Source organism: Pyrus communis, chromosome 16, assembly GCF_041283825.1.
Source record: "Pyrus communis isolate YQ-2024b chromosome 16, ASM4128382v1, whole genome shotgun sequence".
Taxonomy (NCBI): Eukaryota; Viridiplantae; Streptophyta; class Magnoliopsida; order Rosales; family Rosaceae; genus Pyrus; species Pyrus communis.
In genome coordinates this window covers 25,034,162-25,106,250 of record NC_142580.1, presented here as the reverse complement: position 1 = coordinate 25,106,250, position 72,089 = coordinate 25,034,162, and the positions used below count along the sequence as shown (strand labels likewise).

The window sequence follows — 72,089 nt, the reverse complement described above, 5'->3', positions numbered from 1 at the left end:
CATAACGGACATCGGCATAATATTGATTGTGGCTCCACAATCGACAAACACTTTAGAAATGGGAAATCCTTTGATATGAGCCATGATGTATAACGGCTTTAGATGTTGGAGATTAACCGAGGGGGAACGGGGGAATAATTCGGCCAAAGCTGCCTTAAGGTTGTCCCCGTTTCAGACTTCCCTATCGTCGTCGTTTACGACAAAATCCACTTGTGTTGCTTCCTCAACAACTACGTCTCCGTCCAAGAAATTTGACTGATAGGTACTTGGTTGGAACTCAGTTGGTAGGATGTAGACCATACTGATCTCCATATGTTCGAAAACCGAGGGACTCATCGGATCGTGGTTGTCGTTTTCCGTAGAAGTAACCATAGTATCAGTCGGCGGAGCATCCTCAATCAAACTTTGGAGTGCTTCGGTGTGAACTGGCATCTGAGGCGTGTTGACCGAGTCTAGCTTATTTTGGTTGTTTTCCTCGACCATGTCAACTGCAGAAGATTTATTTTGGTCCTGCACTTTACGGGCTTGTTCTTTATAGGCGATACGGGCGCTCCTCGTGTTTAGATATGCATCCAACGGCGCTACCCTTTTTTCCTCGTCGGCTGGGAGGCCGAAGAGAGATACAGCCGAGAAAACTTCAAAATGATATCGCAAATGCTGAAGGTCTTCGAGAGAAAAGGGTAATTCGGCGGCGTCAATATCCGTGTAGGGATAGAGCTCAAAACCAAGGACCTGAGCCTCGCGTATATGTTGGAATCTAGCTTTTATCGCTAAGTCGGAAGTTTTCTGGATAATTTGCTTGGCATCAGGGCAAGTTAGTGCTAGGTCGAGGGCTTCCTGACACGCTTTGGGTAGTCCGTACAAGTCATTGGCGAAATATTTCTTATGAAACTCTTGCATGTATTCCAAGGAGTCACCGAGGAATGGAGGGTGCAGGTTGCGTCGTATTTTGATGAATGGTTCGAGCGGTGGTAACGGAGAAAGTTTCCTTTCGGCCTCTTCTCTAAAATGCTCGAGATGAGCTCTCGTCTCCCCAGGTTGGAGAAGAAGCTTGATACGTTTCTCAAACTCTTCAATAGTGGTCTCAAAGTCGGGGTTCGTCGTTCACTAATGCTTTCCACGGCCTCTTTTGGTTGCCACCGGTTGACAGGGTTGGCCTGCGCTTTTTGTCGTCGAGCCATGCAATCTATCCGTTGGCGACGACGTTTTTGAGATTTAGACAACGCCGTATATAGGCCAGTCAGAGAATTGTAACTGTACCAGCGTTGATTCGGTGTCCTGGGTGGTTTGAACGTTTTGCGATCGGCTGGTGAGCCTGACCTGCTGGCATTGCGCGAGTAATAATCCTCGTTATAGAAAGGTACGTCAAAGTTAAGACATCGCCTGACCGGGGCCTGGTTATTTGGTCGTACCTGTGGGTCGAGTCTCTCAAACACTTGGCGTCGTGGACCATTACCAAATCCCCTTGGCGATGTTGTAGATGTCGTAGATGGTAGGCCTAAAGTTGGTGTCGAAGACGTCTTCTTCCTAGGTTCGACTGGTGTTTTACAATGGTCGCATAAAACCACTGATTCATGAGTTTCCTCGGAACTCGACCCCGTCATAGGCTCATTGATGGGTGGCCCCGAGCGTTCCGTTGGTGGTGCATTGCAAAACAAGTCAATCTTCAGTCGTGGTTGACCATTCTACTTACAGACTGGTGCGTCATTTATACGCACACAAATTAACCCTCTTTTTATCATTTGTAGTAAGTATGTAAGTAGGGATTGTTCTAGGCCGGGGATTAGGAGGGATTGCAAAATCACTTGGATTTGACTCAAAAACGTAAAAACACAATATAAGACACCACACTAAACCATATTTTAAAAACACAACCTAAATTGATTTCTAATTAAATTGAACAATAAAGTAAAGGGGGGATTGTGTTTGGACGAGATTAAATTAAATGGACAAATTGTAATTAAAGGCAAAACGTAAATATGAATGTGATGAAAACATGGATGATGGAATAGCCAAGGGGTTCTTCTCCACACATGTTACACTTGCATACAAGATTGATTCTCAGTTGGTCTTTCGATAAATTATGAAACTCAACGCCCCGGGTTAATTAGGTCCGCTTAAATTAACCGTCAAGTTTTCCTTAAGTTAATGAATTGGATGGGTTTGCGCAACGCAATTCACAACATTCTCCAAAACTCCTTTACGTGAACAGCACAATAAAGATACAATCAAAGATCATTAAGCATTATGAAAACTATAAGTGTTGACGAGGCATTTGTTACTATGATGAGCATGAAACTCGTGCCAAGAATTCATTTAACGCGATTGTTTATAAGCAACCTCCACTACTTGTGAATATAAGTTCATAACGATTAGGTGAAACTCACTTATATTCTAGCGTCATATTCATGCATGAAAATTAAGCGCGCATTCTCAATAAACATACATAAATAAGTTATCAATCAAACGGTTAAACAAATTGAATCCACAACTTATCAAATTCCAACGAAAGTTAATCAATTCATATTGCAAACATAAATATAGTTTCGAATCACCCCCTAGCTAAAGGGGGGTTTAGTTCCTCATAACTTTGAAATCAAAGAAACACCTAAACATTCCAACAACTCAAACTTGAATTGTATGAACGTTTAGGCACTCTTCTCTTCCATTCCTCATACGTACAAAACAAAGAGAATTGAATTTAAACATTGAAATCAAAGAAACACCTAAACATTCCAACAACTCAAACTTGAATTGTATGAACGTTTAGGTCCTCTTCTCTTCCTCGTTGTTGTAGCACAAGGTCTAAGGAAATGTTTAGGGCTTTAGATGTATGTGGAATGGAGTGGGGAATGTTTGGAGTGGCTGCAATGGAGAAGAAGAAATGGTGCAGAAAATGGAACTTATATACACGGCACAAAGGGATTTGTGATGGTGTGTTGTGTGAATGATTTGTGGTGAATCATGTGAATGTGGCTAGGTTGGAAAGCTGGAAATCTGAAAATGCAAATGGGAATGCTGAAATGCAAAGGTGGCCACGGTTTTGAGTGTGTTTTGTGTTGGAAATGCATGTGAATGTTGTTTGTGTGAAGTGTGTGTGGGTTAAAGAGTGAATGGTGGTGTAGTGATGAAGTGTGATGGCTGAAAATGTCAAGGGAAATGCATGTGATTGCACGGCAAAGAATTTCAGGATGCATGTGTGTTTTGAATGGTGTCCTTTAATTATGCACGGTTTAGGGCTGTTAAGGGGAGAGAAATGGGAGTGAATGTGGCTTAATGATGAAGGGGGAAAGCTTGGAAAGCATGTGGCAAGGTTGGTTGCATGATGATGATGCATATGAGTTGAAATGCATATGTTTAAATGGTTGAAATGTGTAGATGATTATGAGTATGATAAGTGATAAGTGAATGATGTATTAAGTGATAAATGAATGATATGTTAAGTGATAAATGAATGATATGTGGTGAGTGATAAGTGAATGGAAGTGATAAGTGATAAGTGAATGGAAGTGATAAGTGAATGGTTTGATAAGTGAATGATATGATAAGTGAATGCTTATAATAAGTGAATGATATGATAAGTGAATGCTTTAAGTGTTTAAAATAGGGAACAAAGCCCTTCCTTGCACGGCAAGGAAGAGAGACACAAGGAAACACACGACAATGTCCTAAGGTTGCAAGGAATGTTGTTTTTGTGTTCTAAAATGCGTAGGAGTCTTCAATGATGCTTAAACTGTTGGAAATGTGCCCTAAAACCAATCATATGATGATACTTTACGGACATTTCAAACTAATGTAGTTTAAATGTAAAGGGCAAAGATTATTGTTTGAGCCGTCTCATATAAATGTTATATGCTTAAACGATAAGTCCAAGGAATATGTGATTGGAAGAATGCGATCTAAAGAAGTTAGATTCATGAGACCATTCTTTCGTTGACACATCCTAAACGTTCCTGATCATAGGATTGTCAATTGGGCATTGACAGTCCGTTAAGATCAGTACGTGCTATGTCTTCTCTCAGGGAGAGTGACTAGTCTCGAGTCATTGGTGTGTGTGACATCAAGACAAGTACGTAGGTGCTCAATAGAGAATGAGTTCACTGAACACGATCAACGAAGAGTTCTCATATTCATGTCACATGAGAACTCATGGTTGGGATAATGCAAATTAGTCTTTTGACCTGAGGCATCACAGTTGTCTTGTGGTTAGGTCCTTAATCTTTGATTATGTCAAAGTCACTTCATCAGGAGGGTGTCCACGGCATCGTTGGGGTTAAGCCACTTAGCCATGGAGGCAAGTGAATGCGCAACAAGGGATCTCTAACCTTCAAACTGTTTGAGGGAGAATACTCTATGATATGATTTAGAATCTCTGGCCAGAGTATGAATGAGATGTTGGAATGCGTTCCAGATCACATTCAAGGTAATCATATAAGCACAAGACTCACATTGGATAGTAGACATGAATAAACTATCAAACCAAACAATGTGGTCAAGAGTATTGTATTAGAGAAAGACCGTATTGCATTTGTAATCCTAAAACTGAATAGGTTCTCCACCTCTTCTGATTAGCTTGGGTAACCATGACATGCTGCTAGGCGTCAACCATGGTTTGTGGAAGCCCTAAAAGTGTATTATCACTAACGGGAGAATTGAAAGTAAGTTCCAATTCACAATCGATTTGAAAGAGTTTGAATCGCCCACTGCCTCGCTAAAAGGAACCTAATGGATCGTACACCGTGTAAGGTAGAGATTGAAGATTCAACGGAGATGAGTAAGAATAATTAAATGGTTTAATTATTTATGGCAAGGATTAATTAATATGTTAATTAATCAAACGAATAAGTTCGTTAAAGACCTCGGGATTGTTTTGGACCTTAAGGCCCAATGGGCTTCGAACGTCAAGTCCATTGACTTAAGTTGTATGACAACTTAATGAATAATGATTCACAAAGGCCCAAATAGCCCAATAAATCCCCTTAAATTCGGCCATTTAGAGGAGGGTAGTGAACTTGGCTTAATTGCAAGTTTGCCACTCCATTGTGAGGTGGTATAAAGACATCTTTATAGCCATTTCATCCTTAGGGTTTTCTAAGGAGTAAAGATGAGAAATAACTCTCCTTTCTCTCTAGAAATGGCCGGCCACCCTTGAGGAAAACATCTAGCAATCTTACTTCCTCAAGGTCACTCATTTCTTCTCCAATCTTACCTTGGTGTGGAGACTTAGAGGTTCTCAATTTTGGGAACTTGGAGAAACCTTTTCATCCATTCAAATCCATGGATCTAAGATGCAAGGAATGAAGGCCCTCTCTTTGGGTGATTAGCCTTTGCTTATGCAAAGAGGAATCTACAAAGGTATTGATTTCTCAACTCACTTTGTTTTGAGTTGAGTCTTGGTTCACCTATCTACTAGGCTTTGAAGTTCATGGGTTAAGTTTTGTTTTTGAGTGCATATAAACATGATTCCGCCTTTTAATTGTTAATTGCATGTTGTTGATGTTGCTCAAATGAACTTGTTTTTCACAAATTTTCCTTCAAGTGGTATCAAGAGCCTAGGTCTAGTAGTTGGTGAATCCTTTTGGGTTTTGTAGTTCATAGTTTGTGATTTGAATGTTGTAATTGTTACAAGCTTTATTCTTGCTTTTTTGAATGTAAATTTTGTAAGAAAATTTGCCATCTCAAATGTTGTAGATGTAGTTCATATGAGCATGAATTTTGGAGCTAAAATTTGGTGCCATGTTTTTGGGGAAATTCGGCCAAATCCAAAGGGTGGATTTTTGGGTTCTTGTTTGACTTGTTAAAAGTGTTTTAAAGTGACTTTTGGAACCCCTATGTACCCTAGTATGGTTGTATGTTATTTCCCTTAAGTTTGAGTGGTTTTGGTATGTTTTTGGGTGAAGAATGTTCATGGAGCTCTTATGGGTTTTCATGGATGTTCTTCATTGTTCTTGATATGTTCTTGCCAAGAACAAAAGGTTTGGTGTTTTGATTCAAAGTTTTGATTTATTTCATAAAGTTTTTGTTTTGAAATATTTCTTATGTTTAAATATATTAGATATTTATTTTGAAAAGTTAAAGAAATTTTAGTGGGTAGGTGTGTAATGATTTATTCCATTTCACACACCCCACTTACAAAAACTTTGAAATTTTTTTTTATTACTTTGCTTCAAAACCAACCACCCTACTCAATTAGGGTCCTTGTGGGGCTTTTATGCAATTACATAAAGTTTTGATACTTTTGTGTATTTGTACTTTGACCCAAAAGTTTACGTTTTTACGTAAAGGTCCAAAATCACTAAAAGGACAAATTGTTTTGCTCCTTTAATGAAGTTTTAGCTTTTGTGGAAATTTTTTGGGTTCTAGTTGTAATTACATGAAGTAGTGGACTTTTGTGTTTTTACAAAGTGACCCCAAAAGTTTAAGTTTTTGCAAAATGGCCCAAACAAGTTGAGGTCATTGTTTTTGGCCCAAATTAGGTAGAGAACAAAATTGTTTTGTCTCTTTAAATGAGAATTGGATTTTCATTTCATTTAGCTCCATTTAAATCAATTCTATGGATACAAAAACCAAATGAAAATGTTGCATTCAAGTTTAATTAGTTAAAGCGTTAATTAATTAAAGAAAGGGTGATTATGAACCTAAGCCTACTATAATTGAGCTATGTGAAAGGCCGTTTCAAATTTGTTTGAACCATGGGAATGTGTAGATTAAATTTTGGTTGTAATTTGATATGATCAATTGTTGTAAAGAGCATAAGCTCTTCTTTACTTTAAAGTAATTTGATTTGATCAATTGTTGTAAAAGAGCATAAGCTCTTATTTACTTTGAAGTACTCCTTTCTTGTTTTATTCGATATGCATGAAATTGGAGTAGTTGGGTCCAACGCCCAATAAGACAACACGCCTTAATGTGATTAAACGCGTAACTAAAATCAATCACCATCCCTAGACCGAGATTCAACACTAGGCTCGTGTTGAATCGAATCAAAGGTTCATAGTCATCCTAAGGCCCTAAGGCAACTATATAGTCCATCAATGAATGCAAATCTTATGTTAGTAGTACCATATAGTCTTGCTTTAAAAACCGTTTTAAAAGCATAGTGGGAGTATTATATACTACTAAATCAATCATATGGACCAATAGTTGTAATAGGACCAAAATGTTTTAATTGGATTAAAATGTATGTTTATATGTGATGAGACCTAAAACCCTCAACAAACCATTATTAAGTTGATAAGCGAGAGATGCTTTGAATATCTCTTCGTGGCCTTCCACCGTGGTAGGCTCCAATCGTTTGTGACTTGTACATCGGCTTCACCCTATCATGGGGGAGTACAAAGTATGTGCTTACATCCAGGAGGAGTCCATAAACATATGATGAGGTGAGTGTAGACAACGAGTATGACCAACATGATATAATTCTGAGGTTGTGCTTGAACCTCTACATAAACTAAGCATGGTGGGAATAACTTAACTAAGTGCAATGGTGCCAACATGATATAATTTTGAGGCATTCATTCTCTAGAGGCCAAACTAGATGGGTAATTACAAGAGTTGTAAATGACTAAAGTGTTATTCTCTCATCATTATTTTTGCTAACCAACATGATATAATTCTGAGGTGGGCTTGGTAATGGTGAGTCTCCCATACCCCGCTAAGAGTTCAACAAAACTCTCGAATTCCGATGAGGGATATGGAATTTGCCAAAAATAGTGGGTGGTGCTATTTGATTTAAAGACCCGAATCAGATGGCTTAAAATCAATCAATTTATATTCGTTATGTATTTGTTTACCAATATATTTGCAAACGCTATCCAAAACTTGACAAAGAAAAACCGAACGCTTTAGTTTCTGAACTTGGTACCACAATCCCATATATTGTCTTGAATGGATTGTAAAAGTACCTAAGTAGTCTCATCCTCACAATCTTCCTATTGATAATGTATCAATGGAAGAACATGTTAGATAAGTCTACCATGAAGAGGACAATGCAAACTCTAGTGCTTGTCTCTTTGTTACACTAACAAGGAACTTGAGAAGTAAGCACAAGGGCATGGACACTTTATGTGCCATGATTCTTCACTTACAAATTGTTGTATGAAGAAATGAGAGTTGCCTTGAACAACTCTTGAAAGTTTGTTATTATGTTTAGAACATAATGGTTGGTTGACAAAAATAGTCCATTTATATGAACTTATGATGATTTTGAATCATTGAGTGTTGAAGTGTTAAACCACTTAACGAGACGGAAACTAGGCAAGGACTTCACCTTTGTGTCCCTATCCTAATGGTTCACTAAGTTTATTGTAAACTATATAGTGAACAATAACCGCACGCTCTCCAAATCGTTTGATGTGTATAACACATTTGAAATAAGTTTCAAGAGAGATAGTGGGAGTTTAGGGACCATGACTATTGTAGTCAAAAGGGAAGTCAAATGAAGAAGGCAAAATAACTCCAAGGGAACAAACTTTCTTTATGAAAGGATGGACATTGGAAGGGGTATTTGCAAGAAATGTCTTGCAAGTGTCAAGAACACACCTTTCGAAGGTGTTGTAATATGTTCTTGAAATAGTTCAAAACAGTTGGTTCTTCTACTTGAATACATGATTCTATATTAGCAACTATGTTTTACAATTGTTGTAAAAGTGTGCTAATAAAAAGTAGAAAATTAATGAGAGAAGAGAAAGTACTTCACATTCGGAAAGTGAATAAAATATAGATCTCTGCGAAAGCGGATTGTACTTACTTCCTCATATGAACTACCAAAGAAATTGGAAAACACTAAAGATTGTCTTTACATTCCAATTTTAAGGAACTTAAATCCGTCACTATAGTAGAGATGGATAAATGTTTTGTTTGACAAAACATTGTTCTTTATTAATTAATAATTAGATTATTGTAATTTAATTGGTTGTCTCTATAGTAGAGATGATGTGGTAGTTTAACTGTTTAGAATACGATGATGCTTAAAACCCAAAAGGTTGCAAGGTAGTGACTAATCCCAACTGAGTTGTGATACCTCTAAAACATAAATTACGAGTTGGTAATAGATGGATGCATTGGATCGTTAGACCCGGATCCAATACCTTCTTGTTATATTGTATAGAGGCGAAATGTTCGAATCTTTATTCTTTTGGAAAGAAGAAAGAATCACAAAGTTGTTAAGGATAATTCACTTAGATGTTAGTGGCACTTGTCCACAACATAATACTACTCATGTTGTATGACATTCACCGAAGATCACTCTCGGTTGGACTATAGTTTATTTTGAATAAACACAAGTCCGAATACTTTGCAAAAGGTTTCAAAGAATTCAAGAAATGTAAGTTGATGAGTAAGACGTCTAAAGTATTTACCTCCTTGGATTTGATCCAAGGAAAGATAACACTTTAGATGAGTTTCCTTGAAAGATATCAAGGAAAATAGCATCATAAGATAATGAATTTCTCCATTAGGAGAAGAACGAACTTGAATAAAATTTAGTTCGTTAGATGTTATCTATTACCCATATATAGGATATATATATACTTCTAAAACAATATGATTGTCAATTAGAAGATCTTCCAAAATTTTCATAACTCCATAAGATGTAGTTGGAAAGAAAGACAAATCTTAAACATGTTAAGATTTGGGGTTGTGTGCTAATAAGCAATATTTGTTTGATATGATCAACAAATATAACAACCTAGTTCCTACACCACAAGCTCCAAGGTAGTCGAGAAGGATTTATAAATCGTCTCAGTTGAATGGTTTGAACTTTATGACTATGTCATAGAGTTACACCTCTTAATTCGAAAGAAATAAGAATGAAAATCCTTATGACTACACTTAGTGGGAGCTATAAGCATCTTATGAGAAAAATGATCAAATCGTTTGAATATATATATACATGATATATATTAATTTTGAAAATGAAAGGAATTCTTCATCGTTAAAGTTATGACTTTAAACATTCTATAATGATAGAATGTATATGGGAGACATAGTCTACATACATGGGATGGAAATCTATAATGATAGATTTCAAGATATAATTGGATTATATCAATCCCTAAAATAGACAAGAGATGCTAGGAAGTTTCTCATATGATGATAAACTTCAATTAGAATGACAATTCTAGTAAGACTAGGAAGTTGTTCTTCTCAAAGGGAATGTACCCTTTGACTCCCAAAGAAATAAATAGAATCCTTTATGCATACGCAGAAAGGTGATTTATGTATTTCATATTGTATGAAAACATTGATATAAGTTGTACCTAGAACGGTACAAGATGATATCAGTGCAAGCCCAGGATCAGAACCATGGCAACTGTCAAGTGAATCCTTAGGTATTTAAGAAATACTAAGGATGGATTCCTCAAGAATGAGGAAGAATTAGAGTAACGTAATGGAAGCGTAAATGTATTAGATTATGAATCTAATCCATCATAGAATATCTCTTCATTATGAATGAAGTGATAATGAGATATCTCTTTATTATGACTAAAGAGATATTTGGGTGGAAACGTTAAAAGTAATGACTTTAATGTGTTCCATCATGTATGCAAAATATATTGCCATATAGAAGCTTACAACATTGTTGTTTGGATGGGAAAGTTCATTTATGAACTCTCCATTCGGTTCCAACCAGAAAGTGTATGACACTAATGGGGCGATAGCTCAAGCCAGGGAATCAAGGTCTCATCAAGGTCCGAACTCAAATGAGAGACTGAACCACATGATTGAGAATCATGTATAATGGTGACGTCGTTATTCTCAAGGGTTGCTTCTATGGATAACATATAGATATCCATTGTTTAGGCCTACTACTCAGCCATTTATGAAATGAATTACAGAAGAGGTATCATCACTGATGACTAAGCTGATTGGCTCTAGTGCAAGTGGGAGATTGTTGGAAATGTGCCCTAAAACCAATCATATGATGATACTTTACGGACATTTCAAACTAATGTAGTTTAAATGTAAAGGGCAAAGATTATTGTTTGAGCCGTCTCATATAAATGTTATATGCTTAAACGATAAGTCCAAGGAATATGTGATTGGAAGAATGCGATCTAAAGAAGTTAGATTCATGAGACCATTCTTTCGTTGACACATCCTAAACGTTCCTGATCATAGGATTGTCAATTGGGCATTGACAGTCCGTTAAGATCAGTACGTGCTATGTCTTCTCTCAGGGAGAGTGACTAGTCTCGAGTCATTGGTGTGTGTGACATCAAGACAAGTACGTAGGTGCTCAATAGAGAATGAGTTCACTGAACACGATCAACGAAGAGTTCTCATATTCATGTCACATGAGAACTCATGGTTGGGATAATGCAAATTAGTCTTTTGACCTGAGGCATCACAGTTGTCTTGTGGTTAGGTCCTTAATCTTTGATTATGTCAAAGTCACTTCATCAGGAGGGTGTCCACGGCATCGTTGGGGTTAAGCCACTTAGCCATGGAGGCAAGTGAATGCGCAACAAGGGATCTCTAACCTTCAAACTGTTTGAGGGAGAATACTCTATGATATGATTTAGAATCTCTGGCCAGAGTATGAATGAGATGTTGGAATGCGTTCCAGATCACATTCAAGGTAATCATATAAGCACAAGACTCACATTGGAAAGTAGACATGAATAAACTATCAAACCAAACAATGTGGTCAAGAGTATTGTATTAGAGAAAGACCGTATTGCATTTGTAATCCTAAAACTGAATAGGTTCTCCACCTCTTCTGATTAGCTTGGGTAACCATGACATGCTGCTAGGCGTCAACCATGGTTTGTGGAAGCCCTAAAAGTGTATTATCACTAACGGGAGAATTGAAAGTAAGTTCCAATTCACAATCGATTTGAAAGAGTTTGAATCGCCCACTGCCTCGCTAAAAGGAACCTAATGGATCGTACACCGTGTAAGGTAGAGATTGAAGATTCAACGGAGATGAGTAAGAATAATTAAATGGTTTAATTATTTATGGCAAGGATTAATTAATATGTTAATTAATCAAACGAATAAGTTCGTTAAAGACCTCGGGATTGTTTTGGACCTTAAGGCCCAATGGGCTTCGAACGTCAAGTCCATTGACTTAAGTTGTATGACAACTTAATGAATAATGATTCACAAAGGCCCAAATAGCCCAATAAATCCCCTTAAATTCGGCCATTTAGAGGAGGGTAGTGAACTTGGCTTAATTGCAAGTTTGCCACTCCATTGTGAGGTGGTATAAAGACATCTTTATAGCCATTTCATCCTTAGGGTTTTCTAAGGAGTAAAGATGAGAAATAACTCTCCTTTCTCTCTAGAAATGGCCGGCCACCCTTGAGGAAAACATCTAGCAATCTTACTTCCTCAAGGTCACTCATTTCTTCTCCAATCTTACCTTGGTGTGGAGACTTAGAGGTTCTCAATTTTGGGAACTTGGAGAAACCTTTTCATCCATTCAAATCCATGGATCTAAGATGCAAGGAATGAAGGCCCTCTCTTTGGGTGATTAGCCTTTGCTTATGCAAAGAGGAATCTACAAAGGTATTGATTTCTCAACTCACTTTGTTTTGAGTTGAGTCTTGGTTCACCTATCTACTAGGCTTTGAAGTTCATGGGTTAAGTTTTGTTTTTGAGTGCATATAAACATGATTCCGCCTTTTAATTGTTAATTGCATGTTGTTGATGTTGCTCAAATGAACTTGTTTTTCACAAATTTTCCTTCATAAACATGAGGTCTTTTAGGATTTAACTTTCCTACTTCAAGTCTTTAATTTCGTCCATCCTCTTGGCTCCAAGCATATGATATCCATTCCAATCTCTAATTTGCTCCAAAAGGCTCCAAAAGGCATCTTTTTGCATACCTTGCCCTTAGAACCTGAAAACACACAAAAGAAGCATAAAGGACTAAAATAACTAGAGAAACATAACGTAAATGCACAAGAACAAGCCATTTAAGTCGCATGAATATGCTCCTATCAAATACCCCCACACTTATCTTTTGCTAGTCCTCGAGCAAAACAGAAAGAAAAACAAAACAAAACCAAACGAAACAAAACAAGTAAAACACAACCTAAACCTTCCAACAACCGTCTTAGGGATTTCCAATGCACATGACACGTTAAAAATCATCATTCCCACAGATTTTAGTCATCTTCACACTTAAGTACATTCTTAATCATAGTCACCATATACTAGTTCACAATTAAGCATTTAAAACCATGTTTTGAATGTAGTAACATGCCTTAGAGAATTTGCTCAATTCCTTACAAGATATGCACTCGATTTTCACTCAGATTTTCTAACTACACACCCTAATCTAGTCATATGTGAGAAGATTGATGTAAACATGAAAACGAACACTCACATATATGTATTACAAAGAACGCAATTTCTGGAGTTAATAAGCATGTTTAGATATGATCTCATGAATGGAATGCTACTACTTAGATGCGAGAACCAGTGACACCATAAGCTCATATCAATTCCAAACTCCACAAATTGAAACACATAACACTCAAGATAGAAGCATAAGGGTTGAAACGGAGCTAAAGGTGTTTGGCTAACAAAGAAGGGATATGGAAAACAAAGGTTCTTAAAGAAATAGCGAGCAAAGCATTTGAATTAACGTAGAATTCACTTTTGAATGAAAACTCAACTTTTGAACAAGGGGGAACAAGCTCTTTTTCCTTTCTTTCTTTTCTTTTCTGTTTTTCTTTTTCATATGTTTTTCACAATTTTTTTTTCTTTTCTTTTGACTCTCAAAACATACATAAACACTTAAGAACAAAACATTCTCTCCCCCACACTCATTTTCTTTCATAATGTAACTCAAAAGGAATTCATTTAAGTCATGCTCACTATCATTTAAGAACAAGGGTGTGGATTGTCCTAAACTAGGCTAGGTAAGGGGTGATGTGGGTAACAAAGAAAATAGGCTTAAAAAGGCTCAAAGGGGTTAAAACTTACAACAAATACGAAATATGGGAAGTAAGGCTATTTGGCTATGGTGGCAACTACACAACTTCATCTTGATATATGTTATGCAATTCAATGTCATGCTTTGAATGAAACGGATATAAGTTCTAGCATTTAGTTCTATCATGATACAATTGCATTCTAAGTAGCAACCAAGCAAGGAATGATGAGATCATGCAACGACTTTAGAAAACAAGAAATCACAGATTATAACTCTCCAAAGAAGGTAATGGCTCGAGTCTCACAGGGTTGTAGCGTTTGTTTGAGTTCCTTCCTTCAAGCATGTTACTAAAACGAATTTTTCTTTTATGATTGCATGTGAAGTTATACATTATAACCATAACCAAGCATATACCAAGAGTAAATCAAACTTTCATCCATGTTTATAATTCTCTTTAACAGTCATGCAATTACAAACCAAATCCTTTTCATTTTGTTGGACGATACCCTAAGACACAAACACACAAAAACGACTCAAAACACTCTTTTTAGGCTTTTCAAAACATTTTTTTCAAATTTTTATGTGATTTTCGGAGTTATAAAACAAAACACACTAAAACACTCTAAAACAATTTAAAAACACCTTAAAACAGCAAGGAACAACATTTGAAGTTATGGGTGATAAAATCCCACGAATTTGCATAAATATACTTAGTTACCCCCCCCCCCCCACACTTAAATCAAACATTGTCCTCAATGTTTTAAGCATAGATTCACACAAAACATAAGTAAACACACAAAAAGCAATTCAACATACTAAACATGGCAGAATGTAATTAACAAAGAGAAGAGTTTAGGGACGCAAATCTGGTTATGGAGTGTAAATTCCCTCTTCTCCTTGGTGATTGCATTGAGGCTTTGATCTTTGTGATTCCACAGGCTTACTCTTGAACTGGTTTCTGCCCATCGTTGATTTTCCTTTGTGCTACTTTTGAACTGGGCAGCAGGATGGTTCTTTTGGTCTCCCCCGAAAGTCTGAGCTTATCCCTTTTATCTGTTTCTTTGTTCAATCTTTGCAGGAGTGGTCCCTTCTCTGGAAGTGTATCAACCGTTGAAGATGACTACTCGAGAGCAACGCCAGGTAAGCAATCAGGGATAGATTCCAGGCAGTTGGCTCCAGATCGGAAGACTGACTCCAAGTGCCGGCTGATTGCTTCTTTTACTTTGCCATGCAAGTAAGAACAAGGACAAAGAAAAAGACAGGGAAAGAGCATGATATGAGATACTTTTGCTTTTGACCTTGATGATATGAGATACCTTTGCCTTTGAAGAAGCGGTGAATGAATCAGCACATGTATTTGTTGTGCCGTTTCCTCCTGGGTCATCTGTACTCCAGGCATCTGGTATCATCTTTGGGGGAGAAAAAATTGAGTATTTCAAGAGGCTTTGCTGGGAGTGCGCCCTCAGAGGTGAGGAAGAGTTGGGCATTTTCTTCAGGTTTGCCTTGCCATAAAAGACGAAGGTCGACATATATAGAGATAATATCAAGTGATGGTATTGTTCTTTTACCCTTGTCAACAAACGGTTTGATCCCGCAAATCCGGCTTTTTGAAATAGTGGCGCCTCTTCGATTTCTGAACGACGCCCCTTCGATTTCTGAGCAGGCGCCCCTTTTGCTTTCTGAACGACACGTAGTAGTGCGGATGCGGCTCCTTTTGACAAAGATGCACGCGTTTTCTGAAAAGCAGAGAAAGCGTCGCCGGACTTTGCGCTTGTCGGCTAAAGATGTGTAGTTGCGATGATGGCCTCCACGTGTTTTCAGCTTTGTCAGAAATCTTTTGACAAAGTTGAACGCGTTTTCTGAAAAGCCGAGGGAGCGTCGCCTAACTTACGCCGGAAAATCCGGTCTTTGAATCGGTGGACGCGTCGCCTTGGCTTTTTATAGAGCTATCGATTACCGCCAACATACACACTCTGAAGATCTCCCAGTCTTGAAAATCGTCTCTGGCCCTTTGAAATTTAACTCCATCCACCCCTTCTCTTTGAACACTTTTGAAAAATGGCAAACCCATCGAACCTTAGCTTAGAATTGAGTCTCAGCAGTGATACGGCCGCGCCGCGTCAAGGTAACGTATGGCGCCCTTCTTTCTTATCTTCTAACGGTCCTCTTTCAGGTGAAGACTCTGTGATGCAGGACGCCACAACAGCTACAATAGTAGCTAGGAACCTCCTGACTCCAAAAGATAGTAGGCTGCTGTCAGGACGGTCCGATGAGTTGGCCGTTCAAGAGTCCCTCGCTCTTAGTGTGCAGTGTGCGAGCTCTGTGTCCAACATGGGCCAACGCCTGCTGGCCCGCTCCCGTCAGGTGGAATCATTGATGGCAGAGGTGGAAAGTCTCAAGCAGGAGATCAAACAGCTTAAGTACGAGAATAGAAGTTTGCATGTGCTTGCAAATAACTATTCGTCGGGCATGAAGAGGAAGCTTGATGAGCTGCAAGAATCTGAAGGTCGGATTCAAGGTGACCGTCAAAGGCTTGCGGCTTATCTCCAGAGGCACCTTTTTCCTGGGTCATCCAGCGTTTGGCCAAGTATTGAGGCCTGGAATGCTCTAGCTCCGATGCCTCCCACTCCGATGCCTTCCGCTCCTATGTCTTCTGCTCCGATGCCTTCCGCTCCTATGTCTTCTGCTCCGATGCCTTCCGCTTCAAGAGTGTTGCCACGTAGTGGGGCTTCAAGCAAACAACCTTTGTGAAAGTTACATTCTTTTTTTTTTTTTTTTTTTTTTTTTTTTTTTTCATTCTGAATCAATCGGCATGGACTTTATCTTTGAATGGGCGGTGATACTTGAAATGATTCGGTAATAGTTTAAATTCAAGATTGGGTGCCTGAATCATCAACAACAAATTAGTATAAAAGAAAATTGAAATTCGGGGAGGCGGCTTACCTGTGTGCTCCGAAATGAACTCCAGAATAAACACCCCTTCGAAAGTTATGACTTGTCCCGTGTCATAAAATCCAACTTCTTTGGGAATTGTGGTTTCAAATATGTCCTCTTTGATGCCTTCTACATCTTCTCCAGCCACTACCTTCTCTTGAATCATTCTTCTTGGTGTACAAAGTCCTTTGAAGAATTCAACACCATCTAAAACTTGATGTGTTGCACCAAGAATTGGAATAGCATTTTGCACCTCTGGGAAGGCTTCCACGATGTCCTTTTTACTCTCTTCTTGGTTGGGAATCAAAAACCTGCTAGGAAAAGGGACATTGGGTGGAATAATATCAGAATAACATGGAATTGGGACGTCCTTACTTGTGGTGGGTGGTTTAGAGGGCTTAGGGGGCTGCGGCAAGGGTTGTTCTACCCTTGCCGTGTGCATGTCTTCTTCCTCCTCCTCAATTAGCAGCTCCTCATCCACTTCTAGGCTATGTTTGGACATTTTTAGGTCAGCTCCAACCTCCATAGCACTTCCCAAAGTGATAGCATTATGGATTTCAAAATCTTCCTTCGAGTTTTCAATAGTTGAGTTGGAGAGTTCACTTTGCTCTTGAATTTGTTTCATGAACTCCATAATCTGCCCAAATTGCTCGTCCAATTTACCCAACTTCTTGTCTTGATTTTGTTCGTCCTGCGTCAAAGAGGTTAGTAATTGAAAATTTTTATCATTATCCATGGACATACTTGAACTTGATTGGAATTGTTGTGGGGGAGGTTGTGGTGGCTGCATAGGTGTTGTATTGAACTCCTCATATGGTTGCCAATATGCTTCTTGTTGAGCCTCCTTGGCTTGATTTTGTGACCCCTGCGCCAAAGAATTTAATTCATTAAGAATTTGATTATAATCTATTGGCGAACTTGAATTTAATTGAGCATATTGCATATGAAGTTGTGGTGGCTGCATAGGTCTTGAATAGAACTCCTCATATGGTTGCCAATATGCTTCACGTTGAACTTGTTGATCTTCCCACCACATAGAGTTTGAATGATCCCTCCAATCTCTTTGTGGACATTGATTGGCTTGAAATCCTTGCCTATATGAAGCACCAAATGTAGGGACACTCTGCATTGTGGTCCTTTCGGCATACGGCAACAATTGAGAAGTAAGATCCATATCTTACTTCTCTAGTACCTAAAATCAAAGAAAGAGAACTAAATCAAATATCAAAAGTAACAACAAACAAAGAAAAGAAACAACTAAAACGAAAACAACTAAACCAAAAAAGAAAAGAACCAAGGGATTAGCAAAGTTGCTAATCCCCGGCAACGGCGCCAAAATTTGGTGCGTCATTTATACGCACACAAATTAACCCTCTTTTTATCATTTGTAGTAAGTATGTAAGTAGGGATCGTTCTAGGCCGGGGATTAGGAGGGATTACAAAATCACTTGGATTTGACTCAAAAACGTAAAAACACAATATAAGACACCACACTAAACCATATTTTAAAAACACAAACTAAATTGATTTCTAATTAAATTGAACAATAAAGTAAAGGGGGGATTGTGTTTGGACGAGATTAAATTAAATGGACAAATTGTAATTAAAGGCAAAACGTAAATATGAATGTGATGAAAATATGGATGATGGAATAGCCAAGGGGTTCTTCTCCACACATGTTACACTTGCATACAAGATTGATTCTCAGTTGGTCTTTCGATAAATTATGAAACTCAACGCCCCGGGTTAATTAGGTCCGCTTAAATTAACCGTCAAGTTTTCCTTAAGTTAATGAATTGGATGGGTTTGCGCAACGCAATTCACAACATTCTCCAAAAGTCCTTTACGTGAACAGCACAATAAAGATACAATCAAAGATCATTAAGCATTATGAAAACTATAAGTGTTGACGAGGCATTCGTTACTATGATGAGCATGAAACTCGTGCCAAGAATTCATTTAACGCGATTGTTTATAAGCAACCTCCACTACTTGTGAATATAAGTTCATAACGATTAGGTGAAACTCACTTATATTCTAGCGTCATATTCATGCATGAAAATTAAGCGCGCATTCTCAATAAACATACATAAATAAGTTATCAATCAAACGGTTAAACAAATTGAATCCACAACTTATGAAATTCCAACGAAAGTTAATCAATTCATATTGCAAACATAAACATAGTTTCGAATCACCCCCTAGCTAAAGGGGGGTTTAGTTCCTCATAACTTTGAAATCAAAGAAACACTTAAACATTCCAACAACTCAAACTTGAATTGTATGAACGTTTAGGCACTCTTCTCTTCCATTCCTCATACGTACAAAACAAAGAGAATTGAATTTAAACATTGAAATCAAAGAAACACCTAAACATTCCAACAACTCAAACTTGAATTGTATGAACGTTTAGGTCCTCTTCTCTTCCTCGTTGTTGTAGCACAAGGTCTAAGGAAATGTTTAGGGCTTTAGATGTATGTGGAATGGAGTGGGGAATGTTTGGAGTGGCTGCAATGGAGAAGAAGAAATGGTGCAGAAAATGGAACTTATATACACGGCACAAAGGGATTTGTGATGGTGTGTTGTGTGAATGATTTGTGGTGAATCATGTGAATGTGGCTAGGTTGGAAAGCTGGAAATCTGAAAATGCAAATGGGAATGCTGAAATGCAAAGGTGGCCACGGTTTTGAGTGTGTTTTGTGTTGGAAATGCATGTGAATGCATGTGAATGTTGTTTGTGTGAAGTGTGTGTGGGTTAAAGAGTGAATGGTGGTGTAATGATGAAGTGTGATGGCTGAAAATGTCAAGGGAAATGCATGTGATTGCACGGCAAAGAATTTCAGGATGCATGTGTGTTTTGAATGGTGTCCTTTAATTATGCACGGTTTAGGGCTGTTAAGGGGAGAGAAATGGGAGTGAATGTGGCTTAATGATGAAGGGGGGGAAAGCTTGGAAAGCATGTGGCAAGGTTGGTTGCATGATGATGATGCATGTGAGTTGAAATGCATATGTTTAAATGGTTGAAATGTGTAGATGATTATGAGTATGATAAGTGATAAGTGAATGATGTATTAAGTGATAAATGAATGATATGTTAAGTGATAAATGAATGATATGTGGTGAGTGATAAGTGAATGGAAGTGATAAGTGATAAGTGAATGGAAGTGATAAGTGAATGGTTTGATAAGTGAATGATATGATAAGTGAATGCTTATAATAAGTGAATGATATGATAAGTGAATGATATGATAAGTGAATGCTTTAAGTGTTTAAAATAGGGAACAAAGCCCTTCATTGCATGGCAAGGAAGAGAGACACAAGGAAACACACGACAATGTCCTAAGGTTGCAAGGAATGTTGTTTTTGTGTTCTAAAATGCGTAGGAGTCTTCAATGATGCTTAAACATGAGGTCTTTTAGGATTTAACTTTTCTACTTCAAGTCTTTAATTTCGTCCATCCTCTTGGCTCCAAGCATATGATATCCATTCCAATCTCTAATTTGCTCCAAAAGGCTCCAAAAGGCATCATTTTGCATAACTTGCCCTTAGAACCTGAAAACACACAAAAGAAGCATAAAGGACTAAAATAACTAGAGAAACATAACGTAAATGCAGGAGAACAAGCCATTTAAGTCGCATGAATATGCTCCTATCACAGACATGCTGCACCAGGCCGTATTCGGCTTTCCCTTTTCCTTTGTTTTTAGGGAGATGAGCCTCCACCATACCAATTGTTGTTGAGGGGAAAGGATTGACGTCGACCGCCATCTGCTTCTCCGGGAATTTTAACTTTCCTTTCTCGATCCAACTTTGAATCGTGTCTCGGAATACAACACAGTTATTGTTTGCATGCTTATTAGAATTATGATACTTGCAAGTATATCTTGCCCTTCAATTCATTTGCCTTAGGGATAGTGTGCCCCGGCCGAAGTTTGATGATTTTTGCTACCAATAATTTATCGAAAATTGCATCGGCCTTGGTGATATCGAAAGTGTATACTTTCGATGTTTTACTCATTTCCTCGGCGGCCGAACGGGTCTTGGTGTCTTTGGGACTAACTTGAGCTAACGCCTTGCAGACATAAGGTTATTCTATTACTATCTCAGCCGCGTCCACACTAGCATACTGAGGATCCTCGTTTTCGGCCAATGCATATCTAACTGTGGGATTCTTATACAACGTTCCCCAGGATGGTGACTTTGACATCTTCTCTTCTCGGAGCAAATAATCATACTGCTCAACGTCTTGAGCAAGTTCGTACATATCTCAAATATTTGCCCCCAGAAACTTCTTTTTGTCTTCCACGTCCAAACCGTTTAGGGCGATCCTGACGAATTCCACTTCGGGGAGAATTACTTGGCACCAATTCTTGGCCGACTTAAACCTTGTTAGGTATTCCATTGGAGATTCGTCGGACGCTTGAGCCATCCTGGCCAACGATGATACGGACATTTCTATCCCCGGGCGATAGAATTGTTCATGGAATTTCTCGACTGATTCTTCCCAACTCTGTACAGAGTTGAGTGGGAGATTAATGTACCAAGCGAAAGCTGAGCTTGTCAGTGAAAAATTAAACAGCCGTAATTTATAGAAGTCACTATTGATGTCTCCACACTGCGCCGTGAACCGAGCCACATGTTCTAATGAGGATAAAGACGATTCTCCGGCGAAAAGACTTAAATCAGGGATCTTGAAACCTCGCGGGTATTCAAACCTCTCTACATAAGCCGGGTATGGATGGATGAATTTTGGAAACTTCGGTCCCTTCTTTAGGGCTGAGTCAATCATTCTCTGGACCTCGGTCATGTTTATGGAAGCGGCTTCTTCTCCCTGGCTTGGTCCATCGGATCTATTGCCCGGTCCACCTCTTTTATCTAAGTTGATTGGTTGCGGTCGGGCGGACCCTTTCTCGACTTGTACTGGAACATCCATAGAAAGCTGCCGAGGTTGGCCGACCTGGCCATCTTCAAAGGCTTTACTAACCAATAGTTCAAGCATCATGGTCTGTGTGTCGTTGTTACTTCACATTGCGTCTAGTAAATCATTCATCTTTTGACCAATTGACTGCTCGACCTGTCGATCCTGTTCATCGAGTCGTCTCCGAAGAAACGACCTAGTTGGTGGATCAGAACCATCCCCACCATCGTCGTCGCAATCTTCCACTATTCCTTCAACGAACATGCCTGTTGTTTGGTTAGGGTCTTCTGAGTTGCGAGGTTGTCTGCCGAGATAGATTTCATTCTCTCGGCGTGTCACGCTTGTGGCCTCGGGCGACGCAACAATGATCGGATTTTTTGCCGAGTGCAAATCCTGCCCAAGGCCTTGCACTGGTAAGTCAGCTGTTGACTTTCCCATGATTGTTTTCTTATTTACAGACCGTGGCGCGCAGGCCGAGTAACTAATAAGCTAACTACGTCCTTCGGTTAAATGCGGGGCGTGCTAACTCGTCGGCCGAGGAGTAAAATTCGTTGATGTTACGTTCAGCGCGTTGTTGACTTCTTTATCTTGCGACTGCGACCGAGGAAGGAACACTTTCGGTCTTTGGGTTCTAGAGCCTGAAGACAAGGCTACTAATTCTGCGAAGTTCATAAATCGTCAGAGCTCGATTCGATCACTATGATTATATTCGTAAGAGTATAGGCACGTCGAATCGAGACCAAACTATATGGACACAGGTACTCAAATGTGATGTATGTCTTAATGGTGAATGTAGTTCAGCTGTCGAAATGCTGAACTCTGAAACTCACTTGTGAGTATCCAATCATAAAATCACTCGGCGTCTAGTACGCCGAATAACGCAATTCGTAACACCTCACTACACCGAGAGGGCTAGTAAGGTGACCTCTACCAACAAGGGTTTGAAAATCCTTCTCGGCCTCGGCCGAGACTTAGATAGGTAACCAGTCGGGCTCGACGCAGTGCTGTTTATCCAAACTGAAGGTGCTTCTCAGTCGGTTGATTCTGCGGCAACAGTGCTGTTTATCCAAACTGAAGGTGTGTCGGCAGAAAAAGAAAAGGAAAACATCTCAAGGTATTTGAGAGGCTTTACGCAGGGCAATTATATGTTGAATTGAAGGTCCTTCTTTGTTGCATGATTTCTTGTATTAATAGCACCCGTTCCTTGAGACCGAATCTCACCTTTATCTGGATTGGGAGTCCTTGTCCCGTTCCAACTTTACTTCGAACAAACCCACTCCCATTAGGACTTTGAACTTTCCCCTCTTCCGAGGCTTTATTCTTTGCTGACCGGGAATCCTGGTTGCACCAGGACTTCCTCGACCTTTTCGTTTATCTGGAATATTCCTTCTTAGGATAAGACTCGACCGACCCTACTAACTGGCCCGGAATCTATCAAGCAACCCATAGTAGTTGACATAGCTTTGGGCCGAGCCCAACCCTATGCTCGGCCCAACAATATTATTTCGGGCCCAAACACACATATACAATAGTGACAAGATCCCATCCATGGGTACTGGAGTTTAAACTATGCCTAGTTGGTGGTTAAGAGTTGTTTTATAACCATTTCATTTTTGTTTTTATTTTTTTTGGAAACTAAAAACTTGTTTGGTAAGTACTAATTTCAAAAAATTAGGAGTTTTCAAACAAGTTATAAGTTTTTAGGTTTCAAAAATGGTAATAAAATAGGTCCAAGTTTTCACTTTATTTTTAGGTTTCAAAAATGGTTATCAAATAGGTCCTAATTTTCACTTTATTCACAACATGGTGGTAAGATATGTCACCAAACTTTACAATGAAACCTTATGGCTACAACCACTCATCCAATGGATAGAATTAATATCATGAGACTAACATGAGTACTATAAGGTTACCACTTACGAGTTAATCAAAGTCTCACATAATGGATGAAGAAAAATTAGTAAGGGATGGATAAAAAGATGTTAGAAATGAGGGATTAGAAATGCACCATATAAGCATTACAAAAACATGCATGTACGAGAGATTTGTAAATGATTCATTCCATCTATGGATTTAAAAATCCCTTTGTAATGCTCATATGGTGCATTTCTAATCTTCGTCGGTTACAAACTTAACCTCAATTCCCTAGGACTTGAAAACACCTCACCAAAACACATCCTAATTCACAATATCAATTAACATGATGTACCCATCCACAATTTGATAACTGTATAGGTACATTGCATCTCAAATAGATGTGCATATTCCAAGAACCACCGAATTGCATATATGTAATGCCCATTCATATTTTCCGAAAGACAAATCAATTACAATTCATGACTTGACCAAGTTCGATTGTAGGATCGCTTACTAGATTACGCAGGGGTATTTTCCGTTTTGTACATTTCTATTGGCCTCTGTTCTACACCGGTAAGGGTTCGCCACAAATTATACAATTATAACCGCCATTGCATGTACTCAAATAAGACAGGAATTTGCAGATCTACCGTCCCGCTCAATTGTTTAATTGACTTTAAATGTTGTAATAGATTTTGAATTTTAGTGCTAAAGTGATCACAGCTAGTTTATAATTGGTATGCAGCTGAGAATTATCGTTTACATCAATGGAATTTGCTTGCATGCTAAGCAGAGTCCAAATGTCCAACAGTAAAAACTTCTGCCGACATAATACATATTGTTCAGTGATTCAAAATTCCACTACTCCTTGATGTAATCAAAACCAATTAAACGTATATGGCCTAACACAGTTAATATTATGACAACCCATGTAAACTTAAGGTTCCCCCCAGAAAGAGGGAGAGCACCAACAAAAGTTAGGAGCAAGTGTGACACCAAAAATATATCTTTTGGAGGGCTCGTAGTACTAGTGCTGGTTTGCGGTGGTGGAGCAAGCAGGGGAGCATACATGTAAGAGTCAGACTTGAGATAGTCCCCAACATTGTTGAGCAACGTCTTGCTGTTTCCTTCGATGGGTTGCCTTGCTTCTAATCATGAGGACATAAATACCACTGATACAGTCAAATCTTCACAAACCCACTAACAGAAGTACTCTACCTACACTACAAACGCCATTAAAAGAAATTACAAATAAATAAATAAAAAGTAGAAAAATATAGACCTCAAGTACAAGAAGAAGAAGAAGAAGAAGTCGGTGTCTTTATGGGGGAGCCAAAGGAGTGAGGTGGATGGGAGATTAGAGGCGCAAACATGTAAGTGTCAGAAGTGAGATAGTGTATCACTTTGTTGATCATTTTCTTCCTCTTATTACGCTTAATGGTTCGTTTCTTCTGGCCTCCTAACCCTACCAACACTTTGCTCTGCGTCATTCTTTTCTCTGGTTTTTGTTGTTTCTTCGTTGGCTTTGGGAACAAAAACGTATTGAAAATTCTTTGGTTCTTGGGATGAACTGAAGAGGAGATCGAAATGAATTCTGTGGCGGTAGGGATCGTTAGCAGATGTCAGCCAAGGAGAGCGTTTGCGTGTCGCATCGGGCCAAATGTTGGAAATATACTACGACATGTGGCACAGCTGAGAAAGCACCTTAAATGTGTGTCAATCCAATATCAGTCACGCTCTCTTAAGGTTGTCAATTTGAAGGTTAAAATTCATATTAATCACAAGATTATATTAATTTTGATACATTTTAATTCGAAATGTCCACTAGGACTCTGAATCGAGATATGCTGGCCAACACTTGGAAGGTGACGAAGCCATAAAGTATAGTGATATGGAAAATGTGAATAAATTTAAACTTAAAAGTGTCTAAATACAAGAGTGCGTGATGAGCAGGAATAAACCTATTTCACACACGACGACTGAGCATAAGTACAGTACAGTAAAGTGGGTAAGAATTATACCCTCAGAGGTAGCCACCTATAGTGAGATTCGTCAAGAATCCTTGTCGATATAAACGTTTAGCAGCTAAAACCTGGAGGGGTGAAGAATAAGGGTGAGTAGGCCTAAAAATAAAGTTTTAATAAAAACCTTTTGAAAATGTTATAACCCCTCACTATAAAACCCGTATAGTTTCCAGAAAATAATACTACATACGCATGGAAAACCAATGCACAACACCAGTGAAAACTGAAGTATGCCATGTCATAACGTTTCCGCATTAAAAGGTGTAAGCCAGGTGAAATCAATATAAAGTAATATGCCAGTTGGAGTCATCAAATGTGACCTGCACGACTGGAGCTATAACTCATCAATATATGCTAGCACACGAGTCGGAACCACCTAGTGTGGTCTGTACGATAGGGTTGGGTGTAATATGTACGCTCAAGTGCTACGATCAAGTGAAGGATGTGCGAATAATCGCGAGTCACCTACGAGTTGGAACCACCTATTGTGATCTATACGATAGGGCTGACTTGGATCCAAGGTGAGCGTGCGGTGCAGGAGCTGAACATCACGTGAAGGACTACGCCCTAACCTCAAGCGGAAGCACTAATACTGGGGTACAGCCATGATGAGCTCTAAATGTATCTATGCATAACAATGTGCAATGCAACCAATACCATCACAATATACTCACCTGAAGTTTACCTAGGCCTTCACAATATCAAATGATATAATTCACGATTTATAATAATGCAATACTTAAAATATCACACATTTTAGACATGGCATGAAGTGCATGAATCAATTCAAAAGCATTTGTGGAAACTATCATTTAGACACACACACACACACACACACACACACACACACACACTATAAAAAGGAAAAGACCCACTCACCTGGAGTCCGCGCTACAATTCCCTAGCACAAATATCAAGACATCATGAACGATCGTCACCTAGAACAAATATTCAGTCACATCTCAGAATTCTTATCGATAGAACTCGTAACTTACATAAAACACATCCCCGGACGTTCTAGAATGATTTGTGAGCCATTGATCAAAAGTCAACCGTTAGTCAAAGGTCGACGGTAGGGTCCATAATCCTACGTAACTCGTTTCAGAAGATCCGCATCTTGGATTTCCGATAAAGATCCACGTTATGCTTCTAGAATAACATACTAAAATCTTACCATGATCCGACGGTTGGATCTCCGCCACTCACAAATCCATGTGGCGGTCAATTAGCCGATCAACTATGAAACTACATTAAAACATTAGAATTTCATTAAATGAATGTTAAAAATGGATTCAAAACATCGAATTACCCTAAGTTAGATTCTGAGTCAAAACCCGTAAAGAATCAACAAAAGTCAACAGTCAATGCAGGGAATATTCCAAAGAATATTCCTCTTCTTCAACCTCTCCGGTAGCCGGATTCTACAAATTTTGCAGATTTTATGGCAATCTTTAGAACTCCATATCTCACTCGTTTCTTAACCAAATTCAACCCATGATATACCAAAACGAAGTTAGAGAAGTGTAAAACAAGATTATACTTGCTTGGAGTCCAAACGGTGACCGGGGGTGGCCAGAAAATGGACTGAAAGATGGCTGTCCGCGGAAAAAAAAAAAACTGGGTTCTTGCCGGAATTTCTGGGCAACCTTTAAACGTCCATAACTTTGTCAATACTCAACTAAATTCAGTGATTCAAAAACGAAAATCATATTTTGGAACGAGACAAATAGAGTGGTACCTTTCCTGATGGCTAAATCGCCATGGTTTGGCTGGAAAAATGGTCTGGAAGGTCCTGAGTTCGTTGGAAACTGGGCAAACCTTAAATCGTTATAACTTTCTCATTTTTCAACCCCAATCACGCGATCCAAACATGAAAATTTACCTAATCAATGACAAGAATCGATTTATACATGTTTTGAGTTCAAAAGATGGCTGAAAATTGTCTGAATCATGCCTAGAAGTCTCGGCCCAAAATCTTGTTCTTCGAACTCGTGTTTCGGGTTCGTTTTCAATGAAATAAAAATCACAACGGAGTTTATGGTGGTGAGGGCATGCAGATAATGGTGGTTTTGGTGTTCAACAAGCCAAAATTTTGGTGTAGTGGTGGTTTGTTTCATGGGAAGAAAGGGAGAGCCGAGAGGGAGTGAGAGAATTCTCGAGAGAAAGAGAGAACGGGAGAGAAAAGGGAGGAGAGAGAGTTCTAGAATTTTTGGGTGCCCACGTGGCAGTCACCTAATAGTTAGACAAAAATATCACAAGTCCAATTAATTATCAATTTACCAAAATATCCTCGACGTTCAAAACCTCATAAAATCTTCGTTATAATTTCGAATCACATTCTATTTGCGCTCACGCATTCCTAGAAACGAATACTACGAGAATACCCCAAGAAAATAGATCTTACATGACACGACAAGGTGGTCAAACAAAGTCAATGCATTTGCCTCGAATGGCATTTTCATAAATTCACTTATTAAAATTATAAAAACCGTAAAATTGGGAACGGACTGTTACAAATTTAAATTTAAAGACTTAAAATATTTGACATTTAATAAAGCAAAACCAACTTAAAATCTATGAATCATTAGAAAACTCATTTTCTTGTTTTGCTTTATTAAGTTGTCAAATATTTTAAGATTTTAGATCTGAACTAATATAATTTTATAGCTAGTATGTTTTTGGTCCTCACAAATCCTCAAAATGAGGACCTTAGGAGAGCAGCACTCCATTAAACATAACTTCATGCTACCTTGAAAAATAGGTAAATTTGGTGAAATATCACAAATAATATTATACACTAAATTTGTGCACTAATATTGTGCGCTAAATATTGTGATATTCAAGTCATAATTTGATTAATAGTTATAATAAAAATTTATATGATGTAAAATGTGCATTCCTTCATGCACGAATTTAAAATATCTAATACCACCCAAATATTAAAATAATATTTTGTAGTTAGGAAACTGGCCACTTTTATACATGTTATGCATGGAAGTTATATAAAAGAGAAATTACAAAAAGAAAATAGAAAAGAAAATAGGAGTGGGTGTAGAAATGGGCCGCGGGAATACTAAATTAATTAATACAAAAGAGGACATATTAGTCTTACTATTTGTGGAGCAAAAAATAATTCAGAAAATTTTGGAGCTGACATGTGGATTTTTATTCACAATTGACGAGAAAACCTTTATTAAATGGCCACTTTACTGTAAACGATTTAAGTTGGCACACCTGGCCTTGGAAGCCAAAAGTTGTTGCAGACTCCCAATGTAAAGTCATATCAACAAGTTGTAAATTTTGTTTTAATGTCCCCAATTGGTATAAATTGTTTGAATTGTTGGGTGGATGTGTTGTTTTTGTTATTATATTGTTTGGAGGTTCGGCCAAATTTTCGGTAGAAAATAGAATTCGTCGAATGTTTACTTAAAAACAAGGGCCCTTGCGGACTGCTAAAGACTTCACAGACCACTCGCACCACGACCGAGAAGATCACCATTATGTGGGATCCTCGACATCGTGTGGCTGCAACAAAGGAGCAACATAGTGTGTTTGCTAGCGACATTGGGTCGATGATCAGGAATCATTGCCCACTCCTATGGGAGTCATGGAAAGCTGTCCGACATGAAGTCAAGGAAGCCATTCTTCATGAATTATCAGTAAGTATTTTCAACCTCAAATACTAAATTTATTAAAGTATACAAATATTATAAATTTTAACTACTATTTATTTGTTGAGTTTTGTAGCATTATTATGACCTCAAGGACCTGCATGCCAATCAAACCTAGTACATCAACAAGCTTTGTGCCGGTAGGTTCACCCAATGCAAGAGCGACCTCCACAAGCATTATGAGCTATATGACGGTCCGGAGGGCACTCTAGCAGTTGGGTGCCCTATAAAGTTGGTGGACTGTTGAGATGAATGGGAGTAGCTCTATGGCCATTTTCAAGACGAGAAATACCTCGTAAGTATAATATATATTTCAACAATATTTAATCAAAATATTTATATTTTTAAACAATATGTTAATTTTTTTCATTAATTTGTTATAAATATCTAAACTAACACGTTTTTTAAATTCAACAGAAAAAAATGAAGGCAAACTCGATCAATCGATCGAAGAAGAAACTTTTTCACTGCTCCGGCTCACGACACTTCTCTTATAGGTTGGAGTAGCGACGTAAGGCAATTGTATATTTATTTTAAGTTTCATTCTTTTTACTCTCTATTACATAATTGGTAATCTATGCTAATAATTTTTAAATTTTTGCAGGGGGGTCAAAGTTTCCTAAGATTGACATGTTCAATGAGGTGTATGTTCGGCCTGGGGATGAGCTAATGGTGCAACTTCATGTAAGTTATTTCAAATTTTTAATATTTAATTAGTATTAATATTAATTACATGTGTATTCAAATTAATTTGTTTATTTCATTTTTCTAGTCCACCATGGTGGAGAAGGCCAATCGAAGAGGTGTTTCCCTATGAGGATGTCAATTTTGAGATCATGACAAACACACTCGATTAGACCCTCGATCGTAGGCATGGGAATGTTCACCGAGGGCATGGGAAAACCTACCTTCGGGATCCGTCTGCCTCATCATCTAGGCGGAGAACAGGAGATGTCGAAATGCTAACATCTAAAGTGTTCGACCTGAAGGAGCGTATTGCCACCCAGCAATCTTAGATTGCGGCCCAAACGAATTTGATGAACCAAATTCGTCGCATACTTCAAATCTCTGGCATTTAGTTCCCTAACATTGAACCACCTCCAGAAAAAAATCTCCCAGCTCCAAGCCACAGTAGTAACACCACCAACAGGCGATTATGACATGGATGACTACCAATTTTAGTTTTGTTTTAAATTGTTTTCAAATTTAAAAATACTTTTTTCCATTGTGTGTACATTATTAACATTTAAAAGGAAAAACATAATAAAAAAATAATGAATAAATAAAAATTATTTTAAAAACTAATTTTAAAATCTTATTACAACGGTCTCTATGCTCGTCGCACAAGAGTTTAGGGTCCAAACCCCTATGTCCATCATGCAACAATCTGGGGGTCGAACCCCAGTTTCACCGGTTGATCATGCGCAACAACCATCAATTATGATGCGCAACCTTCATTTGGTGTGACACTTTCCTCCATCGCACAACGTCTGACATCACGAGTTTTGCATGACAGAATTTGCACGACGTTTTCTTCGCCGCCCAATGTTTCCAACGATGGTATTGGCCTTTGCCCGACGCTTGCCCCTTCGTCGCCCAAGCAGTTATTCTTAGTAGTGTATATACTTCTGAATGAGAAGAATACAAATCATATTGGAAATCATTCTTTCTTCTTGGCACCAGAGTTGAGTTAGGGAAAAAAACCGAGCCCTAATTGGTTTGGTATTGCCGTGCTCAGCATACTTTCGTTGTGCCTCTATTTCGACATAAATAGCAAGCAACTTAAAGTCGTTGTTGTTCAAGTTGTTACATGTCCCTGATTTATTGGAGCAAGCGACTTAGAGTCGTTACTGCCCAGTTTTCTGTTAGTCTGTTCCCTTGTTCTAGATTCCCATCACAACGTTGCACGTTGCAAGTTCTGAGTTATACCAATATCAAGACATATGACTGAGGAAAAGACGACTGGTTCTGCGATTGTTTCTATTGCAGCTCCAATTATGGTGTAGTCGGGTAATTCTAGTTTCAACCTAAGTATGGTATTTGATGAGAAAAACTATGATTTATGGGCTCTTCTCATTTAAATCCATATAGCTGGAAGGAAGAAGATAGGGTACCTTCGTGGGTCTATCAAGACACCTAACGAAGACGATCCTAAATACGATGATTGTTCTCTGAGAATTAAAGAATTAAGAGTTGGCTATTGTCTTCAATGAAGCCGGAGATTATGAAACGGTACATTCAGTTATTTACTTCGAAGGAGATTTGGGACACTCTTAAGGCAGCCTACTTTGATGAGAACGACGAGGCACAAATATATTCTTTGAATCAGAAGGCATCACATCTTTGTCAGAATGGTCGACTTTAGCTACTTATTTCAGGGAACTAACTAAGATTTTCCAGGAATGGATCACTTTAATAAGGTGTCCATGGAGTGTGAGAACGACATTCAAATGTTTCACAAATCCATTGAAAAACAACGAGTCTATGCGTTTCTTGGTGGCCTCGATGATGTGTTTGATTAGGTTCATGGAGAAGTGTTGTGGAAGGATCCCCCATTTAGGCTTCAGGCTTCTTATAGCTATGTTCATCGTGAACCCAATCGAAAGGAAGCAATGAAGATGGAAGTTAACAAGAATGAACCTGCTGCCATGGTAGCAAAGACACGTGGATCTTCCTCTTGGTCAAACTGAGCTGGGTCACAAAACTAGCAAGGACAAACTTGCCCTTGCCAAACAAGTTGAGACCATCCCCAAGGTAAGTGCCCACACTGTGGCATGATAAGACACTCGAAGAGTCGCTGTTTTGAGCTGATTGGATAGCTTGAGAATTAGGATAAGACCCGTGATCCTCGTTGCACCAAATCCCGAGCCTCCATTACAGAAACCAAGAATGATGCAGATCAAATAGCGAACAAGGCCTCTGCCATGATTGCTATGACAAGTAGTAGTGATGTTAAATCACTAAATATTTCCACTCCTGTTACGAATAAGATAATTCATTTTGGAGCTACTGAACATACGACTTGTGATTCTAGACAAGTTTCATCCCTTAAAAGCACCACACAAACCATGGTTAATGTTGCTAATGGGATGCCACCTCGGTTATCAGGGAAGGCACGGTTGCTCTTTTTGATACCATGAAACTTGAAACTGTTCTTGCGGTTCCCTCTTTAAATTATAATTTGTTATCCGTTGCCCAAATAACCATTGCTTTACATTGGTTATTTTTTGTGCCCTATTTTTGTGTTTTTAAGGACATCCGGATGCGGAAGACGATTGGTTATGGTATTAGACAAGGGAAGCTTTATTACTTAGAGTTGACTACAAGTAGTTTTGGCCTATTGACTCAAGCTTTTTCTGTATAGGATTCTTAAAGGGATACTAATATAGTGTCGGACATCTGGATGTGGCACTGACGCCTTAGGCATGCTTCTTTTGGTTATCTGCATAAGTTATTTTCTAGTTTGTTTGTTAAGAACGATGTTTCTCAGTTTAAGTGTGATGTTTGTGATATGGCTAAAAGCCATCGAACTTCTTTTCCTCCAAGTTTAAATAAAAGTTCCGTTCCGTTTATGATTGTGCATTCTGATGTGTGTGGTCCTTCGAAAATAGCTACTCTTGGTGGTGTTCACTAGTTTGTCACTTTTATTGATGATTGTACAGGAATGACTTGGGTTAGTTTGTTAAAGTCAAAACATAAAGTTAGTTCAACCTTTCAAAAGATCCATAAAATGGTTGGTGTGCAATACAACATTACTATCCAGGTTTTCTTAGGTGACAATAGCGAAGAGTATGTTGATAGGAGCATATTCATGCGACTTAAATAGCTTGTTCTCGTGCATTTACGTTATGTTTCTTTAGTTATTTTAGTACTTTAAGCTATTTTCGTGTGTTTGTAGGTCCAAAGGGCTAAAGGAGCAAAAAGATGCATTTTGGAGACTTTTGGAGCACTTTTGGGCTAAGGACGGATAGCTTATGCTTGAAGCCAAAGTGTTGGACGAAATTGAAGACCTAATTAAAGACCAAAGTGTTGGACGAAATTGAAGACCTAATTAAAGACCAAAGTGTTAGAACCTTGTTCCCTTTAGTTTTAGGACATTTAAACCTTTCCTTTATCCTTAGCCGTGCATAACATTTCAACATTCCACACTATCACATATCATACACCACATATCACTTAACACATATCACTTATCACATATCATTCACCACTTATCATATCATACACTCAATCACTTATCACATATCGCTTATCACACACCACATATCATTCACCACTTATCATATCATACATTCATTTATCACTTATCATAATCATTCACTTATCACTTAACATATCATACACTTATCACTTATCACTCATAATCACCTACAACATCCACCTACAACATCCACCTACTTCACCTACAACATCCACCTACTTCACCTAACATCCACCTACTTCACCTACAACATCCACCTACTTCACCTACAAATGACATAGCCATATGTTCCCTCCACTACTCCTATAAATACCATTGCATTCATTCATTCAAGAACATCTCATTTTTCATACACAACACACCACAAACACTTCCATCTTCTCCCTAGCCAAAAGTCTCTCCATTTTCTGCACCATTCCCTTCCCTTTCTCCTCCATTTCTTCCATTTCCATAATCCCCCAATCCATTCAACACACCAACAACATCCCTTAGTCCTTGTGCTACAACGAAGACGAAGAGAAGAGGGCCTAAACGTTCATACAATTCACGTTTGAGTTGTTGGAATGTTTACGCGTTTCTTTGATTTCAATGTTTAAATTCAATTCTCTTTGTTTTGTAATATGAGGAATGGAAGAGAAGAGTGCCTAAACGTTCATACAATTCAAGTTTGAGTTGTTGGAATGTTTAGGTGTTTCTTTGATTTCAAAGTTATGAGGAACTAAACCCTTTTTGGCTAGGGGTGATTTCAATACCATGATTATTTATGTGATATGAATTGATGAATTCCGGTTATGAACTCTTGATTCATGAATGCAATTGGCTTAACTATTTGATGATTAACTTATTTGTGTTTGTTGATTGAGGGTCGACACTTAATTAGCATGCATGAATATGTGGCTAAAGTTTAAGAAGGTTTCACATAATCGTTACTAACTTATACTTGAAAGTAGTGAAGGTCGCTTGTCACGATCGCGTTAAGTTTAATTCTTAGCATGAGTAACATGATGTCATAGTTGCAAATGCTTTGTCAATGCTTATGGTTTTCATTATTCTTAATGATCTTCGATTGTATCTCTATTATGATGGCATGTAGGGAACTTTTGAGAATGTTTTGGGTTGTCGAATGATGCCATCCAATCCAATAATATAAGGAAAATCTGAGGGTTAACTAGTGATGTCACGGTTAATTTGGGGCATTGTCGTTCATAATTCAATGAAGGAATAACTGGAAATTGATTCATATGCATAAATATCATGTGTAGAGAAAGAACCCTTAGCTAGCTTCCCATCCATTCATTTCCGTCAAATCCATATTTACAATTTGTTTTGTTTCCAAGTATTCATTTTAGTTTAAATTCGTCCAAATCCAATTCCCCCCTATTTCGTTGAAGTCTTAGTCTTAATCTTCCTTATTTTTAGTTTTGCTTTCTTCGAGCATTAAATAGTGTTTTATATTGTGTTTTTATGTTTTTAAGTCAATTTAGAAGGTTTTAGCAAGCCCTCCTAATCCCCGGTCTAGAACGATCCCTCACTTATCCATTCTACTACAATTGTCAAACGAGGGTTTAATTTGAGTGTCAAGTAATTCTCACATCAAATTTTGGCGCCGTTGCCGGGGATTAGCAACTTTGCTAATCCCTTGGTTCTTTTCTTTTTTTTGGTTTAGTTGTTTTCGTTTTAGTTTCTAACTTAGTGTTGTTTTCTTTGTTTGTTGTTACTTTTGATATTTGATTTAGTTCTCTTTCTTTGATTTTAGGTACTAGAGAAGTAAGATATGGATTTTGCTAGCATTCAAGCTCAATTGGCAAATCTTACTTCTAAATTGTCGCCGTATGCCGAAAGGACCACAATGCAGAGTGTCCCTACATTTGGTGCTTCATATAGGCAAGGATTTCAAGCCAATCAATGTCCACAAAAAGATTCGAGGGATCATTCAAACTCTATATGGTGGGAAGATCAACAAGTTCAACGTGAAGCATATTGGCAACCATATGAGGAGTTCTATTCAAGACCTATGCAGCCACCACAACTTCATATGCAATATGCTCAATTAAATTCAAGTTCGCCAATAGATTATATTCAAATTCTTAATGAAATAAATTCTTTGGCGCAGGGGTCACAAAATCAAGCCAAGGAGGCTCAACAAGAAGCATATTGGCAACCATATGAGGAGTTCAATACAACACCTATGCAGCCACCACAACCTCCCCCACAACAATTCCAATCAAGTTCAAGTATGTCCATGGATAATGATAAAAATTTTCAATTACTAACCTCTTTGACGCAGGACGAACAAAATCAAGACAAGAAGTTGGGTAAATTGGACGAGCAATTTGGGCAGATTATGGAGTTCATGAAACAAATTCAAGAGCAAAGTGAACTTTCCAACTCAACTATTGAAAACTCGAAGGAAGATTTTGAAATCCATAATGCTATCACTTTGGGAAGTGTTATGGAGGTTGGAGCTGACCTAAAAATGTCCAAACATAGCCTAGAAGTGGATGAAGAGCTGCTAATTGAGGAGGAGGAAGAAGACATGCACACGGCAAGGGTAGAACAACCCTTGCCGCAACCCCCTAAGCCCTCTAAACCACCCACCACCAGTAAGGACGTCCCAATTCCATGTTATTCTGATGTTATTCCACCCAATGTCCCTTTTCCTAGCAGGTTTTTGATTCCCAACCAAGAAGAGAGTAAAAAGGACATCGTGGAAGCCTTCCCAAAGGTGCAAAATGCTATTCAAATTCTTGGTGCAACACAACAAGTTTTAGATGGTGTTGAATTCTTCAAAGGACTTTGTACACCAAGAAGAATGATTCAAGAGAAGGTAGTGGCTGGAGAAGATGTAGAAGGCATCAAAGAGGACATATTTGAAACCACAATTCCCAAGGAAGTTGGATTTTATGACACGGGACAAGTCATAACTTTCGAAGGGGTGTTTATTCTGGAGTTCATTTTGGAGCACACAGGTAAGCCGCCTCCCCGAATTTCAATTTTCTTTTATACTAACATGTGGTTAATGATTCAGGCATCCAATCTGGAATTTAAACTATTACCGGATCATTTCAAGTATCACCGCCCATTCAAAGATAAATTCCATGCCGTTTGATTTTATTTATAAAAAAAAAAAAAAAAAAAAAAAAGATACTAAACATGGAGAAAGGTGGAGCTTCACAAAGGTTGTTTACATGAAGCCCCACTACGAGGCGCAGAAGCGGAAGGCATAGAAGCAGAAGGCATAGAAGCGGGAAGCATCGAAGCGGAAGGCATCGGAGCGGGAGGCATCGGAGCTAGAGCATTCCAGGCTTCAATACTTGGCCAAGCGCTGGATGACCCAGGAAAAAGGTGCCTCTGGAGATAAGACGCAAGCCTTTGACGGTCACAGTGAATTCGACCCTCAGATTCTTGCAGCTCAACAAGCTTCCTCTTCATGCCCGTCGAATAGTTGTTTGCAAGCACGTGCAAACTTCTATTCTCATACTTCAGCTGCTGGATCTCCTGCTTGAGACTTTCCACCTCTGCCATCAATGATTCCACCTGACGGGAGCGGGCAAGCAGGCGTTGGCCCATGTTGGACACAGAACTCGCACACTGAACACTAAGTGCGAGGGACTCTTGAACGGCCAACTCATCGGACCGTCCTGACAGCAGCCTACTATCTTTCGGAGTGAGGAGGTTCCTAGCTACTATTGTAGCTGTTGTGGCGTCCTGCATCACGGAGTCTTCACCTGTGAGAGGACCGTTAGAAGAAAAGAAAGAAGGGCGCCATACGTTACCTTGACGCGGCGCGCCCGTATCACTGCTAAGGCTCAATTCCAAGCTAAGGTTCGATGAGTTTGCCATTTTTCAAAAGTGTTCAAGGAGAAGGGATGGAGTTAAATTTCACAGGGCCGGAGTCGATTTTCAAGAATGGGAAATCTTCAGAGTGTGTTTGTTGTGGTGATCGATAGCTCAATAAAAAAGCCAAGGCGACGCGTCCACCAATTCAAAAAGCCGGAATTTCCGGCGTAATTTAGGCGACGCTTTCTCGGCTTTTCAGAAGGCGCGTTCAACTTTGTCAAAAGATTTCTTCTTTTCAGACAACACGTGGCGGCCATCATCACAACTACACATCTTTAGCCGACAAGCGCAAAGTTCGGCGACGCTTTCTCTGCTTTTCAGAAGACGCGTGCAGCTTTGTCAAAAGGAGCCGCATCTGCACTACCACGTGTCGCTCAGAAATCGAAAGGGCGCCTGCTCAGAAATCGAAGAGGCGTATTCAAAAATCGAAGAGGCGCCACTATTTCAAAAAAGCCAGAGTTGCGGGATCAAAACGTTTGTCGACAAAGGTAAAAAGTACCACCACTTGCTATTATCTCTATATATGTCGACCTTCGTCTTTTATGGCAGGGCAAACCTGAAGAAAATGCCCAACTCTCCCTCACCTCTGAGGGTGCACTCCCAGCAAAGCCTTTCGAAATACTAAATTCTTTCTTCTTCCCCAAAGATGATACCAGATGTCTGGAGTACAGATGACCCAGGAGGAAACAGCACAACAAATACATGTGCTGATTCATTCACCGCTTCTTCAAAAGCAAAGGTATCTCATATCATCAAGGTCAAAAGCAAAAGTATCTCATATCATGCTCTTTCCCTGTCTTTTTCTTTGTCCTTGTTCTTACTCGCATGGCAAAGTAAAAGAAGCAATCAGCCGGCACTTGGAGTCAGTCTTCCGATCTGGAGCCAACTGCCTGGAACCTATTCCTGATTGCTTACCTAGCGTTGCTCTCGAGTAGTCATCTTCAACGGTTGATACACTTCCAGAGAAGGGACCACTCCTGCACAGATTGAACAAAGAAACAGATAAAAGGGATAAGCTCAGACCTTCGGGGGAGACCAAAAGAACCATCCTGCTGCCCAATTCAAGAAGTAGCACAAAGGAAAATCAACGATGGGCGGAAACCAGTTCAAGAGTAAGCCTGTGGAATCACAAAGATCAAAGCCTCAATGCAATCACCAAGGAGAAGAGGGAATTTACACTCCATAACCAGATTTGCGTCCCTAAACTCTTCTCTTTGTTAATTACATTCTGCCATGTTTAGTATGTTTAAATGTTTTTTTGTGTGTTTACTTATGTTTTGTGTGAACCATATGCTTAAAACATTGAGGACAATGTTTGATTTAAGTGTGGAGGGGTAACTAAGTTTATTTAATGCAAATTCGTGGGATTTTATCACCCATAACTTCAAATGTTGTTCCTTGCTGTTTTAAGGTGTTTTTAAGTTGTTTTAGAGTGTTTTAGTGTGTTTTGTTTTATAATTCGAAAATCCCATAAAAATTTGAAAAATTGTTTTGAAAAACCCAAAAAGAGTTGTTTTAAAAGTCGTTTTTGTGTGTTTGTGTCTTAGGGTACCTTCCAACACAATGATAAGGATTTGGTTTATAATTGCATGACGGTTAGAAAGAGTTATAAACATAGAGAAAAGTTTGATTTACTCTTGGTATATGCTTGGTTATGGTTATAATGTATGACTTCACATGCAATCATAAAAGAAAAATTCGTTTTTGTAACATGCTTGAAGGAAGGAACTCAAACAAACGCTACAACCCTGAGAGACTTGAGCCTATAACGTTCGTTGGAGAGTATAATCTGTGATTTCTTGTTTTCTAAAGTCGTTGCATGATCTCATTATTCTTTGCTTGGTTACTACTTAGAAGGCGTTTTATCATATAGTTCCAAATGCTAGAACTCATGCCCATTTCATTCAAAGCATGTTATTGATTTGCATAACACATATTCAAGAAGAAGTTGTGTAGTGACCACCACCATAGCCAAATAGCCTTACTTCCCATACTTCGTATATGTTGTAAGTTTTAACCCCGTTGAGCCTTGTTTAGCCTTTATTCTTTGTTTACCCACATTTTCCTCACCTAGCCTAGTTTAGGACAATCCCCACCCTTGTTCTTAAAAGATAGTGAGCATGACTTAATTGAATTCCTTTTGAGTTACATTATGAAAGAAAATAAGTGTGGGGGAGAGAATGTTTAAGTGTTGATGTTTTGAGATTCAAAAAAAAAAAAAAAAAAGAAAAAAAAAAAAAAAGAGAAAAGAAAAAAAATGAAAGAATAAGTGATTGAAGAAAGGTTCCAAAACACCAATTCTGGGTGTAAATTGTCTAAATTCTCCCTTTTTGTTCAAAAGTTGAGTTTTCATTCAAAAGTGAATTCTAAGTTGATTCAAATGCTTTGCTCATTATTTCTTTAAAAACCTTTGTTTTCCATATCCCTTCTTTGTTATCCACATACCCCAAGCCCCGTTACAACCCTTGACTTCTATCTTGAGTGTTGTGTATTTCAATTTGTGGAGTTTGAACTTGGTATGAGCTTATGGTATCACTGGTTCTCGCGTCTAAATAGTAGCATTCCATTCATGAGATCATATCTAAACATGCTTATTAACTCCAGAAATTGCTTCCTTTGAAATACATATATGTGAGTGTTTGTTTTTATGATTACATCAATCTTCTCACATATAACTAGTTTAGGGTGTGTAGTCAGAAAATCTGTGTGAAAAACGAGAGCATATCTTGTAAGGATTTGAGCAAATTCTCTAAGGCATGTTACTACATTCAAAACATGGTTTTAAATGCTTAATTGTGAAATAGTATGTGGTGACTATGATTAAGAATGTATTCAAGTGTGAAGATGACTAAAATCTATGGGAATAATGATTTTTAACTTGTCTTGTGCATTGGAAATCCGTGAGACGATTATTGGAAGGTGTAGGTTGTGTTTTGTTCGTTTTGTCTAGTTTCGTGTTCTTTTGTTTTGTTTTGCTCGAGGACTAGCAAAAGATAAGTGTGGGGGTATTTGATAGGAGCATATTCATGCGACTTAAATAGCTTGTTCTCGTGCATTTACGTTATGTTTCTTTAGTTATTTTAGTACTTTAAGCTATTTTCGTGTGTTTGTAGGTCCAAAGGGCTAAAGGAGCAAAAAGATGCATTTTGGAGACTTTTGGAGCACTTTTGGGCTAAGGACGGATAGCTTATGCTTGAAGCCAAAGTGTTGGACGAAATTGAAGACCTAATTAAAGACCAAAGTGTTGGACGAAATTGAAGACCTAATTAAAGACCAAAGTGTTGGAACCTTGTTCCCTTTAGTTTTAGGACATTTAAACCTTTCCTTTATCCTTAGCCGTGCATAACATTCCAACATTCCACACTATCACATATCATACACCACATATCACTTAACACATATCACTTATCACATATCATTCACCACTTATCATATCATACACTCAATCACTTATCACATATCGCTTATCACACACCACATATCATTCACCACTTATCATATCATACATTCATTTATCACTTATCATAATCATTCACTTATCACTTAACATATCATACACTTATCACTTATCACTCATAATCACCTACAACATCCACCTACAACATCCACCTACTTCACCTACAACATCCACCTACTTCACCTAACATCCACCTACTTCACCTACAACATCCACCTACTTCACCTACAAATGACATAGCCATATGTTCCCTCCACTACTCCTATAAATACCATTGCATTCATTCATTCAAGAACATCTCATTTTTCATACACAACACACCACAAACACTTCCATCTTCTCCCTAGCCAAAAGTCTCTCCATTTTCTGCACCATTCCCTTCCCTTTCTCCTCCATTTCTTCCATTTCCATAATCCCCCAATCCATTCAACACACCAACAACATCCCTTAGTCCTTGTGCTACAACGAAGACGAAGAGAAGAGGGCCTAAACGTTCATACAATTCACGTTTGAGTTGTTGGAATGTTTACGCGTTTCTTTGATTTCAATGTTTAAATTCAATTCTCTTTGTTTTGTAATATGAGGAATGGAAGAGAAGAGTGCCTAAACGTTCATACAATTCAAGTTTGAGTTGTTGGAATGTTTAGGTGTTTCTTTGATTTCAAAGTTATGAGGAACTAAACCCTTTTTGGCTAGGGGTGATTTCAATACCATGATTATTTATGTGATATGAATTGATGAATTCCGGTTATGAACTCTTGATTCATGAATGCAATTGGCTTAACTATTTGATGATTAACTTATTTGTGTTTGTTGATTGAGGGTCGACACTTAATTAGCATGCATGAATATGTGGCTAAAGTTTAAGAAGGTTTCACATAATCGTTACTAACTTATACTTGAAAGTAGTGAAGGTCGCTTGTCACGATCGCGTTAAGTTTAATTCTTAGCATGAGTAACATGATGTCATAGTTGCAAATGCTTTGTCAATGCTTATGGTTTTCATTATTCTTAATGATCTTCGATTGTATCTCTATTATGATGGCATGTAGGGAACTTTTGAGAATGTTTTGGGTTGTCGAATGATGCCATCCAATCCAATAATATAAGGAAAATCTGAGGGTTAACTAGTGATGTCACGGTTAATTTGGGGCATTGTCGTTCATAATTCAATGAAGGAATAACTGGAAATTGATTCATATGCATAAATATCATGTGTAGAGAAAGAACCCTTAGCTAGCTTCCCATCCATTCATTTCCGTCAAATCCATATTTACAATTTGTTTTGTTTCCAAGTATTCATTTTAGTTTAAATTCGTCCAAATCCAATTCCCCCCTATTTCGTTGAAGTCTTAGTCTTAATCTTCCTTATTTTTAGTTTTGCTTTCTTCGAGCATTAAATAGTGTTTTATATTGTGTTTTTATGTTTTTAAGTCAATTTAGAAGGTTTTAGCAAGCCCTCCTAATCCCCGGTCTAGAACGATCCCTCACTTATCCATTCTACTACAATTGTCAAACGAGGGTTTAATTTGAGTGTCAAGTAATTCTCACATCATATGTTAATATGAAACTTCATTCCTTCCTTTGTATGCATGGTATTGTTCATCAGACCATGTGCCTGTATACCCCTCAACAGAATGGGGTTGCCGAATGGAAAAATAGATACTTGTTAGAAGTGGTTTGTGCCTCGCTTATTGAGGCACATCGTCCTCTAAATTATTAGGGTGAAGCACTTACATCCGCAACGTATCTTATTAATCGTCTTCCTTCTCGCACTTTCGACTTCCAGACACTATTTCAGGCCCTCATGGCTCAGACTAGTTGCCAGCCAATTTTGATTTTTCCCCCGTGGGTCTTAGAGCGTGTTGCTTTTGTTCACATTTATTCTCCCCAACGGAAAAGTAAACTTGAGCCTCGGGCCCTTCATTGCATGTAGGGCTGGGCACGGGTCAAACTGGGCCCAAATTTGGAGGAACCTAACCCTACCCATTTTAAAATGTAACGGGGTGGGTTGGGCCAGGTAAAGGGATTTTGAGTTTGGGAATTGGACCTAACTTGGCCCGTTTGATTCGAGGCGGGTCCACGGGTCTAATTACTGATTTTATTTATTTATTTATTTTTAAAATTTTTTTTTTTATTTTGGGCATACTGAGATTAAAGCAGAATGAGGAGCAATTCTGGTACCGATAGTGATAAAGACTCTGTCGCCTGCCGAGATTTCATCGAAGCGATTTCACGAGCTAATCGTTGGGTTGAACAGCGAGTGGCAAGCTCGCGAGGCAGTGGAGAATTCGAAGTTGGATTTTCATGTTCAATTCAACCTCCATACTCACCACTGCCTTACTCATCTCGAACTAGCGCCATTGCTCATCCTTTTCATCACGGTCCCGCTGACCGACTCTTTCACTCGATGGCCTCACCACAAAGGTCGAGAACCCATTACTATCTTTATCATCATCGAACGATGCTTGCTTAAAGTCACACGACCTCCTCGTGGTTTAGTTTTGATTGGGCTTGATGATCATTGTGCCAAAATCGTTGCCATTTTCATCTTCATTTTCAGTCTTAAAGTAATCAATTGCGGCTCTGCTGCCGATGTTCTTGGGGATGCGTTTGAGAAACGGAGGGAGAGAGGCATCATTGTCTTCGTCTTTATCGGCATTACCCTTATAGACCATAGCAGTGTAGAGGTCGAGTTCCAAGTTAGAGCTCTTATGCTTGCTTTGTCGATCGAACTCGGAGTCATCGTTGTCGTGGATGACTACCGTTGAGTAATCAGGTTTGGGTGGGATTTTTTGGGTCTGGCGAGTGGTGGGGATCATATCCATTTCCGATTGGGAGTGAAAGATAGAGAGATAGAGAGAGAGAGAGAAAAAAAAAAGTGTGTTAGCTAAAGTCTGAGAGACAGACTCTAGACTTATAAAGTAAGAGGGCAAGAGAATCAGTTGTAGAGGCGATATTGTTGAGGACTTAAGGTTGCTGGGCCGTCCATTACAATTACAAATGGGCCAATCCGAAGCCCCGTTTTCCTATATATCTGGAACTAGCCCGCCTTTAAAATTTCAAAGCCTGCCCTCCCCACCCCGCTCGCCCAGTTTCTCTTATTAAAAAATTAGAACTGGCCTATACCCACCCCGACCTGCGGTTCCTATACCCGTTTGCCCACCCATAGTTGCGTGTTTTTGGGTCATGCCTTTAACCCAAAGGGATATCGTTGTTATCATCCTTCGACTAAGAAGATGTTTATCACTCCGGATATGATTTTCCATGAGAAGGAAATGTTCTTGAGTTCCTATGCGTCTTTACTTCAACAGGAGTATCGAGGTGATGAAGTTCAATTTTTTTATTATTTCCCTACGGCCAGAAATGAGCTACATGAAAAGCAGTTACCACATTTGGAGCCCACGACCTTTGGTGATCAGCAGGCCACTAAACAGCAGCCCACTAACCAACAACTGATTGAATAGCAGCCTACTGATCGAACCACTGAATAGCAGCTAACGAACCAAGAACTGGCCCTTTAACCTCGGGAGGAAGACATGCCCATAAGTTCTCTGCTTGAGGAGTTTTAGCCCATGGTTTTAAATGAAACCAAGCAACAACAGCTAGCTCGTGATTATGCCTTAGAAGTTGTCTCAGGTTAGAATATGAACTCATCTCTTGTTAATATGCATAACCAATCGTCTTCTACACTGGATGCACCTCCACTTCGTCCTCTTTTCGAGCGTATTAACCAAGGTATTCCTAAACCCACTTATGAGGCGGATCCTAAGTGTGAACACAAGTATTATGTGAGTGAACCAAGTTCCGATTCAAGAGTGAGATACCCATTAAATAATTATGTGTCTACCCATCACCTGTCTGAATCAAATAAGTCATTTGTACATCAATTGTCTACTGTAGCTATTCCTAACAATGTGCAAGAAGCCTTAGTGGATTCCCGTTGGAAGGATGCAATGAACGAGGAATTGAGATCCTTGAAGAAGATTGCTACTTGGGAAATAACAGACTTACCAGCCAGAAAGAAACATGTGGGATGCAAATGTGTCTATACAGTGAAATACAAAGCGGATGAAATGGTGGATCGCTTTAAAACGAGATTGGTGGCGAAGGGGTATACACAGAAATATGGCATCTACTACATGGATACACTCGCACCAGTGGCTAAGATCAATACAGTTCGTGTCCTACTGTCTTTACCAGCGAACCTAGATTGGTTGTTGCAACAATTCGATGTAAAAAATGTGTTCATCCATAGAGATCTAACCGAGGAGATTTACATGGACGTTCCACCATTGTGTAATGATTCGGGCATGCGAAAACACAAGATATGTAGGCTCAGGAAGTCATTGTAGGGATTGAAGCAGTCTCCGAGAGCTTGGTTTGGTAGGTTCACTAAGTCCATGAGAGCATTCGGTTACAGGAGAGTAATTGGGATCACACATTATTCCTAAAAGGCCAGAACGAAAATATTATATCTTTCATTGTATATGTGGATGATATGGTGGTTGCCCGTAACGATCCTGTTGAGCAAGCGACCTTGCAAAAATATTTATCCACGAAATTTGAAATGAAAAATCTCGGTTCATTAAAATATTTCCTTAGGATTGAAGTGTCAAGATGCAAGTCTGGGATATTTCTACCAGAAAGGAAGTACATTCTTGACTTGTTGGAAGAAACCGGTATGTCGAAATGCAAACTAGTTATTATTCCATTGGTAGAAGGGATGAAGATATGTGTTGATCAAAACTAGGTACTGGTTGATAAAGGGAGGTACCAAAAGTTAGTGGGAAGATTAATGTATTTGGCTCATGCTAGGCCTGATCTTGCTCATATAAGTGTAGTTAGTCAATATATGCACAATCCAGGAGAACAACATATGAGTGTTGTTATGAGAATAATTAGTTACTTGAAAGAAAGTCCGGGTAAAGGAATTCTGTTTTGAAAAAATGGGCATTTCAGAGTTAAGGGATATATGGACGTTGACTGGGCAAGATCAATGGATGATAGGCACTCAACATCCGAATATTTCAACTTTGTTGGGGGAAATCTAGTAATGTGGAGAAGCAAGAAGCAAAATGTAATAGCAAGGTCGAGCGCAAAAGTTGAATACAGCGGTATGGCACTTGGTATTTGTGATATCTTATGGCTTAAGTTTCTGTTACAAGATTTGGAGGTCAAACATACTCAGCCGATGAAGTTATTCTGTGACAATAAAGCGGCTCGTGATATTGCTCATAATCCAATGCAACATGATCGAACCAAGCATGTGGTGGTTGATAGGTTCTTTATTAAGGAAAAGTTGGATGGTAAGGTAATTGAGGTTCCTTCCATAAGAACTGAAGACCAAGTAGTGGACATTCTCACTAAGGGGGTTTCTAGCAACAAGTTCTCGAGGTTTCTAGATAAGTTGGGCATGTGCGACATATATTCTTGTAATCAATTGTATTTACTCTTTCCTTATTATGTTAGGATTGTATATGATTGTATATATAACTCTAAATGAGAAGAATACAAATCATATTGGAAAGCATTCTTTCTTCTATTATTATCAAACTCTTGATATGCTGTTTCATTTATATGCCATACGTTCCAAATCCTATTGCCTTGATTTCATGTCACCACTATGCTACTCATGCTGATTATCTATTACTTAATATTAACAAATTACTTATTAGTTGATTACATACATTCAACGGACCATGACTTTTGGCTTTCCACCATGCCAAATATTGTGCAGGTATTTTTTTTTTCTTTCTTTTTTTTCTTTTCTTGGAATGATACTATTAAAGCAAAAGAGTAGTTTTCAATTCATGATATGTGACGTTTAAGAACATCTTTAAATGAGATATAAAATCTTAGTTGCAGATGCTATTGTGAATATTTGACATCATAAATCCTTCCAAACGAAGTGCTATTTACCGACTAGATTTGAAGCTTTTGTGAATAAAAGTCAATTTGTGATCAACGTCAAATTTATTTTTAATTAGTTTTAATGGTGGATCCCTTATTCTATTAACATTTCAAACAACAAAAATTTTGTTTCAACATTTTTTTAATAAGCAGAATCATTTAAAGTGTTATATTAATAAGATACAACATTTGACAATTGGGGTGGGGAAGTACAAAATTTGACATAAAATTTTAGAGTGTCACATCAGTCATCAATTATAATTCAATTGATTGTTATAATTTAACGTTTCCTTTGGAAATGGTCTAAATATATTTTCAACTAGTATGAACTGATCACGAAGGCTTATGTACGAGTCAACATATCTCGTATCTCTTATGCATATGGTATAAAGATGCCTCTTTTACATCACAATTTCTTATGTTTTTACACGGCTTTAATCTCCACGAAAGGCCACATATATATATATATATATATATATATATATATATTTATGATGTTTTCTATCAAAATATTGGTTAAAAGATCAAGACCTGTAGTCCCTCTAACTCTCATCTTTTAATAAGAATCGAATTTCAGTTTGTTGATTTTTGATTCTCATCCAACGATGTGTGGGAGGCTTACAGTTCCGTATCATGAATTTAAAAGTTTATATTCACGCAGTTGGGAGCCTATAGCTCATTGCATCTATAACTCAAATGAGAATACGAATGTCGGACTCGGTGGAACAACCAACCTTGAGGATGTATTTTTCCAACAATGATAAGAAACTGTTTTGTCTCGTGACCAGGAATGTAATTAGACATCCTAAATGATAAATAATTAAATCAGAACCAAACTTTCTTAATCGAATAGGAACCTGGAGTTCTTTTCTCATGAATAATTGAGAGCTTGAAGTCTCGATTTTTGCATAAACAACAAAAACTAATTTTTGGTGGATTAATTTTTCTATATGCATGGCATTGAGTGTAGTTTTGCCACACACCAACATATTAGGTGGATTTTTTTAACAAAGTCTTGAATTATAAAGGCAATAGAAAAGTGGTTGAGACAATTTTACATTCTCCTATAATTTCGCACTCGATAGGTACAAACCACTTTGGTATTTCGGACTTGTTTCCTGATACAGATGGAAAATCATTATGTTCTATTATTAGTGCTTGAGTTTTTGTCTCTTGCCCTTGAGTTTGGGTGCATTTTTGCTCACCCATATTAATTTTGGTGTATGCTCACCACACACTTTATTAGCTGTCATGTGTCCTATTTTTAACCCTAGTAAACTTGTTAATTAAATATATTTTTTTCAAAATTTGAAACTAATTTTAAGCCTTTAAAATAAAAATAAAAATCCAAACCCCTCCAGCGTTTCAACTTCTCCACCCAGCAACCCCATGAACACCCACCCACCCACGGCCAAAGATTCGATGATGACGATGGGAACATTGTTTTTACCTTTTCTTCCACTGTGACTATATGATCGTCGACTCAATAATCGAAGACCATACAACAACAGCTGGAGACAACTACGACGACTGCACCATTGCAGCCATGAAATTCGATAGCAGCCTCACCTAAAGAACCAGCCCTTTCTCTTTCTTGGTGAGGACATTTCTGTGCACACACAAATTTGAAATTTTTTGCCAGTTGGGATATATTTTCTTGGCGAGGACATTTGTTGAGTTTTCTTTATAAAATAAATTAGAGTTACAGTGAAATAAGAGGGATGGCGGAGGCCAGAGGGCGGACGACAGAAGTGGCTGATCCGCCATGGCTTCTGAACAAGAAGATTGAAAGGGTGGCGTGGGTGGGTGGGGGTTGGCTGGTTGGGGAAGTTGAAAAGTTTATGGGATTGAGTTTATTTATTTAATCATGTTTAATTTAGTTTTAAAAATTTAAAAAAATATATTAATTAACAAGTTTACTAGGGTTAGAAGATGAGACACATAATAACTAATAAGGTATATGATGAGTATACACCAAAGTTAATGTGTGTGAGCAAAAATGCACCTCTTGAGTTTAGTAAACAAGTAACGGTAGAGTTCTCTCTCAATTGCTTGCCACTTTATTTTATTCTATTAATTTTTCAACAATTTTCATTATGTTGATCATTTTGTTTTATTCAATTTTCTTATGTTAATATGAATCCGTTAATTGTCTTTTGTATTTTAATTCTGTTCAATTTATATTTTCAAAGAAGTTCCTACTTTCTTTATGAGTTTATCGCATAATCATAAAAGTAGTGTATGCTTATCATGATCCAAAGTTTATTGATCAAATTATAGAATGACTATCTTCGCTATTCAACATCCACAAATGATGTGTAGAATTTTTACAAATTTCTACGGACATATTTTGAGGTCTCAACATAATGCATTGTGTAGGTCCTTGCAAGGATTGCTCACATCGAAAATTGGTCCCCAGACCATTTAGTTAAAATTGACCTTGGATACCCGTATTGCTTATTGAGAAAAGCGTTTTTGTGAGTTTGTTCAACATTTTATTGTGAATTATTTGATTAATGACCTAGATGTATAACATGGTCATTATATTGTTCACTAGCAATTACATGCGAAATTCCCATATAATGAATCATATGTCTATAGATAGCACTCTAATAAGAAGGAAGATATTTAGATAGATACTTAGATTTCTCCACCCAATATCTATATTGTCTCTCTTTTTTGTATACTTTAATTCCAACATAACAAGACTTTTAGGCATATAATCCCCTTTAATTAATCATGCCCAAAGGAACCATTTTTACTTTGATAATGGCTATTCGAACTTGAGATTTTCTTCAACATTTAAAGAAGAAAAGTACTAATAAACCGATAACTAGTTCATCTTGTGCACAAATGCTAGATCAATACGGTACGGTAGTGCCATATGGTGGCACTTAGTTGGTGGATTACCTAAGTGTAGTTCTAGTTTTTAGGGAATTTTCTATGGTACCCCGAAATATGGCATACTTAAGAGTGTTTTAAATGTAGAGAAAAAAATTCAAAATTTGATGGTTAAAACACCCAGAAAATCTCAAATTTCAAAGCATTATAGAATTTTGAGTTTTCACATTCAGTGCACTTGGTTGATCGAGTCTTAAATACGAATGCTATGTGCATGACCCAAAACGCTGCAGAAAACATGTGCATGCAGTTGGTGTGGGGTGTTTGAGTTTTAATATAGCATGATAATGATTCCATGCCATAGTTTAACATCCCTGATGGTTAAAACTCTCTCTAATTCAACTGAAATTTTACCTACCTATCGTTTCTTTCAAAATTAATATTGGTACGGCCAACAACCATAATCAGAAACGGATTGAATTTGTCACTTCCCAAATAAAAAAAAAAGAAAAAAAAAGGGAGTTAATAAATAGGAAAGGAATGAGATACCAACCTTATTCAGTGCTGCAAGGCTGATGACCTTGACCCCCATCCTGTCAGCTATAAGGATTGCTTGCTCTATTTGATTATTGATGCCTTCTAGAGCAAATGGTAAAACGTACTGTAAAGTAAACCACAAATTCATCCAAGTTAAAGTATGTAAATAAACTTATGCAGTAGTTATAGACTAGCTTGGCTAATGTTTATATAAACAACGCGTTCAAGTAAGATTCAAGCTTATAAATAGTTCAGATTCAGAGTATGCACAATTGACAAGAAAGCACATTGGATTATAACAAAAAGTTTTATATGTATATATATAGGAGGGCAAACCTGAAAGCCGTATCGAGGCACAACCCCATGTCTGGTGCAAGCGGCCTCTGAGGTTGTAAAATGAAACTAGGAAAGTTTTAGCCCATGCCCACATTGCTAGCATGGTTACCATGCTTGAAGGCCAAGCAAACACTAGGAAGAATCTCATTGGGAATGGTACCGATGAGAATGATCGTAAGACAAACGGCACGTGCAAAGACGACGACAAATCAACCACATGTACGAGGAAAACGAAATACGGTGGCTTGCCATTTTTACCTGCATTCACCACTATTATTTACTGAAAATCTTACCCTAACTACTAATCATATGAATAACTTTAAATTTGGGATATTAAAGTTAGCTGTTAAATAATTCCCCGTACCCACATGCATTTAAGCTAATCTTTTTGTGTAGTCCCTGTGATTTTGCTTTTAGTGTCTTCCCCAGTGCATCAAAGAGAGGCATGAAAAGGCAGAAGTTGGTGTCCATTTCAGTATCGTGCAGGCTGTGGTATCTGCATGTCCATATACCATCAAGAGGAAAACAAAACAAATCAACCAAGAGTTTTGTTAAACACAACAACTACTTGAAAATACTGTATATATTTTTGTATTCGTATCACAATAATTAGAAATCAAACTCATTTATTACGTAAAGTTATTCATTTTCTTTCCTCTAGTGGCAATAGTACATAAGTACGAACGCAGTGTGATTAGGCTTCTTCTTTGGGTAAAAGTTGGAGTACAAAACTATGTTATATTTAGCTTATTGATATTTTACTACGGTCTGGTAGTATTCTTTTTCATTGCAAGTGAGAGATTTTATGTTCGATTCTCAGCAAAAGAGAATTTGAACCACATTAGTGTTACCCCATTGTGAAGTTAAGCCCACCCCTATCCTCCTTTAGTATTGATTAATATGGTTTGTTAAAAAAAGAATGTTATTTATGGATTAATTATTTGTTTTTGGCAGAGTACACACATTCTTATCCCCTTAATATATTTGTGTATCAATCTATCAATCTCAGAGAGAGAGAGAGAGAGAGAGAGAGAGATGTAGTAGGTAATTGCTCACGTTGGAGTATAGAGAAGATATCCGAGGAAGGGGTTTTTCTCAAAGAGTAGATGAGGAATGACCTCAACATTGGAATGCCCCAAACATCTCAGAAAATCAAAAACCAAAACGTAGCCATAGATGGTGCACACTGATCCACAACCCATCAGACTCGTACCACAAACTGGAACTCCAATAATTATGCTCAATATCAGATGCTCCAATAGGGTTGCATTTCCAGCTGCACACAAAAAATATTATGATAAAAAAATTATTGATACAACTCCAAATGAAATAAATTAATAAAGCACTTGGGAGCAAAAAAAAAAAAAAGTAATACTTTTCACACATCATTTTTTATGTCTCCCATGTCCTTGTTAACTTTTATCTATTTATATTATTCTATTCATTTAATCTGATTACTAGAAATTAAAAGAAATGTGCAAGAAATAAAAAAATGTACGTTAATAGCACAATCCAAAAAAACTAAGCTGCTCTCGTACCCTGAATGTTTTAGTTATTATATTATATTTTTTGTATTTTTAAACAAAAATTAAACGATTAAAACATCCGAGATTACTCGAGGTAGAGTAGACATTTGGGAAAAATGAATGAAGACGATATGGTAACGGGACAAGTTGATCAGAATGATAGAAAGGTTTGGTAGTAAGTAGTTAATATTATTAATGATGTACCAACAACCTGTACTGGGCTGTGGTACGGGAGATGTATGGCGAAGTGAATGCTAATTGTCAAAAAAGTAGCTGTTGCTGTGAAAACGTCTGTGAAGCCAATAATATAAAGGCTCTGAAACTCCCACGTGCAGTACCAGAGTGGCAATAAATCCTATTGTACTCCACAAGGGAAGCTTCTGCACAAGCGACGGAAGCAAACAGCAGACAATGGACGCAATTATCACTTGAAGAATTATGAAATTATCCCTACAAAACAAACATAAAAAATAACAGATCAAAATCTAATTAATTATTAAACTTTTGAAAAAAAAAAAAGAAAAAGAAAAAAGAAAAAGTAGTTATTAAACTTAAAATATGACTTTTATCTCTATTGAACCCTTAATCAAAAGGATCAAATTTTATAAATTATAATAAGTAATTAAGGCAAAAGATGGTATGGATGAATGAATTACCAGTGCCATTCTTTGTCAATCTGCTTGAAATCAACGCCCTGTTGGATGATCCGGCGATTTCTTGTGAGGAAAAGCATGCTGGTGTACCTAGTCCATAGCTGGTGAGTTAGGGCTCGAAGCGCGCACAATATGAGAACATGAAGACACCAGCTACTGGTGAGGACTGTGAGCGGATCCACTTTCTCATGGATTTTGGAATACAAGACTTCTCAGATCAAAGGTCCGAACAGCACACACTGTAATTATTTCAACCAAATCCCATATATACTATATGAATAAGTACCGATTAATTAATCTGAATCCAATATGGAATAGAATGACAAAAACTAAAGGAAAAAATAAGTAGTACATACCTTGAAGGAGCCTAGGTATTCCCAAGGCCAAGCAGACAAAGGAGCACCCATATGTATGTATGTGAACGCTTCTGATCGATCTTCCGAAAATCTTTAGGAGGACTGGATGGTTGTTGATGAGAAAGAAAGGGTTTTCCAGAAAATCTCCCAAGACCAGACTAGGTAACTAGCAAGATGATCACTAGAAAGATGTAGAGAGAGAGAGGAGTGAGGTAATATTCACCACTTAATTTGCGTTTTGAAATTTTCTAGCGACCTGGCAGCAATAGTACATGTGTGGTGGTTGCCTTCTCAAGTACTATTTAAATGAATTTGAGCAATCGCTCTCGATCGAAGATATGTATCTATAGGGCTGGAAATTTTTTTTGAAAATTCCAAAGCAAACAAAAAAAATTTCAATTTCATACTGAAAAATTTTGAATTGATAATACTGAAATTTTTGAGACTCCATAGCGAACCGATTCGGAATCTTTGGATACAGGAATCGATGGTACATATTCAATGTGTGAATGTTGAATATATATATATATATATACTTTTTTTATATTACATGCATGTTGAATGTTGAATTTAAGTAGTTTGATAGTAGATTATATTATAAATAGAAGTATGAAATCAAGTAATTTCGAACTTTGAAACGTCAACTTGACTTGGTGTGAATGAATTGGTATGAGATAAAAACCTAAATTTCAATTGATATGAAATTGGGCAACAAAATTTCATGCCAAAAGCTCAAATTTTCACACACAGCCCAAAAGTCTTAAATTTCAACCCAAAAATTCAAAACACAAAATCCAGTCCCGATCCATCTCGAAATGTCGAAAACATTTCGGGAATACCAAAATTGCGCTACAGGATTGGAATTAAAATTCCTGTCCCGAAAATTTTAGGTTTGGAATTGGTATCTCATTTTCAGTTTAAAATTCCATACCTTACCACCCCTATGTAGAAGAAAGAATAGGGAGAGAGTTTCACATCCCATACAGTTAGAGATCTTTATCAGTAACTCTCTCTTCGTTGATCTCTCTGATAAATCCTGCGATGCTTATAATATTTTGCGGTTGTTATAGGTCAGGCAGACAGGCAGTAAGCCTGGGCGCGGTCGTCAGTCACCACCTCGGCGGTTCAAGGCCTATATATTTTTCTTTCTTTTCTTCTAGGGTGAGTGAATTTCTACGCGTTTGGATCGCAGTTTCAGACCACACCACACCACACAATGTATATTTATCAAAGGGACACAGCCGTAGGCTGTCTAGTCATGGCCTAATAATCCCATCACCAAATTTAATGTCTCATATGGCTGGGAAACTTGGCCTTGCCCAACCAGTTTCCCCTTGTCGGCATTCCTTCGTAATTTCCTAATCTACTCTTGTGACGCATGCTTTCCTCATCATTCATCACATTAACATGCACTAGTTAGCCTTCACTCTCGCTTTAATCCAGTAATCCCCAATCCCCAGTCCTAAATGAATTTCATATCAATGAAAGAAATGACTTTACATGTGTCTATAAGGACTTAGGTTACTCTTCAAATTACCAATAGATTTTATGGTAGAAACTTTTTGTAGGATCAATCTCTATTGTTGTTAGACTATTAATTACTATACAGTAGTTCCAAGGGAGAAATATCACACCAAAGGAAAAGAAGAGAGAAATAGTCGTCATATATCCTCGTATAGATTGGATTATTTGTTTAGAGGAATGAATCATCTTTTTATAAACTTCATCACACCCTTTTTAGATAGTTGTGAGACTTCTTATAAGGGTTTTATCCTTTCATGATAAGACACGTCACTTATAGAGGGTATAACCCTTATGATATGTCATCCCTCTTATCACACCCTTTGGTTAAGTGTATATTAATACACCAATCTTATGGTGCACCTCAATACATCAAATACACACATAGTAAAGCCAACATCATCATGACCATATTCCAACATTTCCCACTCGATCTTGATGGTGTAAGGTCTCGTTGGCTACATAGATTGGATATCATTATTAAGTATCAACTCCTAATTACTCTTGACTTTCCAACTGTAGTGTACAAACATTCGTAAACTATCGTCAGTCTGTGGTTTGGCTTATACGTGCGCATGCTTTGATCATTATTATTGACCGCACTTGTACTAGCGACTCCATTTTACTATCTTTTAAGTAAAATGTCACCATTACTGTTTACTAGGAAAATACCATTTGTACCTAGTATTAATGGCAACTTCAGCCAAGTCTAACTTGGCCTGCACTGAAATTTCGATCAAGTACTTCCTCTTATACCAATCCAGAGGCTTTCCTCGATACACCTTATTAATGACTTTACACACTATGCACTAAGATGTTATACAAATTCAAACTTGATGCCTATAAACAGATTTTACATATGAGAAGATCTATTATAACTCTGTTACCTCACTAGTGCCCCTTTATCTTTTATCCAAACCAATCAACTAGATAGAGTCACATTGAATTGTTCACTTCATGTGTCCTCAAAATCCCATCAATGATGCCCATACTACAATGCCCTGACTACAACATCTAGATGATTCCAACTTGGATTCACATACTCCTTTGAATTACCTTTGAGAGCAATCCTTTAGTCATAGGATTGGCCATCATCTTACCCGAGGGTGTATGGTCAACTCTCACTTCATCCCTCCCCACTATAATTTCATATAGTGATACTTTATATCAATGTATCCTCCTTAGGAACTAATAATTCCTAAAAGATGGTGGACTTATTATCATAAAACACAATAACATAATTCCTAGGAATACAATCGATATATGTCAATAAATATTTACTCTATATTGCAATACTTATTGGCCTATATTATAACACAACTTTGTTTCTCAATTAATTAAGAAGCAACCATTGTGGTTTTAATCAAAATTTCCTGCAAAAATGCACTACAATAGGAAAACAAATATAATTATTACTTAATCTAATAAATTTCAAACCTTGAGTTCTTGCTAACCCTCTTGACTTCTTGTCAACAATGTGCTTGATTAAAAACATAATCCTCATTTTGTTTTATTAAAAACATAAATCAAAACAAAATTTGATTGGTCCCCAAGAGAGATCTGAAACAAGGTTTCCTTTGGTCTCCCGCTAATTGAGTAATTAATCTCTTCCAGATTGAAAACATTCATTACCTTCAAATCTTGTGAACAATTTTCTTTTCTTTTTCTCCCACTGCTCTAATTATTTCTATTAGAACCTAGTAGCTCATCACTAACCATTGTTGACTTGTATAAGGATTCCTATAATCTTGAGCTTCCTAGTTTAGGATTATCCCTTGTAATTATTCTTTCACTATTATAGTAGGATTTTATATGATTGTATATGTGAAGAGTAGTTTCATTGTTTGGCTTCCCTTGTCAAATGTTGTAAATTGTGCCACACATGCTCTAGTTAGATTTAGGGTTAAATTGCTACTTTGGGATCATGTTGTTGGAAATATTGTAAACACAAAAATTATGTATCGAATGAAACAAGAACACGTGTACACAGTAGATTTGTATTGATTTGAATTTGTAGGTTACAATCTCTGTTTACAACTTTTCCTCTAATTCAGTCTTCAAATTTGATATAGATGCATGATTGTTGATCCAAAGATCGCGATGACTTGATCTCGGACGAACGGTTGAACAATTGCTTCGAGTTTTGAGCTTGAAAACAACGTATGGATGATCTTCACCTCAAGGGTGCCGCGAAGGTAGTGTTTGATGCGGGAGTTCGTTGCTTCAAGGGCCTTGGCGACTTGATCTTGAAACGAATGTTGCTACAAGTTTATAAGCTTGCAACAAAGTCTTGAAGGAATTGGCACGAGCGCTTCTTGATTCTTCAAGGAAGTGCTTCGGCTTTGGTCGAGAGAAAGCTTCGGCTTTGGTTGAATGTTCTTCGAAGAGAGCTTTGGCAGCGTATTAGTCTTCAAAGGTTTGGCAGAGGTTCTTCTGTGTAGAGATTTTTCGACCTTTATGCTCGTGGGAGGACCTTGTATTTATAGTCTTCTCAAGGCTTTCCTTTGGGATGATTTTAGGCATGTTTTGTGTCTTAATTTCAACCACTTTACTCCCTTGGCCGAATTTAAGGATCTTGTTGCCTATTTTGTGAGCAATCTTCAATTCTTACTTGTTTTATTAAGATGCTTTAGCTTTCTTTCCAATTTTAGGATCAATTTGGATTCCGTAGCCGAATTTAAGGGGAATTCTCCCTTATTGCCGAATTTTGGAGAAGTTTTATACTTCCTTTGCTTGATATGTGCCATATGTCATTCATGACTTGTCCATTTGTGATCATATGCCAGGTGGAGTTTTGCGATGCATCATTTGTATGCAATGAAATTTACATGTCTACAAATGCCCCCACTTCAAGGCGCGTTGTAAGCATGTGCTTGTCACATGTAGGAAACATGTATTCAAGTCCTGCAATGTGAATGCTCTAACTCAAGGGTCGTCGAGACTTGATCTTGAATTAGTTTGCTTCTTAAAGGGCCATGGAGGCGTATTTCTTGAATGAAACATTTCTTTAAGGGCCATTGAGGCTTGGTCTTCAATAGGGGTGATGAATTTCGTCAAGGGTCGTTGAGGCGTATTTCTTTAACAAAACATTCCTTCAAGGGTTGTGGAGGCTTGGTCTTGGATGAAATTAAACTTTTCTTCGAGGGCTATAGAGGCTTGATCGTGAAAGAAATGAAATTTGTATTTGTTTCTTCAAGGGTCGTAGAGGCTTGATCTTGAAAGAAATTTTGAAAATGGATAAATCGGCACATACTTGTTGTGCGTATTTGATTTCCCATAATCTTTGACAACATATGTTTGGCGCATTTTGAATTTTTCCTTGTGGTTGTAGGAAAAAAAAAAATGTTTTTCTTTCTTCGATAGGAATCCTCTTCAATTTTGGTAACGAAGGTGACTTCCTTCAAAGTGTTGGAATGCTTTTGTGATTTCCTTCAAGGTTTTGGAAATATATAATGCTTATCCTTGGGTGAGTAGGATGTGCATTTTTTTTCACTTTACCCTTTTTCTTTTCTTCCCTACAGCAAGGAGGACAATTTTTTTCTTTTCTTTCCTCTTTTCTTTCCCCACGGCAAGGAAGGGGATTTTGTTTCTTGTTTTGATTTCCCATGGCATGAAGGAGGGATTTTTTTCCCTTTTTTGTTTTGATTCCACGGCAAGGAAGGAGTTTTCCTTCCTTGTTTTGATTTTCCAATGGCAAGGAGGATTTTTTACTTTCCTTTTTTCGGTTTTGGGAAACATGTCCTCTGACTTGCACGCACAATTTGAGATCGATTTCTTTCTTGGAATATTCTGAAAAAATATGGAAAACGTAGATTTATCCCTTATCTTTTCAGGCATATATCACACATAACTAGGAAAAATCGGGAAACCCTTCAACTTTTCATTTTCCTATAGCTGCGCAATTCCTGACGGGAAAGCAATTTCTGCGTGAATGACTTTGAAAACTGGAATGTTTGGCTTTAGGAAAAATTATGAAATTTGGATACAATGATCCTTAGCAACTTAGCTCCCTTCTCCAATTGGCCTTTCATCAAAACCCTTCTGGAAACTTAAGTTATCACTAAAAACGTCCTACCTGCGCAGATTGGCTGAAACTTGCCATTTTTTGCTTCGTTCTTTTGGTGGGAATGTGCTTTCTTGTTTTGATTTTCCTTTTGTTATTTGGGTATGTATTTCCCTTATAGCATTAGGAAGCAATTGACCCATATATATAGGAAAATTGGGTGTATATTTTTTTCACAACACAAGTCCTCTTGCCGTGCACTTTGTAGCTGCTTGGAGTCGTGGGTTTTCTTTGCTGATGTGCTTGCCGTGCCTGTTGTTGCTTGGAGCTTGTTTCTATGCATCACTTTTACCATGTGGGGTAGTGCCAAAGATTGCAGTGTTTTTACGCTGTGTAGTGTCTTTTGGTCACAACTTTCCTCGGTGGTGACGTAGTTGTGCCTCTTGCTGCTGCTGCCACTGCAGTGCCCTGCAATTGCTGCTTGGAGCTTATTGCCATGCGTCACTTTTACCATGTAGGGTAGTGCAAAAGAATGCAGCGTTTTACGCTATGTAGTGCCTTTTGGTCACAACTTTCCTCGGTGGTGACATTGCCCTGCCCTTTGCTGCTGCTTGGAGCTGCTCACTTTGCTGTGCTCGATCAAGCTTTGTGGCTGATTTCTTTTTTCATCACTGTGACTTCATCAACATCATCCTTTGACACTCATGAGGTCAGTCTCGCATGTCTTTTGTTTTGGCGAAAAAAGAAATTCTTTTTTTCTTTTCTTTTCTTTTCTTGGCGTGCCCTACTCTTGCTTATGTTGCTTTGTTTGTTTTGTTGTAGCCATGGTATTTTTCAAGTGCTTTAGGAGCAATACCATCACCATTCTTGCGAAGGAAAGAGATTCAAAAGATAGGGGAATGACATCGAAGCTTTGTGCACTGTTGACTAGCCTTGAGGTGCCTGTTCTTCCTACAAAAGACAACTTGATGCATATCAAGTCGTGGTCTTCTAAAGTGTCTTGGGAGGTGACAGATTTTGGTCGATCAACCACGAAGGAAAAGGCTTGTATGTCGAAGATTCTAGTCTTGAATCCTTTGCATCATGCTCACGACAATTCACCAGCTTCGTTTGAGCTTCTTGACGATTGCGTCTGTAGCAGAGCTGTGACTTGGAATTGCACTTTGTTGACTATTAGAGAAGCCCTCTTTACTGAGTTTTACTAGAAGTAGCTTGAAGATGTCTTTATGGATCTTATTTTGGTATTGGGGTTCCATGAAGTACAAGAGACCTTCGAAGAAAAATGGCCGTAACAAGACGATGAAGTCAAAAGGAGACTTGGATTCGTCAAGTGTTATTGGTTCAGCTGAGCGCCGTGCTTCTGCTGATTTGAAAGTGTTTGACAAACTTGGCGTAGCGTCAGAGCACATGGAAGAATTACTTAGACGCTTGCTTAGCTTGTTGGTTTTCTAAGTTTGTTCTCCCCAAAGACGACGTCAACTTTATCTGTCCTTCAAGATTTTCTCGTAGTAGGAAGCTAGACTTTCTCAACATCAAAAGGAGATTTCATGCCTAGAGCAAGGTAAAGGTGCGGCCATGGAAGTGCCCACCTTGTCTCCTATTGATGTAGAGACTTTGAAGACTTTAGAAAGCTTGCTTGAATATCGTCACCGTGGTTTTAGGGACATAGCTTTCAAGTAGTGTCTTCCATCTTTTGTACTTTGGGTCTTCTTTGCTTTTGCTCTTTTTGTAATAAGGCTTTGTAGCCAAATTCTTCCTTTAAAGAAATAAAGTATTCTTCAAAGTGTTGGTGTTTTTGTTGATGATGTGATTGTACTTGAAGTTTTTGAAGTTTCAAGTTGCCTATGTACCGTCGGTTGAGGAGGGATCAAGTCGTGATGTAGTCAAGTCATGACGTAGTTCAAGGGAGTGATGGGTTTTGGCGATCTTGATGGTGAGGTTTTGTTTTTGTTTTGCCATACACATTTTATGCTCTTATGGGCCAGAAGCTTTATATTGTGTGCATTTTAGGCTCATGCAGGCGAGGAGCATTGTTCCGTGTGTAGTTTAGGCTTGTGCAGGTGAGGAGCATTGTGTTGTGTACAGTTTAAGCTCATGCAGCCGAGGAGTGTTATGTCGTGTGCAGTTTAGGCTCGTGCAGGCGAGGAGCATTAAGTGTCGCCTTTTAAGCTCGTGCAACAAAGAGCGTTGTGTCATGTGCAGTTTAGGCTCATGCAGGCGAGGAGCATTAGGTGTCACCTTTTAAGCTCGTACGAATAAGGAGCTTTGTGTGTCATTTGGTGCCGTTTGCAGTTTAGACTTATGCAAGCGAGGAGTGTTGTGCAGTTATAGTTTAGGCTCGTGCAGGCGAGGAGCATTGTGCCTTTTGCAGTTTAGGCTCGTGCAGGTGAGGAGCATTGTGCCTTTTGCAGTTTAGGCTCATGGAGGTGAGAAGCATTGTGCTGTTTACAGTTTAGGCTCGTGCAGGCGAGGAGCATTGTGCCATTTGCAGTTTAGGCTCGTGCAGGTGATGAGCATTGAGTGTTTGCCTTAGGGGAAGTAGCGCTTCAAGAATTTACCGTTAATGAGGCCGATCTTCAAGTCATCTTTTGCCATGATTAAGTAAGCACCTTTGGTGTAAACCTCTTGTATTAAAGTCCATCCCATTTTGATGTGAACTTGCTTTTTGTTTTGTGAGTCGTGATGATGGGCCTTCGTAATGCCAAGAAAATATCTCCAGTTTGGAAATACCTTGGGCAGACCTTCTTGTTGAACGCCTTGGATAGCCGTGCTTGGTAGCATTCCAAGTGTTGTTGAGCTTCAAGCTTCTTTTTGTCGAGTGCTTCCAACTCTTGAAGTCGCAGCTTTGCGTTTTCCTCTTCAGTCAAGCCTTCTTGTATGGCCATCCTTAGTGAGGGGATTTGACTTTCAAGTGGTAGAATAGCTTCCACGCCGATTGAATAAGGCATAACTTGGATGACCATCCTATATGTTGTCCTATATGCCCAAAGTGCTTCGCTTATTCTTTCATGCCAATCTCTCTTTGTTCGGCCAATGGTATGGCCATCCTATGTGTTGCACAGAGTTTTGTTAAATGCTTTTGCAAGACCATTGGCCGGAGTATGATACATGGAAGACTTATGCTGCTTGAACTTGTATTTCTTGCAGAGCTCTTCCATGAGTCTGCTGGAGAACTATTTTTCGTTGTCGGTGATGATGTAGCGAGGCACACCATATTAATAAATGATAGGCTCTTTGATGAAACGGACGACAGTTTCCTTCTTGACTTCCCTTAGGGGTACGACTTCAGCCCACTTGGATGTGGCTTCTTCAGTAGACGACTTTGGTGTGATTGGTTCTACAATATCTAATCCCCACTTATCAAATGGCCATGAAGCAATCGTAGGATGTAATGGCTCAAGTGGTTAATGTATGAAGTTGGCGTGGAATTTGCTGGCTTGGCATCTTTTAGCGTGTTCCAGGCAATCATTCACCATGCTTGGCCAGTAATCACCCATTCTTTTAAGCTGGAAGTACAACTTTGGTCCATAATGATACGCTTCGCATACGCCTGAGTGTGCTTCTTCCATGGCTTGATTAACTTCTTCCTCACCTAGGCATCTTAAAAGTACTCATTCAAAAGAGTGTAGGTAGAGTGTTTCTTTGTAGTAGAGTAAGTGAGGTGCTCATCGACGTATTTTAGAGCAGTGTCTAAGATCGTTCAGAAGCTTTCCATGCTCCAAGTAGTCGATCAGCAGTTGTCTCCACTCTTCAATGTTAACTAGAAGTACTGAGATAACGTTTGTATCATCTAGTAGCATTTCACTGATGGGTGGGTTCACCCATCTTTGGCAAACTGGCACATCTGTATCTTCGTCTTCTCTTAGTGCCATACTTAAGGCTAAGTTAGCAAGAGCATTTATTATTTGATTTTTCTTTTCTTGGCATATGTTCTAGCATCACTGCCTCGAACTTTCAGAGCAGTTAAGTTACTAGCCGGAATTATAGGATTAAATCATCTTTCTTCACTTCATATTCAGTCAAGAGTTGAGTAATTATGAGCTTGGAGTCGCCATACACTTCTAGCATTATGATTTCCATGTCGACCGCTATTTGGAGTCTGATACTTAGTGCTTGGTATTCAGTGACGTTGTTGGAGCATAGCTCGTTTACCTAGAAGGAATAGGGTAGCATTTGTTTTTGTGGTGGCATGAATACTACTCCTGCCCCCGCCCCATCTGCTTGTGTGAATCTGTCGAAGAACATTGTCCATGTCGAGAAGATGTCGACGTAGAACACTTCCTTGTCAGGCAAATCATCTAAGATTTTCCAATCGGTTGGGATTGGATGATTGTTAAGGAAGTCTCCTAGCGCTTGTCCCTTTATGGCTTTAGCTGGAATGTAGATGATCTCGTATTGATTGAGAAGCAATGCCCATTTTGCTAGTCGCCCCGTCAAAACTGGCTTTGACATGACGTATTTGACTAGGTCAGCTTTGACAACCAAGTGGATGGTGTAAGCATGCATATTGTGTCTAAGCTTTTGGACAGGAAAGACTAAGAAAAGGAACATCTTCTCGATTGGGGTGTAGTTGAGCTCAACCCCAGTGAAGGTTCTACTTAGGTAGTAGAGTGCTCTTTCCCTTTGGTCTTTATTTTCTTGCGCTAAAAGTGCTCCAATGGAACCTTCTTGTGCATCAATGTATAGGATGAGCAACTTTCCAGGCATGAGAGCTCCTAAATCAAGTGGGCTTGCGAGGTACCGTTTTATGCCCTTGAAGGCATTCCGGCATGTGTCATCCCATATGAATGGAGCGTCATTCTTCATGAGTTGACTGAAAGGTTGGCAGCTTCCAGCGAGGTTGGAGATGAAGCGACTAATGATGGCAAGCCACCTTTGTAGACTTTTCAACTCGTGTAGGTTCCTTGGCTCATGCATGCTTTGAATGGCCTTGATCTTTGACTGGCCCACTTCAATGCCACGGTGCTTGACAATGAAGCCAAGGAACTTCCTAGAAGTAATGCTAAATGCACACTTCAACAGATTCATTTTAAGGTTGTAGTGTTTGATAGGAGCATATTCATGCGACTTAAATGGCTTGTTCTCGTGCATTTACGTTATGTTTCTTTAGTTATTTTAGTCCTTTATGCTTCTTTTGCGTGTTTTCAGGTTCTAAGGGCTTAAGGAGCAAAGAAGTGCATTTTGGAGCCTTTTGGAGCATTTTTGGGCTAAGGATGGATAGCTTATGTTTGGAGCCAAGGTGTTGGACGAAATTGAGGCACTTTAGGACACAAAACAATGGCCCTAGCCCAATTACATAACCTTGCCGTGGCTTATCCCTTCTCCCCTTCCCTTGCCATGCAAACCACCCTATTTTAGGCCCTTTCTATGCACTTAAACCCTAGCCCTTTAACCTTGCAGCCCCATTCTATCATTTCAGCACATTCCCTTGCATTTCCAACCTAATCCACATGCATTCATCATCATTCACCCTAGCTTGCAGCCACATGCACCCAAACAAGCCTTTGTCGTGCAAAACACCTTCATTTCCAGCCATTCCACATGCATTTCCAACCCACATGCACCCTTTAATCATTCAACCATGCAGCCACATATTCACCCACATGCATTTCCAACCTAGCAACAACCCTTTAATCATTTAACCTAGTTGTCATTGCACATGCATCTTCAAATAAATCAGCCTTGCCATGCATTCATACACATTTCAGCCACTCACCAAAACCACTTCCCTTTGCCGTGTATAACCCACCACCTTTTCAACCTAATCCACATGCATTCATCATCATAAACCTAGCTGTCATTCCACATGCACATTCACCCCTAATTTCAGCCATCCCACTTCATCATTGCACATGCATTCACCCTTTAATCCATTGTAGCCACATGCACTCCCATTTTCTCCCAAAACCGTGCACATGCATACTCCTTCATTTCCAGCCATTCCACATGCATTTCCAACCATGCATGCCCTCTTTAATCATTCCCTCCTAGCTGTCATATTCCCTCTTTTAATCATTCATCCACCTATAAATAAGCATCCATTGCAGCCACAAAGGGGGGATTCCATTTCACAACAGAAATTCATCCATTCATACACACACCATTCACACAATCCACTTTGTGCCGTGCCTTCCCCATCAATCCATTCAGCCATTCCACCACTCCCCATCCATTCATACACAAAACCTATCATTCTACATCATCCATAATCCCCAAAACTCACCTTAGACCTTGTGCAGCAACAAAGAGGAAGAGAAGATGGCCTAAACGTTTATACAATTCAAGTTTGAGTTGTTGGAATGTTTAGGTGTTTCTTTTCCTTTGATTTCAATGTTTAATTTCAATTCTCTTTGTTTTGTACGTATGAGGAACTAAAACCCCCTTGGCTAGAGGGGATTCGAAATACATGTTTATGCTTGCAATATGATTTGATTACTTCTAATTGTGTTTCATAAGTTGTGAATTCAATTTGTTTAACCGTTTGATTGATAACTTATTTATGTATGTTTATTGAGAGTGCACGCTTAATTTTCATGCATGAATATGACACTAGAATATAAGTGAATTTCACCTAATCGTTACAAACTTATATTCACAAGTAGTAAAAGTTGATGAGCTCAATTGCGTTAAGTAAATTCTTGGCATAAGTTTCATGTAGTTCATAGTAACGAGTGCTTCGTCAATGCTTATGGTTTTCAAAGAACTTAATGATTCTTGCTTGTATCTCTATTATGCAGTTCATGTAGGGAACTTGTGGGGAATGCTTTGGGTTGTCGTATGCAATCATCCAATTCAATAACGTTAGGAAAATCTGAGGGTTAATTAGTGCAATTCACGGTTAATCTGGGGCGTTGAGAATTCATGGTTTATTGAAAAACAATTGGAAATCGTTTTATATGCAAGTATAACATGTGTGGAGATGAACCCCTTAGCTAGCATTCATCCATATTTTCATCATATTCATATTTACATTCTGCCTTTAATTACAATCTGTTCATTTAGTTTAATTTCGTCAAAACCTAAATCCCCCTTTACTTTATTGTCCAATTTAGTTAGAAAGTGTCTTAGTTTGTGTTTATAAGTGTTTTGATTCAATTTGTTACACAAATTCGTCCAAATTCACCAAAGTGCTCAAAACTGCCTAGAAAGTGTTTTTAAGGCAGTTTTGAGTGTTTTGGGTGATGTTTGAGTCTTTTGGTTTGTTTTAGTGTTTTAAGCGTTTAGTTTTGCATTCTTTGAGTCTAGGTTAGTGTTTTAAACTTTATTTTACGTTTTTGAGTCAGTTTCCAAGTGATTTGCAATCCCTCCTAATCCCCGGTTAAGAACGATCCCTACTTATACTTATACTACAATTGTCAAAAAGAGGGTTTAATTTGTGTGCGTATAATTCTCGCATCAAATTTTGGCGCCGTTGCCGGGGATTAGCAAATTTGCTAATCCCTTGGATTGTTCGTTTCTGTTATGTATTTTAATTTTAGTTTTTGATTTGTGTTTTGATTGTTGAATTCAAGTACTAGAGAAGCGCAACATGGCACTTGATAATGCTTCTCTTTTGTCACAGCTCATGGAAAGGTCCCAAATGCAAAGCGTTGATATATTTGATCTTCAATCAAGGAATAATGTGTTTTCCAATACTTAACAATTCAGATTGGAGTGATCATTCAAACTCTACGTGGTGGGAACCTCAACATGTTCAAGAAGAGGGATATTGACAGCCATATGAGGAGTTCTATTCAAGACCTATGCACCCACCACAATCTCATATTCAATATGCCCAACCAAACTCAAGTTCGTCAATAGATTATAATCAAAAGCTTAATGAATTAATTTTTTTGGTGCAGGGCTCACAAAATCAAGCCAATGAGGCTCAACAAGGAGAATGTTGGCAGCCATATGAGGAGTTCTATTCAACGCCTATGCAGCCACCACAACCTACCCAAAGCAATGTAGGTAATTCAAGTGATAATGATAAGATTTTTCAATTACTTACTACTTTGACGCAGGAAATCCAAACTCCAAACAAAGAGAGGCAAAATCAAGACAAAAGGTTGGACCACTTGGAAAAGCAAATTGGACAGATCGCGGAGTTCGTAGGACAGTTTCGAGACCAAGGCGAACTCCCTAGTTCAACCATTGCAAATCCGAAGGGAGGAGTTGAAACTGCCAAAGAAATCATATTAAGAAGTGGCAAGGAGGTTGGAACGGACCCTCAACCATCAAAATCAAATCACAAGGAAGATGAAAGATTGCAATTTGAGGAAGAGGAATACACCCAACCCACGGAAAGGGTGGAAACACCTTTGCCGGAGGCACCTATTGCTCCTACGCCATCTAATTCAAGTAAGGTTGTTCCAAATTTAATTAGTTCTAACCCCATTCCACCTAATATCCCTATTCCTTGCAGGTTCATGAATTCCAAGGAAGAAGAAAGTGAAAAAGACATCTTGGAAGCCCTTCCAAAGGTGCAAAGTCTGGAATATCAAGAATTCGTTAAAGAGGATATACTTGAGACAACAATTCCCAAAGAAGTTGGATTTTATGACACGGGACAAGTCATAACTCTCAAAACACCAAATCTAGCTGAATTTTCTGGTCCTACAACTTTCGAAGGGGTGTTTATTCTTGAGTTCATGTCGGAGCACACAGGTAAGCCGCCTTCCCGAATTTCAATTTTCTTTTATACTAATATGTTGTTAATGATTCAGGCATCCACTCTAGAACTTAAACCATTAAAGGATCATCTCAAGTATCACCTCCCATTCAAAGATCAATTTCATGCCGTGGGCTCCAATGGGGAATGAGCATACCATCGTCCGGCTGCAAGACGATAAAGAAAGCGCTACTTGGGAGGCAACCCAATAAAATAAAGCATTGATTTCCGAGAAGTTACAAGTGCGAGAAAAAATAAAAAAAAAAAAAAAGAAAAAAAATAAAAAATAAAAGAATGTAACTTTCACAAAGGTTGTTTACGTGAACCCCCACGTGGCACAACTCTAGGAGCGGGAGGCATCAGAGCTGGAGGCATCGAAGCAAGAGGCATCGGAGCGGGAGGCATCGAAGATAGATCATTTGAGGCCACGATACTTGGTGGAACGCTAGATGACCCAGGAAAAATGTGCCTCTGGAATAAAGCCGCAAGCCTTTGACGGTCACTTTGAATTCGACCTTCAGATTCTTGCAGCTCATCAAGCTTCCTCTTCATGCCCGTCGAATAGTTATTTGCAAGCACGTGCAAACTTCTATTCTCGTACTTAAGCTGCTTGATCTCTTGCTTAAGACTTTCCACCTCTGCCATCAATGATTCAACCTGACGGGAGCGAGCAAGTAGGCGTTGGCCCATGTTGGACACAGAGCCCGCACATTGAACACTAAGAGCGAGGGACTCTTGAACGGCCAACTCATCGGACCATCCTGAAAGCAGCCTACTATCTTTAGGAGTGAGGAGGTTCCTAGCTACTATCGTAGCTGTTGTTGCATCCATCATCACGGAGTCTTCACCTGTAAGAGGACCATTAGAAGATAAGAAAGAAGGGCGCCATACATTACCTTGACGGGGCGCACTCGTATCACTGCTGAGACTCAAATTTAAGCAAAGGTTAGATGGGTTAGCCATTTTTCAAAGGTGTTAAAAGAGGAGTGTGGATGGAGCAAAATCTCAAAGGGCCGGAGACGATTTTCACAAATGGGCAATCTTCAAGGTGTGCATATTGGAGGTGATCGATACCTCTATAAAAAGCCAAGGCGACACGACCACCGATTCAAAAAGCCGGAATTTCCTGCGTAAAGTTCGGCGACGCTTTCTCGGCTTTTCAGAAAACGCGTTCAACTTTGTCAAAAGATCACGTGGAGGTCAACATCGCAACTACACACTTTTGCCGACAAGCGTAAAGTTCGGCGACGCTTTCTCTGCTTTTCAGAAAACGCGTGAAACTTTGTCTCTGACAGAGCCGCATCCGCACTACTACTTGCCGTTCAGAAATCGAAGAGGCGTTGTTCAGAAATCGAAGAGGCGCTAGCTCAGAAATCAAAGAGGCGTTCGTTCAGAAATCGAAGAGTCATCACTCTTTTTAAAAAAGCCTGATTTGCTGGATCAAAAACTTTTGTCGACAATGGTAAAAGAACAGTACCACCACTTGCTATTGGGAAATCCCTATATATGTCGACCTTCATCTTTTATGGCAAGGCAGACCTGAAGAAAATGCCCAACTCTTCCTCACCTCTGAGGGCGCACTCCCAGCAAAGCCTCTCGAAATACTCAATTTTTTCTTCTTCCCCAAAGAAGATACCATATACCTGGAGTACAGATGAGCCAGGAGGAAACGGTAGATCGAAGCATGTAGAGACAAGCACAACAAATACATGTGCTGATTTATTCACCGCTTCTTCAAAAGCAAAGGTATCTCATATCATCAAGGTCAAAAGCAAAAGTATCTCATATCATGCTCTTTCCCTGTCTTTTTCTTTGCCCTTGTTCTTACTCGCATGGCAAAGTGAAAGAAGCAATCAGCCGGCACTTGGAGTCAGTCTTCCGATCTGGAACCGACTACCTGGAATCTATTCCCTGATTGCTTACCTAGCGTTGCTCTCGAGTAGTCATCTTCAACGGTTGATACACTTCCAGAGAAGGGACCACTTCTGCAAAGGGGAGTAAGTAAGGCAAGTGAAAATGATACATTGAAGCATGTGGAGACAAGCAACAACTGCATATGCTGAGCTATCCTCTAACCCTCTTCAATACGAATTGGAGAGATTGAACAAAGAAATAGATAAAAGGAGTGAGCTCAGACCTTCGGGGGAGACCAAAAGAATCCTCCAGCCCAGTTCAAGAGTAGCCTGTGGAAAATCAATGAGTGGAGGAGACCAAAAGAATCCTGCAGCCCAGTTCAAGATTAAGCCTGTGGAATCACCAAGATCAAAGCCTCAATGCAATCACCAAGGAGAAGATGAAATTTACACTCCATAACCAGATTTGCGTCCCTAAACTCTTCTCTTTGTTAGTTACATTCTGCCATTTTTAGTATGTTTAGTGCTGTTTGTGTGTTTACTTATGTTTTGTGTGAATCTATGCTTAAAACATTGAGGACAATGTTTGATTTAAGTGTGGGGGGGGGGGGGGGTAACTAAGTATATTTCATGCAAATTCGTGGGATTTTATCACCCATAACTTCAAATGTTGTTCTTTGCTGTTTTAAGGTGTTTTTAAGTTGTTTTAGAGTGTTTTAGTATGTTTTGTTTTTATAACTCCGAAAACCACATAAAAATTTGAAAAACATGTTTTGAAAAGCCTAAAAAGAGTGTTTTGAGTCGTTTTTGTGTGTTTGTGTCTTAGGGTACCTTCCAACACAATGATAAGGATTTGGTTTGTAATTGCATGACGGTTAAAAAGAGTTATAAACATAGAGAAAAGTTTGATTTACTCTTGGTATATGCTTGGTTATGGTTATAATGTATGACTTCACATGCAATCATAAAAGAAAAATTCGTTTTTGTGACATGCTTGAAGGAAGGAACTCAAACAAACGCTACAACCCTGTGAGACTCGAGCCATTACCTTCTTTGGAGAGTTATAATCTGTGATTCTTTGTTTTCTAAAGTTGTTGCATGATCTCATTATTCCTTGCTTGGTTGCTACTTAGAATGCAATTGTATCATGATAGAACTAAATGCTAGAACTTATATCCGTTTCATTCAAAGCATGACATTGAATTGCATAACATATATCAAGATAAAGTTGTGTAGTTGCCACCATAGCCAAATAGCCTTACTTCCCATATTTCGTATATGTTGTAAGTTTTACCCCCGTTGAGCTTTGTTTAGCCTTTATTCTTTGTTAACCCACATTATCCTCACCTAGCCTAGTTTAGGACAATCCACACCCTTGTTCTTAAAAGATAGTGAGCATGACTTAAATGAATTCCTTTTGAGTTACATTATGCAAGAAAATGAGTGTGGGGGAGGGAAAGTTTGTTCTTAAGTTTATATGTATGTTTTGAGATTCAAAAGAAAAAAAAAATTGTGAAAAAGAAAAACAGAAAAGAAAAGAAGAAAGAAAGGAAAAAGAGCTTGTTCCCCCTTGTTGTTCAAAAGTTGAGTTTTCATTCAAAAGTGAATTCTAAGTTGATTCAAGTGCTTTGCTCACTATTTCTTTAAGAACCTTTGTTTTCCATATCCCTTCTTTGTTATCCACACACCCCAAGCCCCATTACAACCCGTGACTTCAATCTTGAGTGTTATGTGTTTCAATTTGTGGAGTTTGAACTTGGTATGAGCATATGGTGTCAATGGTTCTCGCATCTAAGTAGGAGCATTCCACTCATGAGATCATACCTAAACATGCTTATTAACTCCAGAAATTGCTTCCTTTGAGATACATATATGTGAGTGTTCGTTTTCATATTTACATCAATCCTCTCACATGTAACTAGATTAGGGTGTGTAGTTAGAAAATCTGAGTGAAAATTGAGTGCATATCTTGTAAGGATTTGAGCAAATTCTCTAAGGCATGTTACTACATTCAAAACATGGTTTTAAATGCTTAATTGTGAACTAGTATGTGGTGACTATGATTAAGAATGTACTTAAGTGTGAAGATGACTAAAATCTATGGGAATGATGATTTTTAACATGTCATGTTCATTGGAAATCCCTGAGGCAAATGTTGGAAGGTGTAGGTTGTGTTTTGTTCGTTTTGTCTAGTATCGTATTCTTTTGTTGTTTTGTTTTGCTCGAGGACTAGCAAAAGATAAGTGTGGGGGAATTTGATAGGAGCATATTCATGCGACTTAAATGGCTTGTTCTCATGCATTTACGTTATGTTTCTTTAGTTATTTTAGTCCTTTATGCTTCTTTTGCGTGTTTTCAGGTTCTAAGGGCTTAAGGAGCAAAGAAGTGCATTTTGGAGCCTTTTGGAGCATTTTTGGGCTAAGGATGGATAGCTTATGTTTGGAGCCAAGGTGTTGGACGAAATTGAGGCACTTTAGGACACAAAACAATGGCCCTAGCCCAATTACATAACCTTGCTGTGGCTTATCCCTTCTCCCCTTCCCTTGCCATGCAAACCACCCTATTTTAGGCCCATTCTATGCACTTAAACCCTAGCCCTTTAACCTTGCAGCCCCATTCTATCATTTCAGCACATTCCCTTGCATTTCCAACCTAATCCACATGCATTCATCATCATTCACCCTAGCTTGCAGCCACATGCACCCAAACAAGCCTTTGACGTGCAAAACACCTTCATTTCCAGCCATTCCACATGCATTTCCAACCCACATACACCCTTTAATCATTCAACCATGCAGCCACATATTCACCCACATGCATTTCCAACCTAGCAACAACCCTTTAATCATTTAACCTAGCTGTCATTGCACATGCATCTTCAAATAAATCAGCCTTGCCATGCATTCATACACATTTCAGCCACTCACCAAAACCACTTCCATTTGCCGTGCATAACCCACCACCTTTTCAACCTAATCCACATGCATTCATCATCATAAACCTAGCTGTCATTCCACATGCACATTCACCCCTAATTTCAGCCATCCCACTTCATCATTGCACATGCATTCACCCTTTAATCCATTGCAGCCACATGCACTCCCATTTTC

The 72,089-nt window shown here is 38.5% G+C and overlaps 1 protein-coding gene and 2 pseudogenes across 2 annotated transcripts; 1 reads left to right on the top strand and 2 right to left on the bottom strand.

Annotated features, from left to right (window-relative positions):
- Positions 1-24,314: 24,314 nt before the first annotated feature.
- Positions 24,315-25,234, bottom strand: LOC148690185 (uncharacterized). The gene is made up of 2 exons (XM_088687208.1): positions 24,887-25,234; positions 24,315-24,749 (listed from the first exon to the last, which is right to left on the bottom strand). The coding sequence occupies exons 1-2, from the start codon at positions 25,085-25,087 to the stop codon at positions 24,459-24,461; spliced, it is 492 nt and encodes a 163-aa protein (XP_088543334.1). The 5' UTR covers positions 25,088-25,234; the 3' UTR covers positions 24,315-24,458.
- Positions 25,235-25,479: 245 nt separating this feature from the next.
- LOC137732865 (very-long-chain aldehyde decarbonylase CER3-like) lies at positions 25,480-53,149 on the bottom strand (annotated as a pseudogene). The gene is made up of 8 exons (XR_015958030.1): positions 52,953-53,149; positions 52,600-52,835; positions 52,155-52,393; positions 51,474-51,693; positions 50,786-50,913; positions 50,418-50,675; positions 50,098-50,205; positions 25,480-25,689 (listed from the first exon to the last, which is right to left on the bottom strand). The product of XR_015958030.1 is annotated as a very-long-chain aldehyde decarbonylase CER3-like (transcript).
- On the top strand, positions 31,236-32,465 carry LOC148690184 (uncharacterized; annotated as a pseudogene).
- Positions 53,150-72,089: the final 18,940 nt, after the last annotated feature.

Coding starts and splice junctions, on each gene's coding strand:
- LOC148690185 (XM_088687208.1), bottom strand. CDS start 25,087: ATGACGCAGAGCAAAGTGTTGGTAGGGTTAGGAGGCCAGAAGAAACGA. Junction 24,750..24,886: donor CTTCTTCTTCTTCTTCTTGT/ACTTGAGGTCTA, acceptor ATGTCCTCATGA/TTAGAAGCAAGGCAACCCAT.